This window comes from Triticum aestivum, chromosome 3A (genome assembly GCF_018294505.1).
Source record: "Triticum aestivum cultivar Chinese Spring chromosome 3A, IWGSC CS RefSeq v2.1, whole genome shotgun sequence".
NCBI lineage: Eukaryota > Viridiplantae > Streptophyta > Magnoliopsida > Poales > Poaceae > Triticum > Triticum aestivum.
The window spans coordinates 113253362-113325450 of NC_057800.1; the positions used below are offsets into that span (position 1 = coordinate 113253362).

Below are 72089 nucleotides of genomic sequence, written 5' to 3' on the forward strand. Positions count from 1 at the left end.
GGAGTACTACAGGTGTCTCCGAAGGTACATGTTGAGTTAGCATAATTCGAGATTAGGTTTTGTCACTCCGATTGTCGGAGAGGTATCTCTGGGCCCTCTCGGCAATGCTCATCACCTAAGCCTTGCAAGCATGTAACTAATGAGTTAGTTATAAGATGAAGTATTACAGAACGAGTAAAGAGACTTGTCGATAACGAGATTGAACTAGGTATTGGATACCGACGATCGAATCTCGGACAAGTAACATACCGATGACAAAGGGAACAACGTATGTTGTTATGCGGTTTGACCGATAAAGATCTTCGTAGAATATGTAGGAACCAATATGGGCATCCAGGTCCCGCTATTGGTTATTGACCAGAGATGTGTCTCAGTCATGTCTACATCGTTCTCGAACCGTAGGGTCCGCACGCTTAAGGTTTCGATGACAGTTATATTATGAGTTTATGTATTTTGATGTACCGAAGGTTGTTCGGAGTCCCGGATATGATTACGGACATGACGAGGAGTCTCGAAATGGTCGAGACATAAAGATTGATATATTGGACGGATATATTTGGACACCGGAAAGGTTCCGGAGAAGTTTGGAGCCCCGGAAGGTTACCGGAACCCCCCGGGAGGTATATGGGCCTTATTGGGCCCATGTAGGAGGAAGAGAGAAGGAGCAAGGGAAGGGGGCGCGCCCCCCCAAGCCCAATCCGAATTGGGGAGGGGGGCCGGCCCCCCCTTTCCTTTCTCCTTCCCCCTCTTCCTATTACTACTACTAGTACTACTTCCTAATACTAGTACTCTTTCCTTCCCCCTCCAAATAAGATAAGGAAAAGAGAGGGAAACCTACTTGGAGTAGGTTTCCCCCTCCTCATGGCGCGCCCCCCTAGGGCCGGCCACCTCCTCCCTCCCTCCTTTATATACGGGGGTAGGGGGCACCCTAGAACACACAAGTTGATCATTGATCGTTCCTTAGCCGTGTGCGGTGCCCCCCTCCACGATATTACACCTCGGTCATATTGTAGCGGTGCTTAGGCGAAGCCCTGCAACAGGAGAACATCAAGATCGTCACCACGCCGTCGTGCTGACGGAACTCCCCCTCGGTGCCTCTGCTGGATCGGAGATCGAGGGTGCGTCATCGAGCTGTACGCGTGTCAAGAACTCGGAGGTGCCGGAGTAACGGTACTTGGATCGGTTGAACCGGAGGACGTACGACTACTTCCTCTACATTGCGTCAACGCTTCTGCTTCGGTCTACGAGGGTACGTAGACAACACTCTCCCCTCGTTGCTATATCATCACCATGATCTTGCGTGTGCGTAGGAAAATTTTGAAATTACTACGTTCCCCAACATGTCGTTGGTCCACCCAAATGGGAGTGTGAGGCCATGGGTTCCATGGTGTGGGTACAATGTGCTACCTCTGCAGAGTGTATAATCTATGATAGCCGAGTCCACGGCCACGGACGCGTTGTAGTAGGTCCCACCATGAGTCAATGTTTAATAAACTTGCACACTAAGTCATGAACTTTGCACTGTTGATGATAGCGGAAAGGCCATCGAGATGTTCGAGACCAAATATTGGTCATGGTTGTGATCGCCGTAAGGATCACGAGTTACTCTGGTCAAGACCACGATGGTGGTTTGTTTGTGATCCGAGAACGATCACGGTTGGTAAGTCGGTCCCGAGGGAAGTTTATCACAAGAGCATGATCACAGCATGTTGGAACATTATTGCATTAATAACTGGTTAATTATCATGATATTGTTTGTCATTATGATTATGCATGTTGTGAGCTTGCAAGTACATTCAATGTACTGACCTGGCGTGTCATGCCAGATTTCAGGAAAGCCGCGTTGGAAAGGAGCGCTGCTCGAGTCTAGATCGTGTCCACATCGGTGTCCCTGTGCTATGGAGTTTCCGCTACGACGTTGTTCCGTTGCCGCGTAGTTGTTATGATCGAGGCCCCTTTATGTTCACTAAATAATGTATATATTGTTCAGCCGCACCGTGCGTGCTGCTTGGCCTCGACATCTGTTGTAATATAAACTCTGATCTGCTAGCATCAATAAAGCGGTTGTTTTTCTGTACCAAGATGTTGTGTGTTGCCAGAAGACATGGTCTCTGGGCTGGCAATGTAGGGTAAACCGGTCGCTCTGAGCCGGGGTGCCACAATTTGCTCGCTCAACTTGGCCGTTAGTTTGTGGGTGATAGACAGAGGCATAATCGAGCTTAATGCCCATTTTGCTATACCAAGTTTTTACATCGTCGGTTGTAAAGTTCGAGCCATTATCGGTGATGATGCTGTGGGGGACGCCGTAACAGTGTACGACCCCGGATATGAAGTCTATCACTGGTCCGAACTCGACCGTTTTAACTGGTTTGGCTTCTATCCATTTGGTGAATTTATCCACCATGACCAATAGGTATTTTTTCTTATGGCTTCCCCCTTTAAGGGGTCTGACCATGTCAAGCCCCCAGACCGCAAAGGGCCAAGTAATGGGGATTGTTTGGAGAGCAGTAGGTGGCATATGGCTTTGGTTTGCAAAAAGCTGGCAACCGACGCAACGTTGAACAAGGTCCTGTGCGTCTGCTCGGGCCATCGGCTAGTAAAAACCTATACGGAAGGCCTTGCTTACAAGGGCCCGAGCTGCGGCGTGGTGGCCGCCAAGTCCAGCATGAATTTCTGCCAAAATTGTCGTCCTTGCTCTTCGGAGATGCACCTTTGAAGTACTCCGGTAGCACTTTTCTTATAAAGCTCTCCCTCGTGGACCTTATAGGCTTTAGACCGCCGCACAATGCAACGTGCCTCATTTGGGTCATCAAGGAGTTCTTGCCTAGTTAGGTAAGCCAAGAAAGGTTCTATCCATGGGGCGATGACGGCCACAATCATGTGGGCCGAAGGTGTTATTTCGATGGCAGAGCCTCCGATTACGTCGGGGTTTTCGGGGTCTGGTGTTGTGGCCGGATCCGGACTGTTTTTGCCGGTCTCCCCTTCCAACACCACGGATGGCTTAATCAGCCTTTCCAAGAAGATATTAGGTGGGACAGGGTCACGCTTAGCACCGATGCGTGCGAGAACATCCGCCACTTGATTGTTTTCTCGGACCACATGGTGGAATTCGAGGCCCTCGTACCGAGCTGACATTTTGAGGACGGTGTTGCGGTAAGCCGCCATTTTTGAGTCCTTGGCGTCAAAGTCCCCATTTATTTGAGATATTGCAAGGTTCGAATCCCCCTGCACCTCTAGGCATTCAATGCCCATGGAGACTGCCATCCGGAGACCACGCAACAGGGCCTCATATTCTGCTGCATTGTTGAAGTCTGTGTATAATATTTGGAGTACATATTGGATTGTAGCTCCGGTGGGGGATGTCAGGACGACGCCTGCCCTGAGACCAGCCAGCATTGTAGAGTCGTCAAAGTGCATGATCCAATTGGAGTACGCCCCGTACTCTTTAGGGAGTTCAGCTTCCGTCCATTCGGCGACGAAATCAGCCAGTACTTGCGACTTATTGGCTCGCCGTAGTTTATATGTTATGTCAAACCGGAGGAGCTTGATAGCCCATTTGGCAATCCGTCCCGTGGCATCGCGGTTATTTATTATGTCGTTGAGTGGTACTTCGGAGGCCACCGTAATTCAACACTCTTGAAAGTAGTGTCGTAGTTTTTGGGATGCCATGAAGACTGCGTATGCTATCTTTTGATAATGTGGGTACCGTGATTTGCATGGAGTGAGGATGGTGGATACTTAGTATACCGGCTTTTGAAGTGGGAACTTATGTCCGTCTGTCTCTCGTTCGACGACGAGAACTGCGCTTACAACTTGGTGTGTTGCCGCTATATATAACAACATTGCTTCGCCGACATTTAGCGCGGCCAAGATTGAGTTCGTGGCCAGTACGACTTTTATTTCTTCCAATCTGGCCGTGGCCGCATCTGTCCACTCGAAGTGTTCGGTGCGTAGAAGAAGGCGATAAAGAGGTAGTGCCTTTTCACCTAATCGGGAGATAAAGCGGCTTAAGGCGGCCACGCATCGAGTTAATTTCTGGATTTTCTTGAGGTCTGTTGGGATAGCCAACTGTGACAAAGCTCGGATATTAGCCGGGTTTGCTTCAATTCCTCTATTGGAGACGGTGAAGCCCAAGAGCTTTCCGGTGGGCACGCCGAAAACACATTTTTCTAGATTGAGCTTGATGTCATATGTTCCGAGATTGTCGAACGTGAGCCTCAAGTCGTCTATTAAGGATTCGATGTGTCTTGTTTTAATGACCACATCATCTACGTATGCCTCCACTATTTTGCCGATTTGTGTTTCCAGGCATGTCTGAATCATGCGTTGATAGGTTGCACCGGCGTCTTTGAGCCCGAAAGGCATGGTGTTAAAACAGAAGGGGCCGTATGGAGTGATGAATGCCATTGCGGCTTGATCGGACCCTGCCATCTTAATTTGATGGTATCCGGAGTATGCGTCGAGGAAGCACAATGAGTCGTGTCCTGCGGTAGCGTCGATAATTTGATCGGTGCGGGGGAGGGGGAAGGGATCCTTGGGGCAAGCCTTGTTAAGGTCCTTGAAATCGACACGTAGGCACCAGGATTTGTCCTTCTTTGGTACCATCACCAGGTTTGCTAGCCAGTCCGGATGTTTTATTTCTCTAATGAATCCGGCCTCGAGTAACTTGGCTAGCTCCTCTCCCATGGCTTGTCGTTTAAGTTCTGAAAAGTGCCGTAGTGTCTGCTTGACCAGCTTGTATCCCTTCAATATGTTGAGGCTGTGGTCGGCCAGCCTATGTGGGATCCCTGGCATATCTGAAGGGTGCCAGGCGAAGATATCCCAATTCTCGCGTAAGAACGCTCGCAGTGCAACGTCGATTGTGGGGTTTAGCTATCCCAATTCCCCGATGGATGCTGTCTTTGTGGGGTCCGTTGGGTGGACTTGGAATTGACAATTTCGTCTGCTGGTTTAAAGGAGGTGGACTTGGATCGTTTATCGAGTATCACGTCGTCTCTATCCACTATGGAGCGTAGTGCAATTAGTTCTTAGGCCGCAAGGGCTTCGGATAGTGCCTCGAGGGCTAGGGCGGCGGTTTTATTTTCGGCGCGGAGTGTTATGTCCAGATCACTGGCAAGAGTGATGATTCCGTTGGGCCCGGGCATCTTGAGCTCATGTACCCATAATGGGGTATAGCTTGGAAGCTCGTGAATGCGTCTCGCCCCAAAAGGGCGTGGTATCCACTGCTGAAAGGGACCACTTGGAATGTTATCCCTTCGGACTTGTCATTCTTCGGTGTGCCGAATACCCCATCTAGTGTGATTCTTCCCGCAATTCGTGCCTCCCGACTGGGATTAATTCCTCGAAAGGTTGTGCTTCTTTGCTCAATGCGGCTCCTGTCTATTTCCATTTTGTTGAGAGTTTCCTCGTAGATGAGGTTTAATCCATCGACACCGTCCATGAGCACTTTGGTAAGCCGGAAGCCGTCCACGATTGGACTAAGGACCAAAGTGGCCGGTGCTCGGGCTATTCGGAACTGAGGTTCGTCGCTGGCATTGAAGGTTATAGCTATGTCATTCCAGGGGTTAATTTCTGCAACGTGGCAGACTTCGGCGAGGACGCGGAGTGCTCTCTTACGCCATTTATTCGAGGCGAAAGTCTCAAAGACTGTCAACACTGTATTGTTGCTTTCTGCGGGATGGTGCTGTGTTGTATTGTTGATGAGCATATCCTCGCCGCTCTTGGCCACCTGCCGGAGAATCCAACATGCTCTAAGGCTGTGTGTTGGCATGGTATCCGCTGTACTGTGAATTTTGCATGGCCCATTGAGCCATCCCTCCAATACAGTTCTACGCCCTGTAGTGGGCTTTTGTTTCTTTGTGATTGGATCGGGTGACTTATGAGAGTACACCCTTTTAGTTCGGATGGAGGGTTTAGTGAGAGCCGGAGGGTCCCAAAATTTTTTTTGGGTTTTCCAGGCGCTTTCCATGGCACAGTACTTTCGTACTATGGCCGCTAAGTCAGCAAAGTGTGCTATGTCATGGCGAATTATGGTGTTGATGATTCCCTTGTCCGTGCAATTTTTGCAAAAGAATGAAATCGCGTCTTCCTCACGATAGTCCTTGACCTTGCTCATTACAAGGAGGAATCTGGCCCAATAGTGATGTACTGTCTCTTGGGGCTCTTGTCTAATGTGGGAAAGATCACTTGAGTCTGGGTGGGTGGGTAGATTTAGGTCCAAACCCTGACCCGATATGAGACCCCTGGGCAGAGGAGTTTCCGAGCTTGGCAGTTCAGACTCCGGGATGTTGCCCGATAGTTCTGGCCTACCGTCTGATTCTAGGTTCGAGGCTTGGGCCATGTCCTCCCGTGGACGGGTATCCAGCTCGAAGAGCTCGGGAATCCAGACATATTTTGTCCTCAAAATAGAGGAAGAATTGCTACATTGCTCCTCCATCACCGCTATCTGATGGGTGACCGGCGGAGAGTTAATTTCCCTTTTGTCGGGTTTAAGCCCGATCCGATCATAGTCTGTTGCGACTCCCAGGGCGGTGATGCGATCCAAGAGCTCGTTCAGGGAAGAGAGCTCTATTGGATCCATCTTCTCGGTGAATCCCGAGCCGACGTGGAGGCTGTTTTTGATGACCCGAGAAGTCATCATCGGCGCGACGGCCGAACGGGCGGTCATGACGAAGCCGCCTAGTCGGAGAGTTTGGCCTACAGCCAGGGCTCCCCCCAAGGTAATGTTATCTTTGACAACAAGACGAGCCATCAAGCCTTGTCGTGGCGGCACAGTGGAACTCTCAATGAAAGCACCAATGTCGGTGTCAAAACCGGCGGATCTCGGGTAGGGGGTCCCGAACTGTGCGTCTAAGGCGGATGGTAATAGGAGGCAGGGGACACAATATTTACCCAGGTTCGGGACCTCTCGATGGAGGTAATACCCTACTTCCTGCTTGATTGATCTTGATGATATGAGTATTACAAGAGTTGATCTACCACGAGATCGTAGAGGCTAAACCCTAGAAGCTAGCCTATGATTATGATTGTTCTTGTCCTACGGACTAAACCCTCTAGTTTATATAGACACCGGAGGGGGCTAGGGTTACACAGAGTCGGTTACAAGGGAGGAGATCTACATATCCGAATTGCCAAGCTTGCCTTCCACGCAAAGGAGAGTCCCACCCGGACACGGGACGAAGTCTTCAATCTTGTATCTTCATAGTCCAACAGTCCGGCCGAAGGATATAGTCCGGCTATCCGAGGACCCCCTAATCCAGGACTCCCTCAAGGTGGTCAAAGCATATGGTTTTATACAGACTTACAGTGAAGCCTGTATTTACAAGAAAGTGAGTGGGAGCTCTGTAGCATTTATGATATTATATGTGGATGACATATTGTTGATTGGAAATGATGTAGAATTTCTGGATAGCATAAAAGGATACTTGAATAAGATTTTTTCAATGAAAGACCTTGGTGAAGCTGCTTATATATTGGGCATCAAGATCTATAGGGATAGATCGAGACGCTTAATAAGACTTTCACAAAGCACATACCTTGACAAAGTTTTGAAGAAGTTCAAAATGGATCAGTCATAGAAAGGGTTCTTGCCTGTGTAACAAGGTGTGAAGTTGAGTTAGACTCAAAACCCGACCACGACGGAATATAGAGAGAGAATGAAAGTCATTCCCTATGCCTAAGTCATAGGTTCTATAAAGTATGCCATGCTGTGTACCAGACTTATTGTGTGCCTTACCATGGGTTTGGCAAGGAGGTACAAGAGTGATCCAGGAGTGAATCACTGGACAGCGGTCAAAATTATCCTTACAGGACTAAGAAAATATTTCTCGGTATGGATATGTATTAAAAGTGGGAGCAATTAGCTAGAGTAGCTCCATGTACAGCATTGTAGACATAGAAATTTGCAAAATACACACGGATCTGAATGTGATAGACCCGTTGATTAAACCTCTCTCACAAGCAAAACATGATCACACCTTAATACTCTTTGGGTATTAATCACATGGCGATGTGAACTAGATTATTTGACTCTAGTAAACTCTTTGGGTGTTGGTCACATGGCGATGTGAACTATGGGTGTTAATCACATGGCGATGTGAACTAGATTATTGACTCTAGTGCAAGTGGGAGACCGAAGGAAATATGCCCTAGAGGCAATAATAAAGTTGTTATTTTATATTTTTCTTATCCATGATAAAGGTTTATTATTCATGCTAGAATTGTATTGATCAAAAACCTAAATGCATGTGTGGATACATAAACAAATATCGTGTCCCTAGTGAGCCTCTACTAGACTAGATCGTTGATCAAAGATGATTAAGGTTTCATAATCATAGACATGTGTTGTCATTTGATAACGGGGTCACATCATTAGGAGAATGATGTGATGGACAAGACCCATCCGTTAGCTTAGCATAATGGACGTTCAGTTTTATTGCTATTGCTTTCTTCATGTCAAATACATATTCCTTCGACTATGAGATTATGCAACTCACGAATACCGGAGGAATACCTTGTGTGCTATCAAACGTCACAACGTAACTGGGTGATCATAAAGATGCTCTACAGGTATCTCCGAAGGTGTTTGTTGAGTTGGCATAGATCGAGATTAGGATTTGTCACACCGAGTATCGGAGGGGTATCTCTGGGCCCTCTTGGTAATGCACATCATAAGCTTGCAAGCAAACGACTAAGAAGTTAGTCACGAGGTGTTTTATTACGGAACAAGTAAAGAGACTTGCCGGTATCGAGATTGAACTAGGTATGAAGATACCGACGATCGAATCTCGGGCAAGTAACATACCGATGGACAAAGAGAATTACGTATGTTGTCATAACGGTTCGACCGATAAAGATCTTCGTAGAATATGTAGGAGCCCATATGGGCATCCAGGTTCCGGTATTGGTTATTGACCGGAGAGTTGTCTCGGTCATGTCTACATAGTTCTCGAACCCGTCTGGTCCGCACACTTAACGTTCGATGATGATATAGTATTATATGAGTTATGTGATTTGGTGACTGAATGTTGTTCGGAGTCCCAGATGAGATCACAGGCATGATGAGGAGTCTCTAAATGGTCGAGAGGTAAAGATTGATATATAGGATGATGGTATTCAGACACCGGAAGTGTTTGGGGGGTACCGGGTACTTGTCGGGTCACCGGAAAGGGTTCCGGGCACCCCCAGCAAAAGATATGGGCATTATGGGCCAAGAGGGGAAATGCCCAGTCACAAGGGGCTGGTGCGTCCCCCATATGGGCCATCCTAAGAGGAGAACGAAAGCGGGGAAAGGGAAAGGAAAGAGTGGAATAGGATTCCCCCTTCCTTCCCTCTCCTCCCTCTTTCCTTCCCCCTCCGACAAATATGGCAGGGGGTGCGGCTAAGGGGAGGACCCCAAGTAGGATTCGGCCTACTTGGGGCGCCTCCTGGCTGCCTCCCCTCTCTCTTCCACCTATATATATGGGGGGCGCCCTAGCACACCCCATACAATTGCTAGCCGTGTGCGGCGCCTCCCTCCACCGTTTACACCCCCGGTCATATTTTCATAGTGCTTAGGCGAAGCCCTATGGATATCACTTCACCATCACCGTCACCATGCCGTCGTGCTGGCGGAACTCATCTACTACCTCGACGTCTTGCTGGATCAAGAAGGCAAGGGACGTCACCGAGCTGACCGTGTGCAGAACGCGGAGGTGCCATGTGTTCGGTACTTCATCGGTTGAAGCACGAAGAAGATCGACTACATCAAGCGTGTTGTGAAACGCTTCCGCTTACGGTCTATGAGGGTATGTAGACATTCTCTCCCCCTCATTGCTATGCATCTCTATGGATAGATCATTGCGTGTGCGTAGATTTTTTTTGTTTTCCATGCATCGATTCCCAACAATCATGATCCTATCAGCTTGGAACATATGGAAGCAAAGGAACTGGTGCTACTTTCTCAAGATTTGACTGGCTGAGGGCACTCAAGTCTGACCTCCTAACTCTAAGTTATAGAGTTAAGCCAGAGTTAGATGAGTTTATTACTGCCTCATTCTCTTTCCTCTAGCCCTAGTGTCATGTAAACCACCCTGTAAATATTTTCTCTTAACGAAGCAATAGTAGGAGCCTCTCCTGCTGTTTTAACTATTCAAAAAAAACATAAAGTGGTTTGACGAACGGCGGACAAAGATGTCGCTTGCCACATGGCACAAATGTTAATTGAGTGCCTTCATGGCGAAGGCGGTTGAACATGAGAGAGCCATGTGTTCGTCAGGTTGGCCGAGTGCCGGCAGTTGGCAAAGCCCAAAAATCTTTGCCGAGTGTCACATCTACTCATCTAGATGCTGGCAACATCCTAGACACTATTATCCCTCGTCGTATTGTTATTATTGCTGGAGTTGGCAACATCCGATTCGCGTCCGCGGAAGGCATTGGTCATGGTGTGCGCCTTAAACAAGAATATGATGAGGGATTCGATCTCTGTATAAAACAGTGATAGTATTGTCCCAATGTACGGGCTCCGCCACAATTTTGGGCGGGCTTGCCTTGTCGGAGTCCTGTTGGCTGATGTTCGAACGATCACAAACCTTTTCTTTGTTTAGTGCTGGTGTGGGAGATTCCGGTGTTCGGACTAGTCTAGACACATTTGATGACCGCTCATTGAATGGTCAAAAGTGTTGTTTGTGAGAGGTTTGGTGATCCGCGTTTGAGTTGCTCTAAATCAGAAACGTGTCCATCTGCCATAGTAAGTCTGGTGTTTGTAGTTGTCGCTAGGTTGTTTACAAACCTAGATGTAAATTTTACTTCTAGTGTTTTTTTACTACCTTGATCGTTGATGAATAGATATGAAGTTTTCTTGATAAAAAAAAGCACGTCAAGTGCTTTTTCATTTCCCTGTCAAAAAGAGTTATTTTTTCTCGTGGAAAACAGTAGTCAAGTCAAGCAGCTCAATCCTTCCCCAGATTCGCCGTGTCAGATCGACTATATCCGGTCAAATGCGTCCATGGGTATATCGTGCCCGAATCTTGCTACCTTGACAAAATTGGCACACTGGACACCATCGTTTCCAATCAAGCAAAATGACATATCAACGTACGTACTCCCTCCGTTCCAAAATAGATGACTCAACTTTGTACTAACTTTAGTACAAAACTGAGTCATCTATTTTGGAACGGAGGGAGTACGAGTATAAAGTTGAGTCATCTATTTTGGAACGGAGGGAGTACGTGTCAAAAACCAAGTGGCATCTATAGCCAGTCTTTCAATATGCATGATTATATGTATATGCATTGTCTTGTCTCGCTCAGACTATTGAGTTGGTGTGCAAGATCTGGACGAATGCTAGCTGCCGGACGATATGATGGACTGACCAACAAAAGATCTATCCGGCTCAGTTTCTTCATTTCGTACGTGAGATCTTCACGCCGATCCTGGGTCTTTATACGATACAGGTCCCATGCACTTTCTGCCCGGAGCATAAGCGTTGCATGTAACCGGTCAAACAGGAAGTCTTTCAGCACATGTACAATGGTAGCATATGAATACACATGTCTCATGACAAAAAGTAACTTGAGTTATATGTGTTAACTTTTTCTTTCCAATGCAAGCTATTATTAGTGGGCCTCATCAAAAAATAAAAAGTGACTCTCACTACACATGCATCCTCTTCTTCACTTTAATTTTTCCAAGTTTATGCACTGAACCACATTTTTTCTCTCTAAGCACTCGCCTCCTAGAGAGGATCCTGCTTCCCCATCCGAATCTATTTTTTCTGTTATCCGATCCTACATGGCATGTGAGGCATCACCCTGAGGCTATGCATTGGCCATGCTCTTAGAAGTCCGGATCAAATACCACCTCATGGACCACGCACATGCAAACACAGATACGATCTTGGAGGGTCCTGGGAATGTAGACCGAGGAGAGCTCATGGATTGCCACTGGATTTAACAGGACGACACAGTAGTCTTGGTCTCCCTGGCCAGAAGAAAAGAAAGAGCTCAAGCAGTAGGTCGCGAATCAAACAATGTCAGCACCTTTCAAGCGAGCGAGCTAGCTGAGCTAATCCACCAATGAGAGGTTAAGAGAAAAAGAACCTTGTTGTACACATGCATCCACTCTGAATATGAGGATACTGACGATCGAATTTCGGACAAGTAACATACCGATGATAAAGGAAATGACGTATGTTATTGTTGACACCAGATTTTGGCACGGCCAAGAACTTAATTAAGATGGCCTCAAATGGAGAAGTGCTCAAAGTGAGAAAGTTCCGTATAGTCAAAAGGATAAACTTTGATATTTGGGTCATAGCCATTCGATCTCATCTCTAAGGACGAACTTGTGTTCGTAGTACTGAGATTTTGTATCCAGAACACTTTTCGGCTGATTACACCCCCAAGACTGCCCTATATTGAAAACTGATCTACATGAATTGTCTTCGCCTCGTCGAAACGATCAATTTTAATATAAAAATCATCTCAATCCAAGGTCATATGCAAAAGTTAGAGCCCGCACAGCGCGACCCTCCAGTGAGCAAAAATATGACGCCCGGAACCAGACACATACGTGGGTATGTCTGATGTGCTGCGTGAATAATTAGCTGTTTTGAACGAGCGATTTGACCCTCGAGATGACCTCTGATGAAAAAACGTTCAACATGAAAGTTGTTCGTCTCGTCAAAACGGTCAAGATTTCTTTTGGGCTTGTTTCCATCCGAGGTCGTTTGTCACCACAAAAAGGACCCTCAAAGTACAGCCAGTTTAAACCGAACAGTTTTGGAAAGTTCGGATAAAACCAGTCCTAATTTGACTAAGATTTTGGACGTGAATTGATATAATTTTTCTTGTAAGGAAAGCCTAGATAAATCCTTTGCTTGTACGGGAAGTCTAGCCGCCTCTTATATATGTTGGGGGTGACGGCCGATTGAAACAACACCAATCGAACAAACACATCTACTACTTTTTTGTGTTCATCTACTTTTTATCTCTCCTTTGTATCTTTCTTCTCATTCTTCGCTAGTTCTTCATGCTGGAGGGCTGCAGATCCACGAGGCTCTATGGGCGAGCGAATCGACCTGGAGTAGCCCATAGCCGCCGCGAGCCCTGACGGGGTCCCTCCCGGGCAAACGGGGCTTCGGGTCTACAAAAGCATCTGCCGGCTGTCCTGCGTATCACGCTGCCGGTCAGATCTTCTTCGACGCGAGCTGCGGTACATCACCCCCAGCGTCGAGGGTACACGGTGACGTGTTTGTGTGCGAACACACTTTTTGGCGACTCTGCTGGGGAACGAAGCGTTGAACGGTCTCTGGCCCGTTCTTGCTACGAAGAGATCGTCATCTAGGGTTTGACATGTACAAAGGTAATATGAATACCCACTTCACTTATGTAGATACAAATAATGCATATGTTGTTGCTAGATTGTCTAATGAGCATAATGTATCGGCTAGCCCTAGTTTTATCAATAATGTATCTAATTATGTGCAACAGCCGATTCAGAATAATTTTCATGCTTCAACTTCATATAATTTCAGCAACATGCAACATATGTATCCCAACTCCCATGCATCGGCAACCCCACAAATCTATATGTCGATGAACAACATGAAGAGTTCGGTTAATCAAGTTGAGATACCCCATGTAGGAACTTCCAATAGGATGCAACAAAGTGTTTAAACTTTCTATTCATCGGCAAATAACTTGCAGTTTGTTAATCCAGACGTGCTGGTGGATAGGGGAATTGGCCATGCTACTACTAGTTATTCGGTCAATTACCCTCAAACATCATATGCTACACCTCATGCTACTAATTTTCTGGCACCATACGCAACTGTTGATGTCCATAATTCGGCTCCCCACCTTCATGGTCATGGCCGAATAAGTGAAACTTCTACAGGAGCACAAATGTCTTCACCCACTACCGTGGCATATCATGTCCCCCCAACACAATTATAGAATTTCGGTGACATATCATTACCGAAAGAGTCTAAAAGTGTCGGGGGGCAATTCTATTCAGATTGGGTCATTAAAAAAATCTTACGTCTTTTTGGGATGAATGCAATGTTGTTCTACATGAATTAATAAAAGAGGGAAAGCTTATTAATTCTACTGCAATCCAAGCTAGATTGTGCCAAAAAGAGAAAGCATTGGGTGTGGATAGAATTATCAAAAAAGATGGTGATTCGGATAATAAAGTTATTTCGGCTATTGAAAAGACCGAATCAAATATTACGTATGCCGAATCTATTCTAGAAAAACAGGATGACAAGGTGTTGGTGAGCTATTCGAAAGAGGAACAACCTATCGTTCAAGTAACGCAACCATCATGCTCTCCCAACATATTTGAAAAGGTATGTCTAGCAAGTGATTTACCTATCTTCCGATTTGGTCGCATCTTTATTGTTGATGCTTCTATAAGAAAAATTCTCATAAGTAATTTTGAAAGATCAATGACGAAGGGAAATTTACTTGTTAGCAATAAAACTATTATAGAACATATCGGTCAGTCTATTGTGCGATTTATAAAGACCGGCAGTGACCTATTATTGCAGCCAAAGTTTTCCCCATTGCTTTATCAAAATTTCATATCTAATTGGGTAGCTTTGCTTGTTTCTTACTTGGCTTGCACTTGGTCTCAATTGAGACATGTATAATCTAACTATTTTCGTTTCAGAAATTTAAAGCAAATGTCAAATTCTTTTGAAAAATTATGCTAATATAATATCTTATTCAAATACATCGGAGATAGCGTGTAAAACACAATGAGCCGAATGGGGAGATTCTAAATCTGAACCATTCGTTTGCTCAACTCCAAAGCCGTTTGCACACCAAGATCGGCTAGAAAATAAGAAGTATACCTTCAATTCAAGCATGTGTGATCAAATATTTGATTTGTTGCTGTAAAATAATTACATTAGAGTTCTTGATCACCATGTGAAGCCATCAATCCAAGGACGAATGTATTGCAAGTTGCATGATTCGTCCAAGCATAATTTTGAGGATTGCAACATGTTTCATCAAATAGTTAAATCGGCCATTGATAAAGGATGATTAAAATTTGTTGAAACACCAAGGGATGACCAATCTATTCTGATTGGTCCTAATGGAAAAAGGTTTTTGAATCAGCTGCTTCAAGACGATTCCTTTAAAGATGAGAAGGTAAAAACTACATGTGATGGGATCAAGCTTTCAAGTAAAAAAGTTGTTCAAGAGCACAGTGAAAATATTCTTGAAGGCATGAGTTCTATTGAAGATACAATGAAGACGCCAAGGACTGGGGGGCAACAAGAAAATCCAAAGATTGATGCAAGTCAAGACAAAGGAGATAAAGGCCGCAATAAGCACAAGTGCAAGAAATCCAAGGTCACTTTTGCACAATTATTAGATAAATATCAAAAGAAGAGTGAAGAGAAAAGTGCTTATCGGCCAACTAATGGAAAAGCATCAAGATCACCCCCTAGGCGCAAACCCGAGGATTTGTATTGGCAAAATGAGAATTCTAATGCGGTATATTCATATCCATATTTTGTGCCGCCAATGCCAATGCCATGGATACCTTCCTATGATCATGTAAATCCATATCCATCGTGGGACAAGTATGATACAAGGGCGCATTCTTCATCTTATTTTAGACCATCTCACAAACATTATGCAGCTCCAAAAAGATCAACATTTGAACAATCACATGTCAAAGACCGTTTCTATCATAAGGAATCGGTCCGGAGCTCAAGGAACAAGAAAGAGGTGGTCAAACAAATTTATTGTGTTAAAAAAGATGGCCATAAGAATGCTACTTCAGATTTGATCTCAAATGAGAAGAAGCCAATTAAAGTATTCACATTGGCTACTAATGGCGATGAGGCAAGTCAATCAAGTACCAAATCTGAAGAGAAGAAGTTGAGAGAGCACATGGTAATGTTAGAGTTATAATATAAGCCATGTACCCCTTTGTGTTTATCCCGTTGTATAAGGGGTTTCCTGCATATATTCCACACATGTACATGTATATATACTGGCCTATGGCCTCCTGGAAATACAAGTTGCATATTCCTGACATGGTATTAGAGCCTTAGGGTTTTTTTAGCACGTGCAACTCGTGCTCTCGATCCAATCTACTGTCCATGCAGCCGCCAACCTTCTTCTCTTGGCCGGTGCTGCTCTCGGGTGCCTTCACCATCGCAGCTCAACCCTGCTCTTGCTGCTGCTATCTACCCAGACGCTACTCTCCGGCGCCTTCACACCGCAGGTCAACTGTCCCATGTCATCCATAGATCCGCCTGCTGCTACTATCTACCCAGACGCTGGTCAACGCATCTGGCTTCTCGTGTTGGATCCAGCTCGCCGCTGCCTGCCTCAAGCCGCGCGAGCACTTCAGCCCGAGCGATCTCGTCAGCAGCTCCAGTCCGTCTCCCGCAAATCCGTCCGATCCGCCGCTTGACGCACCCGCTGCACGTGGACTCCGCCTCGCGTGGAGCCGTGGGTGTGTTCGATCTGCCTCCTGGTGCTGGACTGCTTTTGCTAGTCACGTGTGTGAGCTAGCTAGCTGTTTGGTCTTCCACCTACCTTGATGTTGATCAGTAAATCAAAAAAACAGGCGCGATGTCGGCATCTTCTGGCTATGTTGCTGTCCCTCGCTGTCCGGTGATCTTTGATGGTACTAACAACACCGAGTTCACTGGCTTCATGCGCATTCACATGCGTGGCATCCGTCTCTGGGGTGTTCTTTCTGGTGAGGTCTGCTGTCCGCCACGTCCAGTTCCTCCGGTGGCCCCTACTCCGCCGACTCCACCGGTTCTTCCTACGGATGCTAATCAGGCCGCCAAGGATGCGGCTAAGCTTGCTGATGAGGCTGCTGCTCGTGCTTATGATGAGAGGGTTTTGGCTTATGAGGAGGCTCTTCAGACGTATCATGGTGCTTTATCTGTTTACACCCAGTGGCTTGATGATGATGCTCGTGTTGCAGCTGTTCTCACTGCTAGTGTTCTGCCTCAGTTTGCTTCTGAGTTTCTGGGTCTTCCTACTGTCTTTGAGATGTGGACCCGTCTTCGTCAGCGCTATCAGCCCTCTGGTGATGCCTTATACCTTTCTGTGGTCCGTCAGGAGCATGCTCTTCGGTAGGGTGACTCTACTGTTGATGACTTCTATGCACAGAGTTCTACTATCTGGCGCCAGCTTGATTCTCTCCGCAGTGCTGGTTGTCGTACTTGCCCCTGTTGCCAGGCTATCCAGGCCAATTTGGAGTTTCATCGTGTCTATGAGTTCCTGTCTCGGCTTCGTAAGGAGTTTGAGCCCCGGCATGCTCAGTTGTTTGCTCGTGGCCGTATTTCTCTCATGGAGGCACTTTCTGAGATTCATGCTAAGGAGACTCGCTTACATGGTGCTGGTTTGCTGGAAATTCCCTCTGTGCTCGCTACTCGGTCTTCTTCCACGCCACCTGCTGCACCGACCCCTTCTCGCTCGAGTGCTCCGCCGCTCTTGCCCACTCCTTCTGGAGGCTCAGGTCGCCCCTGTCCACATTGCGATTACTGCAACAATGATGGTCATATTGAGTTCCGGTGCTACACGAAGAGGAAACACCTGCGCAAGGCGCGATCATCCTCTTCAGGGACTTCGTCATCTACCTCGACAGCTTCAGCCATTGCTTTGACTGAGCAGGATATTCTGAGACTTAAGCGTCTGCTCGCGGCTTCAGGTTCTTCCTCGACGGGTACTGCTGGTTCTGTGACTGATGCTTTCCGCACTGAGCAACCGCCCTGTACATCCCCATGGGTTCTGGACTCTGGAGCTTCTTTTCATATCTCTTCTCATTCTTCCACTTTGTCCTCTCTTCGGTCGCTGGATTCTCCTGTTCATGTCTTCACTGCTGATGCTACTCCACTTTCTGTTGCTAGTAGAGGCAATCTTACCACTCCTTCTTATTCTGTTCCTGATGTTGCTCATGTTCCTCGACTTACCATGAATCTATTTTCTGCTGGTCAACTTACCGATTCTGGTTGTCGCGTCATCCTTGACGTTGACTCTTGTTCTGTCCAGGACTGTCGCACGCACACTCTGGTTGGGGCTGGCCCACGTCGCCGTGATTCTCAGGGTCTTTGGGAGCTGGACTGGCTTCATGTTCCTTCCGCTGCCACCACCATCGCCAGTTCCTCCGCTTCAGTTGCCTCCGTTATTGGTTCCTTCAAGCAGTGGCATCATGGACTTGGTCATCTGTTTGGTTCTCGGTTTTCATCTTTAGTTCATCGAGGTCTTCTGGGGTCTGTCTCAGGAGATGTCTCTTTAGAGTGTCAGGGTTGTCATCTTGGCAAGCAAATTCAGTTACCATATTCACATAGTGAGTCAGTGTCTAAGCGTCCTTTCGATTTAGTCCATTCTAATGTATGGGGTCCGGCTCCTTTCGCTTCGAAAGGTGGTCATAAATACTACATTATTTTCATAGATGATTTCTCTCGTTACACATGGCTTTATTTCATGACTTCTCGTAGTGAGGTGTTGTCTATTTATAAGCGTTTTGCTGCCATGGTTTATACTCAGTTCTCTTCACCCATTCGTGTTTTCGTGCTGACTTCGCTGGCGAGTATATCTCTAAGATGTTGCGTGGTGTTCTTGCTGAGCAAGGAACTCTCTCTCAATTCTCTTGTCCTGGTGCTCATGCTCAGAATGGTGTGGTTGAGCGAAAGCATCGACATCTTCTTGAGACGACTCGTGCATTGATGATTGCTGCCTCTCTCCCGCCTCATTTTTGGATTGAGGCCATCTCCACCTCCACCTATCTTATCAATATACAGCCTTCTGCTGCTCTACAGGGTGGTGTTGCTTTCGAGCGTCTTTTTGATCGTTCTCCCGATTATTCGATGCTTCGCTTGTTTGGTTGTGTTTGTTATGTTCTTCTTGCCCCTCGCGAATGCACCAAACTGACCACTCAGTCTGTTGAGTGTGTCTTCTTAGGCTACAGTGATGAGCATAAGGGCTATCGTTGTTGGGATCCTATCGGTCGTCGGATGCGTATCTCTCGAGACGTGATTTTTGATGAGTCTCGTCCCTTCTACCCACGCCCATCTTCCTTGATTTTTTCAGTGGAGGATATCTCTTTTCTCACTTTTCCTGACTCACCTATGACCCCCGTCACGCCTGTGCCTATTTGTTCCACTCCCTCTGCTTCTCCACCTCTAGTCGATTTGCAGCCACCATCTTCTTCGGTCTCCTCGCCTAGCATGTCACCGGATTCTATACCTTCATCTCCGGTGACTTCTTCGTCGCCACCCCCCGATTCTACCTTGGCGATTCCTCCTTCTATTGTTCCATCTTTTCCTCAGCATTACACTTGGCGTTCACGACCTGTGGATGCCTTATTGGATGAGTCGTCATCTTCCTCTCAGCCTACTTATGGCTTGCATTCTCGTCCTCTTTCACCTATTGCTCACTTTGGATTTCCCACCGCTGGTGCTGCTGTTCTTGAGCCGACTTCTTATCATCGGGCTGTTGTTCATCCTGAATGGCAGTTTGCGATGGCAGAGGAGATTTCTGCTCTTGAATGCACTGGTACCTGGGATCTTGTTTCTCTTCCTCCCGGAGTCCGTCCCATCACTTGTAAGTGGGTCTACAAGGTTAAGACTCGCTCTGATGGTTCTCTTGAGCGCCACAAAGCTCGTCTTGTGGCTCATGGTTTTCAGCAGGAGCATGGTCGTGATTATGACGAGACTTTTGCTCCTGTGGCCCATATGACCACTGTTCGTACACTTCTTGTTGTTGCCTCTGCACGCCACTGGTCTATATCTCAGCTTGATGTTAAGAATGCTTTTCTTAATGGTGAGCTGCGTGAGGAGGTGTACATGCAGCCACCATCTGGGTATTCTGTTCCTGATGGCATGGTATGTCGTCTTCGTCGCTCTCTCTATGGCCTTAAGCAAGCCCCCCGCGCCTGGTTTGAGCGTTTTGCCTCTGTGGTCACTACTGCTGGTTTTTCAGCCAGTGCTCATGATCCAGCATTGTTTATTCACCTTTCTCCCCGTGGCCGGACTCTTCTTCTTCTCTATGTTGATGACATGATCATCACTGGGGATGACCCCGAGTATATTGCCTTTGTAAAGGCACGTCTTAGTGAGCAGTTTCTTATGTCTGATCTTGGGCCTCTTCGCTACTTTCTTGGGATTGAAGTCTCTTCTACCTCTGATGGCTTTTTTGTATCCCAGGAAAAGTATATCGAGGATCTTCTTGCTCGTGCTGCTCTTACTGACGAGCGCACTGTTGAGACTCCTATGGAGCTCAATGTTCACCTCCGTGCTACTGATGGTGATCCTCTCCCTGACCCGACGCGTTATCGTCATCTCGTTGGCAGTCTTGTCTATCTAGTTGTCACTCGTCCGGACATCTCTTATCCGGTTCATATTCTGAGTCAGTTTGTCTCTGCTCCCACATCGGTTCACTATAGTCATCTCCTTCGTGTTCTCCGATATCTTTGGGGCACGATCTCCCACCATCTATTCTTTCCTAGCTCCAGTTCTTTACAGCTTCAGGCCTATTCGGATGCTACATGGGCTAGTGATCCTTCCGATCGCCGGTTCACTTTCTGCTTACTGTGTTTTTCTTGGCGGTTCTCTCATTGCCTGGAAGACGAAGAAACAGATTGCAGTTTCCCGTTCGAGTGCTGAGGCTGAGTTGCGAGCCATGGCTCTTTTGACGGCAGAGGTGACTTGGTTACAGTGGTTACTTCAGGATTTTGGTGTTTCTGTCACTACACCGACTCTGCTCCTATCTGACAGTACAGGTGCTATTAGCATTGTGCGCGATCCTGTGAAGCATGAGCTCACCAAGCATATTGGTGTTGATGCTTTCTATGTGCGCGCTGGTGTGCAGGATCAGGTTATTGCTCTTCAGTATGTGCCTTCCGAGTTACAGTTGGCGGATTTCCTGACGAAGGCCCAGACTAGAGCACAACATGGCTTTTATCTCTCCAAACTCTGTGTTGTTCATCCACCATGAGTTTGAGGGGGGGGGGGTGTTAGAGTTATAATATAAGTCATGTGCCCCTTTGTATTTATCCCGTTGTATAAGGGTTTTCCTGCATATATTCCACACATGTACATGTATATATACTGGCCTATGGCCTCCTGGAAATACAAGTTGCATATTCCTAACAGGTAAAACAAGAATTGTCATTGCTTCAAACAAAATCACAGCCAGGGTGCCCACTCGGCTTATCATATTGGCAAAAGAAGAAATTACAAAAACTTAGTGCATAAGAACTTGAAGAAAGGAATATGGCATGGGTTCCCAAAGGAAGTACTCAAAATAAAAATTATGTGCAAGCTTCCATTACCAGAAGAGCGGCAAAGGTGAAGAAGGAAAAGAGTGAAAACTATGAAGGACCAAGCCAAAGGTTTCAACATTTTCGGTCCACACATTATCCATATTCTTCAACTATGCCATTAATGCCTATGCCATGGAATTCATCATCAGGTATGATTTGTTACCCTCAGTGGGCTTATTTTAATCCATGGATGCAGTATAATTTTTTACATCATGAAAGGGTATTACCAAATCATCAATACGTTCGATTAGCTTAACTTTTGCTGCTAATCAAAGTGGCCGATATATCACTATCGCCCTAAGCATAAACATGGCCGATATAGAAATTATCATCCTAAGCACATAAAATGGCTGATGGAGTGTTGACATCGTCCTTAGGAAAAGCATCGTGCAAGTTATTTTTCGGCACACAATTTTGCCGAAAAACAGAGGGGCATGTGTTGACACCAGATTTTGGCACGGCCAAGAACTTAATTAAGATGGCCTCAAATGGAGAAGTGATCAAAGTGAGAAAGTTCCGTATCGTCAAAAGGATAAACTTTGATATTTGGGTCATAGCCATCCGATCTCATCTCTAAGGCCGAAGTTGTGTTCGAAGTACTGAGATTTTGTATCCAGAACACTTTTCGGCTGATTACACCCCCAAGACTGCCCCATATTGAAAACTGATCTACATGAATTGTCTTCGTCTCGTCGAAACGATCGATTTTAATATAAAGATCATCTCAATCCGAGGTCATATGCAAAAGTTAGAGGCCACACAGCGCGACCCTCCAGTGAGCAAAAATATGACGCCCGGAACCAGACACATACGTGGGCATGTCTGATGTGCTGCGTGAATAATTAGCTGTCTTGAACGAGTGATTTGACCCTCTAGATAACCTCTGATGAAAACACGTTCAACATGAAAGTTGTTTGTCTCGTCGAAACAGTCAAGATTGCTTTGGGGCTCGTTTCCATCCGAGGTCGTTTGTCACCACAAAAAAGACCCTCAAAAAGTACAGCCAGTTTAAACCGAACAGTTTTGGAAAGTTCGGATAAAACAAGTCCGAATTTGATTAGGGTTTTGGACGTAAATTGATGTAATTTTTCTTGTAAGGAAAACCTAGATAAATTATTTGCTTGTACGGGAAGTCCAGCCGCCTCTTATATATGTTGGGGGTGACGGCCGATTGAAACAACACCAATCGAACAAACACATCTACTACTTTTTCGTGTTCATCTACTTTTTATCTCTCCTTTGTATCTTTCTTCTCATTCTTCGCTAGTTCTTCATGCTGGAGGGCTGCGGATCCACGAGGCTCTAGGGCCGAGCAAATCGATCTGGAGCAGCCCATAGCCGCCGCGAGCCCTGACGGGGTCCCTCCCGAGCAAACGGGGGTTCGGGTCTACAAAAGCATCTGCCGGATGTCCTGCTTATCGCGCTGCCGGTCAGATCTCCTTCGACGCGAGCTGCGGTGCATCATCCCCGGCGTCGAGGGTACACGGTGACGTGTTCGTGTGCGAACAGTTATTATTGCGGTTTGACCGATAAAGATCTTCGTAGAATATGTAGGAATCAATATGAGCATCCAGGTTCCGCTGTTGGTTATTGATCGGAGATGTGTCTCGGTCATGTCTACATAGTTCTCGAACCCGTAGGGTCCGCACACTTAACGTTCAATGACGATTTGTATTATGAGTTATGTGTTTTGGTGACCGAAGATTGTTCGGAGTCCCGGATGAGATCACGGACATGACGAGGAGTCTCGAAATGGTCAAGAGGTAAAGATTGATATATTGGACGATAGTATTGGGACACGAGAATGGTTTCGGGATGTTTCGGGTATTTATTGGAGTACCGAGGGGTAACCGAAAACCCCCCATGAAAGCAATGGGCCAACATGGCCATGGGGGAGAGAGAGGGGAGCCCACAAGGGGTGCCCCCCCATGGGCTGTCTGAATTGGACAAGGGGAAGGGGGCACGGCCCCCCTTTCCTTTTCCCCTCTCCCTCTCCTTCCCTCTTTCCCCCTCCATGAGAAGGAATAAAGGGGGGCGAATCCTACTAGGACTGGAGTCCTAGTAGGACTCCCCCCTCTTGGCGCGGCCCCTGGTGGCCGGCCTCCTCCTCTCCCTCCTTTATATACATGGGCAGGGCGCCCCTTGGAGACACACCAATTGTTTCAAGCCGTGTGTGGCGTCTCTCTCCACGGTTTACTCCTCCGGTCATATTCACGTAGTGATTAGGCGAAGCCCTGCACGGATCACATCACCACCACCGTCACCACGCCGTCATGCTGATGAAACTCTCCCTCGACCCTCTGCTGGATTAAGAGTTTGAGGGACGTCATCGAGCTGAACGTGTGCTGAACTCGGAGGTGTCGTACGTTCGGTACTTATCGATTGGATCATGAAGACGTTCGACTACATCAACCGCGTTAACCTAACGCTTCCGCTTTCGGTCTACGAGGGTAAGTGGACACGCTCTTCCCTCTTGTTGCTATGCATCTCCTAGATAGATCTTGCGTGATCGTAGTAAATTTTTTAAAATTACATGCTACATAACCCAACAATTTCACTAGTTGAATTTCACTCTGATCCCAGCCCCGAGCACCATTTTGCTCTACCACTATCTATGGAGGCTAGAGTTGAACTAGACTCTCTGGTCGCTACTATCAACAATCTCCAACTTAACCACATGTCCAAGGATGAATGGATTCTCTGTTGAGGTGACACGGTATATAAACCCAGGAAGTTTTACAAATTCATTTTTAGGAATTCTAAAGCACCAAAGCATATCACAGATATGGAAAACAAAATTTATTCTGCACCACAAAGTTTTTGCGTGGCTTATGTTCATGGACAGAATCAACACTAGGGATATGCTACTTAGAAGACAACTCCAGGCAATAATCATGCATGCCTAACTTGCAACTCTCAAGATCTAGAAACGTACAAGCACCTTTTCTTCCTATGTGATTTTAGTTCAACTTGCTGGTCTACGCTTGGAATATCATGGGACCAAAACCAACTGATACATGAGATGATTGATCACTCTTGTTCTGACATGGCATCAACCTCTTTTCAAAGAGATCACGATCCTATTAGCTTGGAACATATGGAAGCAAAGGAACAGGTGTTGTTTTCTCAAGACTTGACTAGCTGAGGGCACTCAAGTCTGACCTCCTAATTCTAAGTTATAGATAACACTTTCTCTGCTTCCCTTATTGTATAATTTTAGTCCTCATGGTAGCCTCATTGTCTTTCCTCTAGCTCTAGTGCCATGTAAAACCACCCTGTAAATATTTTCTCTTAGTGAAGCAATAGTAGGAGCCTCTCCTGCTGTTTTAACTATTCAAAAAAAATATAAAGTGGTTTGACGAACGGCAGAAAAAGACATCGCTTGCCACATGGCACAAATGTTCATTGAGTGCCTTTCTGGCGAAGGCGATTGAACATGAGAGAGCCATGTGTTCGTTAGGTTGGCCGAGTGCCGGCAGTTGGCAAAGCCCAAAAATCTTTGCCGAGTGTCACATCTACTCATCTAAATGCTGGCAACATCCTAGACACTATTATCCCTCGTCATATTGTTATTACTGCTGGAGTTGACAACATCCGATTCGCGTCCGCGGATGGCATTGGTCATGGTGTGCGTCTTAAACAAGAATATGATGAGGGACTATGTGTATAAAACAGTGGTAGTATTGTCCCAGTTTACGCGCTCCGCCACAATTTTGGGCGGGCCTGCCTTGTCGGAGTCCTGCTGGCTGATGTCCGAACGATCGCAAACCTTTCCTTTGTTTAGTGCTGGTTTGGGAAATTCCGATGTCCGGACTTAGTCTAGACACATTTGATGACCGCTCATTGGATGGTCAAAAGTGTTGTTTGTGAGAGGTTTGGTGATCCGTGTTTGAGTTGCCCTTGTACAGTAAATCAGAAACGTGTCCATCTGTCATAGTAAGTCCAGTGTTTGTAGTTGTCGCTAGATTGTTTACGAATCTAGATGTAAATTTTACTTCTAGTGTTTTTTACTACCTTAACAGTTGATGAATAGATAGGAAGTCTTCTCGAAAAAAAAGTCAAGTGCTTTTCATTTCCCTGTCAAAAAGAGTTCTTTTTTTCTCGCGAAAAACAGTAGTCAAGTCAAGCAGCTCAATCCTCCCCCAGATTCGCCTTGTCAGATCGACTATATCCGGTCACATGCATCCATGGTTACATCCTGCCCGAATCTTGCTACCTTGACAAATTGGGCACAGTGGGCACCTTCGTTTCCAATCAAGCAAAATGACAGATCAACGTACGTACGTGTTAAAAACCAAGTGGCATCTATAGCCAGTCTTTCAATATGCATGGTTATATGCATGTATGCATTGTCCTGTCTCGCTCAGAGATTATTGAGTTGGTGTGCAAGATCTGGACGAATGCTAGCCGGCCGCGGGACCATACGATGGACTGACCAGCAAGATCGATCCGTCTCAGTTTCTTCATTTCGTACGTGAGATCTTCACGCCGATCCTGTGTCTTTATACGATGCAGGTCCTATGCACTTTCTGCCCGGAGCATCAACTTTGCATGTAACCGGTCAAACAGGAAGTCTCTCAGAAGTCCCGATCAAATACCAACTCATGGACCATGCACATGCAAACACAGATACGATCTTGGAGGATCCTGGGACTGTAGACCGAGGCGAGTTCATGGATTGCCACTGGATTTAACAGGACGACAACAGTAGTCTTGGTCTCCCTGGCCGGAAGAAAAGAAAGAGCTTAAGCAGTAGGTCGCGAATCAAATAATGTCAGGACCTTTCAAGCGAGATCTAGCTGAGCTAATCCACCAATAAGAAGTTAGGAGAAAAAAACCTTGTTGTACACGAGGGGGTAGGAAGGCAGCATGCATCCACTCTGAATACGTCCATTTCGTCAGCCCCGCCAAATCCAATGTGAATCTAACTCTGTGGACTTGACGTGCTCTCGGTCGCTAGCGGTTCTCAGGCAGGGTGAATCTCCAGAAAGGATGCACATCACGACACTGTGATCTCTATATCCTTGTCTGACCATAACTAACAAAGTTGAACTGATGCGCTGCATTATTATATTACACTCTCACCGTTCCAAAATATGTGTGCTTGAGTTTTTTACTAGAACTGATACAAAGTTGAGACACTTATTTTAGAACAGAGAGGGTACTTATTAAATATGCGCGTGTGTAAATCAATTTGTGGTTGAATAGTTAGAAGGACACTGGTGTCCGGTGCCTATCAGGATTCAAATCCTGATACTCACATTTATTTTGAATTTATTTTAAAATTTTTGAAGATGCGCGTTCAGTCAAAGAAGACGTATAAAAATATGTGCATGTAACACGACGCGTAACACGCATGATGCATGCGACTGAAGATGGAAGCGATTGGTCGATCAGTGCGTGTCATTAGATGAGCAGCCGGTGCAGGTGTGTTGGGATTTCAGTCTTGTGTCTAAGCGAAAGGTGGGAAAAACTTGGGCATGCTATGGAGTAGAAAAATGCGTGGTCAACCAGAAAGTAAGTGAAATGGGTACTCTAACGCTCATCTAGGTAAGACCGTGTTGTGTCTATAGAAGTGCATGCTCTAACTAATGCAATTAAAAGATCGATCTATGAAAGAGGGCTGGACATTATACTTCAATAGTGCCCATTATTCATTTCTTCCATCTTATCCTTATTAGCTTGTTTTTATTTCTTGTACTTTGTCTGAATTGATTCAGTCTTTTGTCTGTGGGTTGGGTTGGGCTTTTACATTTCTTTTTACTATCATGTTTGCAGTTACGTTGAGGGTGGGCAGTTCCAGTCGAGAGCAACATTTGCAGTTGCATGTGTAATGGCGGATATGCAACTACCCATCCCTCGACAAAATGCCACTCCGCAAACCTCTGCACCCAAACAACCCTTGTTGCACTCACGTTGAGAGCCTACAATTGCAGTCGGGGCAAACACATGCAGTTGTATGTCTAGTGGCAAACACGCAATTGTGTCATCCCGCCTCTCCAACCCATATCGAAGACATGCAGTTGCAGGCATGTTAAAGACATGTAGTTGTAGTTGCAGTCATGTTAAAGACATGTACTTGCAGTTGCACTACTATTATCCTGGACAGTCTTGAGAGTGTAGACCGAGACTACATATATTTCCACCAGATGGATTTAACAGGACGACGATTGTAGTCTTAGGGAAACTCCATGGTGGATCAGCTATTCACTCGTAAATGTGGTCCGGGCACTTTTAGTTATTCAACGATGATCACGAAAAATGCCTAAACCAGTCCGGACAACCGAACTCGCACAAACCTGCACTAAATTGGGGTGGTCTAGGGCAGTCCGCACGTCTGCCACGTTGGACTCCGACGCCAGAGACCAACCAAAAAACCCTCTCTGGCCTCCTAAAATTGTCCGGCGCATTCAAAGCAAATGTGACCGATGCCTACCCACATTAAAATCGTCCGACGACCCGTACGCCTATCTGGCATTCACAACGGATAGAGCCGAGAAGCCTAATCTAGCTGCCCACATTCAACCATCGCCGCTCCAGGTACCTCGGCTATTTCAAGTTGTTCGTCCACGCCCCAAAACCCTACCCCTCCGAACGACCCCCCCCCCCCCCCTTCTCCCATCGTCTGAGCCGTCGCCCAACCACCTTGTAGTTCGCATCCTTGGCTGTCGGCTGTCGCCACGATGGCTGGCACCACTCGTTCATGATGGAGGAGCTGTCGCAGGTGTGCTACGCCAAAATCGCGGTGGAGCTCCATACCAAAGAGGCATCCGTTATCAGGTCCGCCACATCCGCGCCGGCCGCCAATGATGAGGAGGCCAGACTATTTGGTATGGGTTCCTCGACCTCACCTCCGATGAGATCGATTAGGGTAGTTGTTTCTTAGTTGCTTGAGGGATCTTTTTGCCATGTAAAAAGTGATCCTAGAATCAATGAAAAATCGATATCCGCTTATCTTTGATGACTTCGGCTGGGGGGGGGGGGGGGGGGGGGTACGAAGGCAACATGCATCCACTATGAAGCCTGAAGACGTCCCTTTCGTCAGCCTGGCCAAATTCGATGCGAATCTAGCTCTGTGGACGTCGCGTGTTCCCGGTCGCTGGCAGCTCAGGTCAGGTGAATCTCCGTAAAAGATGCCTATGGCGACACTGGGATCCCCTTCCTTCCTTTCTTGTCTAGCCACAAGTAACCACGTTGAATTGACTCGCTGCACATTGTATGTGTGCACCACGTCCACGTAACACATGCGTGCATGCGCCCTAACCCCTAAAACAAGATGGCCACGGCGACCCGTTCCGTCGATCGGTCGTCTGCGATATCCCGTGAGGATCCCGGGAGATCTGTGGCAGATCACGCAGGATCTCTCCCTCACTCGTGTTCCTCTTCTTCGATAGATTCGTCGGTCGCCATCTCCAGTGATCCGTTCATAGATGAGCAGTGCAGTGCAGGCATGCTGGGATTTCAGTCTTGTCTGAGCGAAAGGTGGGAAAATTGGAGTACTTCTGATGCGGACATCTGGCGCAGAATAATGCGTGGTCGTCTACAAAGTACCCCCTCGGTGTAAAAAAACGTCTTACATCATAAGACAGAAAGAATACTAAGTAAAATATGCTATTCAAGAATACTAAGTAAAATATGCTATTTCCTTCGATCCATATTAATTGTCACTTAAACGGGTGTATCTAGCACTAAGATATATCTAATTGCATTCTAATATGGATTGAAGGGAGTAGTACGTTGCTAACATTTATTACAGATATGAAACACTTGCCTCACGCTCTCAATACAATCAAATTGCTTCTTTTTTTTCAAACCGCACTTTGAAATTGCTTTTTTCAAAGTATTTTCCCAACCTTTTTGTACAACAGCACTGGCATGATTTTGTAAACTACAAACACCAAGTAAAAAAATAGAGCAATCGTCCATAAAAACAAAATTCTAGAGCAACCGAAACAAGCAACACCAGATTGCAGCGTGACATTGTATCTGGCTACACTGCATTGCATTAACGTTAAGGTTCTGAGAAGATTACACAGAGGATACGCAACGAACAGGGAGATGACATGCCATCTCTGAATACAAGTGGGATTCTTGGTGGCAATACAACGCGCACTTCGAGCGCACACACACACACCACAAGCTTGAGGCAGGTACGAATAAATACAGCCTGCAGTCAACCCATCGGTTTGAAACGTCCACACCTGTTATTACGAGCCACAACAGACGCCTACTTTATACAACACGGAGTCGATCAAAGTCACAGCAGCCCGTCACGTCGCTGCTACCTACGGCGCTTCTTCGTGAGGTTCCGAGCGACCGTCAACGGGACGAGCACCTTGTCGCCCTTGGCCTCGAGAGCGTAGAAACGGCACAGCGCACGGCCCGCCACGTTCCACACGAAGCCGCATCTCCCAGCCTTCTTGAACCTCGCTGCTTTCTCGTAGACGATCTGGTAGATCGTGCAGGCCTCGTCGAACACTTCGTCGAGGTTCCTCTGGGTTTGCTCGAATTCAGCGGCATCGTAGAGCATCTGCAAGGCAAAACGAGCCGTTTCAGAGTGCTTTTGTAGGAGCCTCGGTTATATGCTGCTGTCGTTCAGGGGAAGACTGGGGGAACTTACGTATTTGTACTTTTGGTAGAGTTCTTTGAACTTCAGGTCTGTTTCTTCCTTGTCCTGATTGTCAATCAGTGGCCCACTCTCGCTCAAGTACTCCTGATAGCGGCCTGCCCAGAGGTTCAGGTACTTGTATCCTGAAGATGCTGCTCTCTCCGTGAAACACGGGTCCAACAATATCTCTGATTATAACAAGACCAAAACACAAACAAGAGATTATACCTAAAATGTCATCTGACCGAACAGCTAACAACAAAATCAGGAGCTGCATGCCATCGGAACAAAAAGGATAGACGCTGGTCTTGCCATATTGCAGTCACTATATTTCTTCTTGAGAAAACATCCATTTTACTGCCCTGAACAGGATGGATGGTTCACATAACCCCCTGTGACCATTCTTTCTGCTCTCTTAACCCCCTGATCTATCCAATACCGTTCAGAAATCGTGTTAGGTGGGTTTGCTCAGGTGTTTGCTGATGTGAACAAGGTCAAAGTGGTATTTGACCAGTGGGGCCCTCTCGTCAGCGGCAGCCCCTCTCTCCTCCTGTATGCCGAGAGCGCAGCCGGAGCTCAGTTCATGCCAACAGCGCTGCAATTCTTCGACTGTGCGTCCAACACCTCCTCCTCGCCTTGAAAGCCTTGTCCTGGAGCTTCCCCTCGCTCCGCTATACGTTCCTGCGTCTATGTCTTCTTCCTCATAGGAGCTCGTGTGTGTCGAGTTCGACGGCAGCAGCGCGCGGCGGAGCTTGGCCACGCTATCTGGCCTCCTCCGTGCTGCTCCAGCTACAGCGCTGTTTTCACATCGCAGCCACCCGCTCTCCCCATCTGACAGCATCTGGGATGCCACCTCGGTAATGAAGATCTCATATCATGACCCCCCCCCCCCCCCCACACACACACACAAAAAAAAAAGCTCTAGCGATTGAAGTTACATACTGTAGTAATGTAAAAAAAACTGGCTAAATAAAAATAGAAGTGAAAACGCAACAAGAAAGAGCTAAATGAAGTAGCAACTTACCGACTGGTTCAACTTTCTCAGATTGCTTTTTTTCTGCTTCGTCATAAATTTTTCCTAGTATGGATGTTGAATGGTAGCTTTCCTTTCGATCCATGTAGTGCGGATACTTTTTTGGTGTCAGCTCAGCAGGGACATTGATCTGTTGAGGGAAGGAGGATGATTAGAAAAAGGCTTAAAACTGTTTAGTATAAATGCTTTGCATGTGGTCAACTTTTACACCTTCTATTCTTAAATGTAAGACGTTTTGGCAGTTTAAATTAAACTGCCAAAATGTCTTATCTTTAGGAACGGAGCTAGTATCAAACAAGTAACCAACACAAGGTACTGATCAACCTCTTTCTTTTTAGCGAAAACTGTAGGGGAGGGCCTGACAGTAAATATATTAATAGGAAAATATGTACATGAGAGGGAAATATATACAGGAGAGAGCAGGGGAGGAGAGAGAAAACTAAGAGAGAGCAGGGAGGGGAAATATATACAGGTTATGCAGCTGTGTTTAATTTAAGAACCAAATTAACATGTAACTATTCTGACAAAACATTCTAGCAATTTACTCTAACTATGTAAAATTTCAAAATCATTCTGTGTCAGCACTAACAAAAATGTGAAAAATCTGACAGATGGTAAAGCAAAATGAAAGAAGAAAATAAAAGGATAACTGCCACCATTCATCAGACAACCTATTCCTTTTCTTACTTCTAGTGCATATTGAATTTGAAGTCCGATTTAAGAAAATACTCCCTCCGTCCCATAATATAAGAGCCTTTTTACACTAGTGTAGTGTCAAAAACACTCTTATATTATGAGACGGAGGGAGTACTTAACCATGCTGGATACTACAATACACCTAATTAATTAGGCAAGGTGGTCTATCTTTTATAAGAGAACAGTTCATTCAGTTCGCTTCTATTAGATGTTAGTTAAACGGATGATATCTGGACATCTAGCAGTTAAATTCTAAATATGATAATAAACAATAATATGGAAAGGTGATGCACATGGAGCTATATAGTATAGTGCATAAAAGCATTTGAAACTACAGAATGCGTAAACTCAAGAATGGAATTAACCTTGGTCCCGGCCTTTGGAGCGTCCAGGGCCAAATAATAAAGATCAACCAACTTCTTTATCTTTTTTTCTAGTACATTACTTTCATCTTCATCAACACCATCTGTTAACAGTCGGTCCATATATACTAACCAACTATCAGCTGCTGTGCCAAGCGCATTACTGAAAGTAGGAAAATTCCAAACAAGAGTTAGATCATACAATATTACAAAAGGTTGTATATTGATAGTTTAGCAGATAGCCGCTGACAGCAGGAATCCAAGAACTACATGGATCCATGCTTTATTTTTCTAGTTGAAAACATTAACAGGTAAAAGCCGGAAACAAATAAAACCATGTGAAAACTCAACAAGCAGTAATAAATAGGGCATACAACACGGTCTGGTGAGCTCAAGTGAACAGTAAAACCAGGAAAAAAACAAAAAGAAAACTGAAATTGTTTTGCGGCAAACATTGACAAAAGTTTTCAGTGCTCACCAAATTTCATCATGGAATGACATTCGTGGAAGTCATGGCAAAAAAAACCAATGCTCCAAAAGTGTAATTTTCAAAAGCATTTTGGGGCACTTTTTTTTGCCACAACTCCTACGAATGTCATTTCATGATGAAATTTTGCAGGCGCAGAAAACATTATCAAAGTTTGCCACAAAAAAGTTAGAACTTTTTCAATATTTTTGGATTTTGCTATTTATCGCGAGCTCAAATGACGCGCCACATCGGAACCCGGGTTGGTGGAAAATGGCAAGGGCCGGGCCGTCACCCCCCAGGTGGCGCGCCGTATCTTGATCCGGATACGGTGGCATGTGAGCGAGGATCGGGTCGTCGCATCCTTAGAGGCGTGCTACATCGGCGCCCAGATGTAGTGGAAAATGAGCAAGGGTCTTCGCATTTGACTCGATGAGTGCGAAGGGTAAGGAAGCTAGCCGAGCCTAGGAGGATCACTTAGGTAGCTGGAACGTAGGGTCTCTGACAGGGAAGCTTCGGGAGCTAGTTGATGCAGCGGGGAGGAGAGGGGTTGATATCCTTTGCGTCCAAGAAACCAAATGGAGAGGACAGAAGGCGAAGGAGGTGGAGGATACCGGCTTCAAGTTGTGGTACACGGGGACGGCTGCAAACAGAAATGACGTAGGCATCTTGATCAACAAGAGCCTCAAGTATGGAGTGGTAGACGTCAAGAGACGTGGGGACCGAATTATCCTGGTCAAGCTGGTAGTTGAGGACTTGGTTCTCAATGTTATCAGCGCGTATGCCCCGCAAGTAGGCCACAATGAGAACACCAAGAGGGAGTTCTGGGAAGGCCTGGAAGACATGGTTAGGAGTGTACCGATTGGTGAGAAGCTCTTCATAGGAGGAGACCTCAATGGCCACGTGGGTACATCTAACACAGGTTTTGAAGGGGCGCATGGGGGCTTTGGTTATGGCATCAGGAATCAAGAAGGAGAAGATGTCTTAAGCTTTGCTCTAGCCAACAACATGATTGTAGCTAACACCCTCTTTAGAAAGAGAGAATCACATCTGGTGAGTTTTAGTAGTGCCAACACTCTAGCCAGATTGATTTCATCCTCTCGAGAAGAGAAGATAGGCGTGCGTGCCTAGACAGTAAGGTGATACCTGGAGAGAGTGTTGTACCCCGGCGTAAGCTAGTGGTTGCTGACTTCCACTTTCGGCTTTGTGTCCAGCGGGATAAGCGTGCCAAAGTCACTAGAACGAAGTGCTGGAAGCTCAAGGGGGAGGTAGCACAGGCGTTCAAGGAGAGGGTCATTAAGGAGGGCCCTTGGGAGGAAGGAGGGGATGCGGACAATCTGTGGATGAAGATGGCGACTTGCACTCGTAAGGTGGCCTCGGAGGAGTTTGGAGTGTCCAGGGGAAGGAGAAGCGAAGATAAGGATACCTGGTGGTGGAATGATGATGTCCAGAAGGCGATTAAAGAGAAGAAAGATTGCTTCAGACGCCTATACCTGGATAGGAGTGTAGACAACATAGAGAAGTACAAGATGGCGAAGAAGGCCGCAAAGCGAGCTGTTGGTGAAGCAAGGGGTTGGGCATATGAGGACCTCTACCAACGGTTAGGCACGAAGGAAGGCGAAAGGGACATCTATAAGATGGCCAAGATCCGAGAGAGGAAGACGAGGGATATTGGCCAAGTCAAATGCATCAACGACGGAGCAGGCCAACTCTTGGTGAAGGACGAGAAGATTAAGCATAGATGGCGGGAGTACTTCGACAAGCTGTTCAATGGGAAGAATGAGAGTTCTACCATTGAACTGGACGACTCCTTTGATGAGACCAGCATGCATTTTGTGCGGCGAATCCAGGAGTCTGAGGTCAAGGAGGCTTTAAAAAGGATGAAAGGAGGCAAGGTGTGGAAAGGTCTCGGGGACATAGCGATAGTATGGCTAACCAAGCTTTTCAACCTCATTTTTGGGGCAAACAAAATGCCAGAAGAATGAAGACGGAGTATATTAGTACCAATCTTCAAGAACAAGGGGGATGTTCAGAGTTGTACTAATTACCGTGGAATTAAGCTGATGAGCCATACAATGAAGCTATGGGAGAGTCATTGAGCACCGCTTAAGAAGAATGGCAAGCGTGACCAAAAATCAGTTTGGTTTCATGCCTGGGAGGTCGACCATGGAAGCCATTTTCTTGGTACGACAACTTATGGAGAGATATAGGGAGCAAAAGAAGGACTTGCATATGGTGTTCATTGACTTGGAGAAGGCCTATGATAAGATACCGCGGAATGTCATGTGGTGGGCCTTGGAGAAACACAAAGTCCCAGCAAAGTACATTACCCTCATCAAGGACATGTACGATAACGTTGTGACAAGTGTTCGAACAAGTGATGTCGACACTGATGACTTCCCGATTAAGATAGGGCTACATCAGGGGTCAGCTTTGAGCCCTTATCTTTTTGCATTGGTGATGGATGAGGTCACAAGGGATATACAAGGAGATATCCCATGGTGTATGCTCTTTGCGGATGATGTGGTGCTAGTTGACGATAGTCGGACGGGGGTAAATACGAAGTTAGAGTTATGGAGACAAACCTTGGAATTGAAAGGGTTTAGGCTTAGTAGAACTAAAATCGAGTACATGATGTGCGGTTTCAGTACTACTAGGTGTGAGGAGGAGGAGGTTAGCCTTGATGGCCAGGTGGTACCTCAGAAGGACACCTTTCGGTATTTGAGGTCAATACTGCAGGAGGATGGGGGTATTGATGAAGATGTGAACCATCGAATCAAAGCCGGATGGATGAAGTAGCGCCAAGCTTCTGGCATTCTCTGTGACAAGAGAGTGCCACAAAAGCTAAAAGGCAAGTTCTACAGGATGGCGGTTCGACCCGCAATGTTGTATGGCGCTGAGTGTTGGCCGACTAAAAGACGACATATTCAACAGTTACGTGTGGCGGAGATGTGTATGTTGAGATGGATGTGTGGCCAGACGAGGAAGGATCGAGTCCGGAATGATGATATACGAGATAGAGTTGGGGTAGCACGAATTTAAGAGAAGCTTGTCCAACATCGTCTGAGATGGTTTGGGCATATTCAGCGCAGGCCTCCAGAAGCTCCAGTGCATAGCGGACGGCTAAAGCGTGCTGAGAATGTCAAGAGAGGGCGGGGTAGACCGAATTTGACATGGGAGGAGTCCGTTAAGAGAGACCTGAAGGATTGGAGTATCACCAAAGAGCTAGCTATGGACAGGGGTTCGTGGAAGCTTGCTATCCATGTGCCAAAGCCATGAGTTAGTTGCGAGATCTTATGGGTTTCACCTCTAGCCTACCCCAACTTGTTTGGGACTAAAGGCTTTGTTGTTGTTGTTGTTGTTGTATCGCGATCTCAAATGAGCAGTAGAAGATGACTTTCGATGCAACACTGAATATCCCATTTTAATAAAATGCAAATCCTATTTATCTTCTACGATGGAGTATTGTGAAACAGTAACATGAGAGATAAGGGAATTTTCACTCAAGATTTACGCTAACCAAATGAGTAAAAGGAAACAATAAACCCAACAGATAGGGTCTGCTCCAGTTGAGACTGATAACATGTATGAAGCATTTCCCGGGTGGAATGAAGAAAGACAGCTACATGTGAATTAATTCGTTTGAATGATGGCTATATTACATTTTTCACCTATCAAAATGCACAAGCCACGCGTAACACATATGCCAATCCCCGGTCTCATGCACAAGCAGCGTAACAAGAAATTTGTCCTCTAAATAAGATTCTTGCTGCAAAACTCATCATCAGAAGAAAATCGTATCCTAGTGACACATACATTCTGAAGTGCTGTTTTAAAGACGGACACTTGTGAATTTGTAATGATTATCAGCATAAATCAGAAAAGTAATAAATCAACTTGATATGAATACCTGCGTGCAAATCTTGCTTTTAAGAATTCATGAAACAAACTCCTCTCGAGTAGGGGTTCGTCTAAATCCAGAAGACACTTTTTCTCGGCCTGTACTGGTTTATTTACTTGGCCCCATTCCCATGGTTTAGAAGGCTTGAACTGCTTTAATAACTGAAAATGGCATATTTACAATCAAAGCAGGACAATACATTGAGTGGTTAAAAGGCATAATGTGTTATTGCTACAATACCAAAACCATTTTCTAATGCTTCATCACTACTGCAATGATACACATGACTTGATGAATCTATAGTAGCCAGTGTGGTAATAAAGCATGTATTAGAAAACCTATATATAGTTCAGAAACTGCCAAAGGCTCAACTAGGATAAGCGATTAGTAGTAATGCTAGGACATGAATGACTGAAGTCAAAAATGAAGAAGCTAACATAGTTAATATTTTAAGGGTAATGAGCAATGTGGCATTTTTCCTTGCAAAAAGAAGGGCCACTTTGGTTATTGAGGTCTGAAACGGGCCATGGAAGATAATGTTTTCCAATGAAGATTCAAAATAAAATGTCAATTAGCAATGAACTGACCTGTTCATTTATTGAGACCCAATACATGTCCCCATCAAAATCACTATTGGCCATCTCATCGGCCAAAGATCGTGGGCCAGAGGTAGGGAAAAGTATAGCATATCTTGAATATCCTACTGCGTCTTGTATATCCTTGATATATCTTGATGTCAAGACATGTATATCACCAAAATGTAACCCAGGATGTTTATAGACAAGCACATTTCCACAATATGGTCCATTCTCACTGTTTAATAAAAGCATATAAAGTAAGTAAAAACCAGAAAAAGGAGAGAGGAAAAGAACTGTTTTTTATTTGAGAGAACACAAAATTCTTGAATCTTGATGCAGAAAAAAAGGAACTGCTTTCACACATCAGCAGTACTCCAATAAATAATGGCTGCACAACGATCGATGTTTTAAGGACCCTAAGGCCACCTACAGAATGGAAGTTTGTAATGTTTTCCATGATATCAAAACCTTTTAGGAATCCAAAATATCTACAGACTTTTCTAATTACAAATAGTCATACAAATTAAATCTCAATCCCCCTTTAGACTATATATAACGTCAGGTCAGTCTATATCTGACCAACCGAAAGGAATAATGACATTAAAATACTCCCTCAAAACAACAGGTTGAAGCCCCAAATACCCACATATGGTTATGATCTTATAATCAGTTCTATCAAAGAATTAAGTCATAATGAAAGCATATTATGATTATTATCAGTGGTTAACAGCTCTTCTTTTCAACCAGAAGCACAGTTAGGTCAACTAACACACACACTTCTAGAACTGTAATTAAAAATACTTTATAGTCCGCACACAAGAATACGCATATCCTTGTGACTTGTGAGTACAATATACACGCTAACAAAATAGCAGAGGTGTGAGAGCCTCACGTCGTGTGGGCACACTTCTACTAAAAAAAGGCATGTGCAGTCCCAAGAGTTTCCCTATCCGAGGTTTCTTCATAAACATTAAATATCAATAAAATAGCTGTGTCTTCAGAAACTCATGGTGTGACCAGTAAAATCATGGATCAAGGGAATATACACATAACAGAATTCGAAAGGCATGCAGATCCAAAAGAGTATGTCTGCCACTTACAGGATCACACAAACTTCATTGGCTTTGAGTTTCCCTGTAGGATCTGTTGTACCCATCAAATAAAAGCAATCACTGATTGGTAGCTTTCCTTGCTTGATTCCCTTTCTTTCTTGTTGAGCCATGATAGCCAGCCTGGATTGCAAATATGCATCTTCTAGTGGAATTCCAGACAAAATCATTCGTGCTGATATCGAATCCTCCATGTCCGCATAGACAAATGCAACTGCAAGGACCAGATCAAAAAGAGGTTTGTATCAAATGCAAGCAGGTGAATGTAAATGGCAGACTATCATAGTCTAACAGTAAGATAAGAGCAGAAAGAAGCACATATGTGGCAATTCATAAAACGTAGTGCATGGAAAATATGCCACTAACTGTTTAGTGCGTCTTCATAATCACAATGAGCGGTCTTAGCCCCTTCAATTGCATTTTCTAGAAGCTCCATAAAGAACTCTTCTTTAACTCCTCCATAGCGAAGTAGTGCAATCAAGAGCTTCGATGTTAATGTCCTTTTCGGTTTAGCGCTGAGGAAACAAAAAAAAAATATTACACCTCTTGTGAACCAAGCACAATCAACATGTCCTAATTCACATGGCTTAATCTGTTGCAGAAAGGTAGGCACTCCTGCTCACACTTTAATATGCTCTTACCTCCCCACTTAACCAATACCCACCGAAGTCTTACACCATGAGTTGCCAAATGCTACCACATCAAATTTCATGCACAAATGAACTCATCAAAAAGTTTAAACTATCGAGCAAAAGCAAGTAATCTTAGTCATAGCTAAAAGAACTAAACAGCATGTTTAACCGTCAAAGGAAAAACCGGTTGCTTTCTTTTTCCTGATATTAACATGTACTCCCTCCATTCCAGATTGTAGTGCGCATAGTTTCTAGACCAGGTACCAATGTATGTGCTGGCGCTAAATTTTGGACGAGAAAGTCCCCAGCCCACGTGCAAGAAGTAGTAGTATGCTGTACTCCGGCCTTCTCTGTTTCACATGACGCAAGCGTCCACGACCAGCAAGCAAATCCGGCCAGGGAAGCGGAGGTGCAGCCAAGAACGCGGCAGCGCCACCATGGACGTGCTGGACGTGGAGACGCCGGCCATGGCTGATGCGGAGCCATCGGCCATGGGCGTGGAAGGCGCCTCTGCCACCTGTGAGCCGCTGCCGCTACTGCATATGAAGTTGGCGCCGGCGTGCTGCCGCTCCATGTCCAAGGATCGCCCAGCCTCGTTGGCATCGACCTTGAACCCAGCGGGGAGCTGCTCACCGGTGTTGGAGGAGAAGACCGAGAAAGAGGCAGCCGGTGCTTGAGGAAGTCGATTGGCACCCATGCAAGGTGGATGGGCGAATGGCGGAGTGCTCGGAGTGGCTCACTCTCACAGGCGGGCGATGGTGCGCTCTGACCGACGTCCATGGGTCATGGGTGTCCATACATCACGCTTTTGACCACCTCGTCATCGCTATCTCCTGGATCTCGTCGGCACAGAGGAGAGGAGGTTGATCCAGAGCTCACTGGAGCACCGCTGTCCGCCCAGAGGTTGTGGGGAGGAAGAGGGCGGCGAGGGAGATGCGTCGTTCCAGCCGCGGTGGTCCTCAATCATCGTGATACTGCTGCGGGAGGAAGGGGATAAGGCAAGGCTATTTTCGTCCAAAATCGGTTGCGGCTGCTATTACGCACTACAGTATGGAATATGCCAAAAACTTATGTGCACTATACTCTGGAACAGAGGGAGTATATTTTTTATTTGTATAGGTGTGAAAAATGAAGAACAAGTGTGGTGGTTTGAAAGGTTTGTGGGACAGAGCTTCTAAGGAACCAAAACTAAGTTCGATATCAACACCCCACTCCGGGTAAACTCAATCTGCTGTTTACCGGACTTGCCAGTGGGTTTCATGAACGTTCCAAACCAAGCAAAAAAGGAAGGAGTTTAGTAGTGAAATTATAAAATAAATTCAGAATAACAAGTCAACCAAGAACATTCTATTTTTGGAATATGTGCTTTCCTTTGAAAAGGATCGAGTACAGTGCAAACTCTTAGAATGTTTTCTTTTTTGCCGAAAATGAGAAACTCCGGAGGTTCAGATTTTTTTATTCCTCTAAAAATTAAAAAGACTTTTCCCTGTTGCCACCACATACAATTTTTGGCAGTTATTTTGTAGGACTGATACAAAGGAGAAACTAAACCTAGGAGGGATTTGTTTCAACTGGAATTTGAGAAATGACTTGGGACAAGAGAAATGAAGCATAGCCACACAAAATCACAGTGAACTGCAACAAAATAAGTTCACATGAGACATGACTATTGTGCATAATCTGTAATGCCACCGATAAGGATTGAAGGTATACAGGGCCATAGCTGGGCACGAGACATTCATGGGACCGTTGGCATTAACGAAATTGGCCAATACGTGCAAGTCTGGCAGGCGATCGAACACTTCTTGCTCTCGGATGCCCCTGACCAGCTTGTTTGGAAGTGGACGGCCTCTGGCACCCGCCACATTCCAGGGATCCACAACTTACTTCTTTTGGAAGAGTTGGGCGCCGCCACGTGTGAAACTTTTCCACTGGCTGGCCAACCTTGATAGGTGCTGGACTGCTGATCGCTATGCCTGCTGTGCGACCAGGCTCCTGAGATAATGCGTCACTTACTCCTGGCGTGCCCTTTCGCCAAACAGACTTGGCATGAGGTCCTAGCTTGGCTCAGGATGACCAACACAGGCCCAAACCAGGAAGATACCCTCATGGACTGGTGGCTCCACGCCTACACAGATGCGCAAGGGTTTCGCCTCCATTGCCCTCCTGACGTCATGGATGATCTGGAAGCAGCAGCAGCACAACAAGTGCATATTCGACGGTGCCAGCCTCTCGTCCATGCCCTGGTCTCTAAGATCAAGGATGAAGTAGGGCAATGGGCACAAGCTGGTGTCCGTGGCCTGCGGGTCATCTTGCCAACCACCTGGGATGTACACTAATTTTTCCTGTTCTTACCTGAACTTGGAGGGTTGTAACAAAATTCTATCTTTTCAATGCAACGAAACGCAAAGGTCTTTTGCGTTTTCTCGAGAAAAAGGATTAAATAAATACTTCTAGGAGGCTTTAAAGTTCCAACAACATGCACAGACATAGCAATCCATAGTATTCAGACGTGTAACTAAGTATGTACTTAATACCTAAAATATATAACAGTGCAGCTCAAAGGTTCGTGGCATACCTCGTTGTCACTATTTCCAAAGAGTTGACGGACTGGACACAATATGATTTTGGATCAGCTTTCATTTTTATCAGTTCCCAAGAGTTAACGGACTGTACACCACACAATTTTGGATCAGATTTTATTTTTATCATTGATGGCCGTATAAGAATAGTTCCAGGAGGAAGCTGCAACAGAAAATAAAGTTTTTCTTTAGAAAGTGCCCAAAGTTTGGACAAGATAAGATAATAAGAGCACGTGCTATGTAAACTTCAAAAGTGTATAGCAAATGAGTATATTGGAGAAAGACAAATTAAGAATGACCAACACGTGCTATGTAACTTATGTAACTACGCCACTGAGAAAATCAACATGAACCAAAGAAATTGTGCTGATATCAGTAAACTGATATAAAAGGTGGTAATAGCTTCTCCAATCTGTCTATCCTACATGAAGAAAACAGCTAACTGCTGCATTTCTTGAAATTATACTCAGAGCTCACAAAAGTGTACAACTAAACTGTGTTAGATGTGCATAGTCCCTTTTTCTGTATATCCCCATTGTATAAGGGGCTTCCTGCACTTTACCATGCATGTACATGTATTGGCCTTTGGCCCCCTGTGAAAGTTAGTTGCTCATTCTCCAACATGGTATCAGTGGCCAAGTTAGCCTCTCTCCCGCACGATGCAACTCCGTGCGTGCTCCACCCCAGCCGCCGCCGCCACCGCTAGGCCCCGTCCCTAGTCTGCATTGTCTCCGGCCGCCCCCTGCCCGGATCTGCCCGCCGCCGGTCGTCTCTTGTTCGGCCTCACCCTGATCCGCCGCCCGGCCGCCACCCATGCTCTGCCTGGATCCGCCCCCGATGCCCTCCTCTCTACTTCGGCCGTCACCGCCCCTGTTCGGCTGCCCCCACCCCTCATCCGGCTGCCCCCTCCTCGTCTGGCCGCCGCCACCCCTGTCCGGCCGGATCCACGGCTCCCCGCTCGCGTTTTGGCCTCGAGCATGCCTCTGCCCGATCCAGATCCAGCCTCCTGTGACAGTTGACTTCAAAAAATATAAAAACAAAGAGCTCATCACGTCTTCTTCGGGCTATGTGGCTGTTCCTCGGTGCTCGGTGATCTTCGATGGCACCAACTATGTTGAGTTTGTGGGTTTCATGCGTATGCATATGTGCGGTCTTTCCCTGTGGAGCGTTCTCTCTGGCGAGGTCCCCTGTCCGCCATGCCCTATTGCCCCCGTGGCTCCTACCCCGCCGGTGCCGCTTGTTCTTGCTGCTGATGCTTCTCAGGCTGATCAGGATGCAGCCAAGGCTCTCGATGATGCTGCTGTTGATGCTTATCATCAGCAGGTATCAGCTTATTCAGATGCTCTTTTTGTCTACCAAGATGATCTGTCTGCTTATACTCAGTGGTGCAATGATGATGCTCGAGTTGCTGCTGATTGCACTGCGAGTGTCCTCCCTCAGTTTGCTTTGGAGTTTATGGGCCTCGGCACCGTTGCAGCGATGTGGTCTTATCTCTGTCAGCGCTATCAGCCCTCTTGTGATGCTCTCTACTTATCTGTGGTGCGTCAGGAGCATGCTCTTCAGCAGGGTGACTCTTTTGTTGATGAGTTCTACACACAGAGCTCTGACATCTGGCGCCAGCTTGACTCTCTCCGGACAGTTGTTTGTGGTGCTTGCCATTGCTGCCAAACTATGCGGTCCCACTTGGAGTTTCAGCGCGTTCATGAGTCCTTATCTCGCCTCCGTTCCGAGTTTGAGCCTCGACGTGCTCACTTGCTTGCTCATGGTCGTGTTCCTATCTTGGAGGTGCTTGCTGAGCTTCGTGCTGAGGAGACCCATCTTCGTTTTGCTGGGTTGCTTGTGGTTCCCTCTGTGCTGGCTGCTCAAGCTCCTCTGTCGTCTGCTCGCCTCACTGCTCCACCGCTCCTGCCCATACCTTCAGGGGGGTGCCCTCCTTATGCAGAGAAGGACCGGTCGTGCCGTGACACCAAAGTCTGATTGTCGCCAGAAGCAGCGAGACCAGAGGCGCTCTTCTTCCAATGGGACTCATGCGTCTTCCTCGACTCCGTCACTCACTGACTAGGACATTGTGCGGCTCAAGCACATACTAGCTTCCTCCGGTTCTTCATCGACGGGTTCCACTGCCGCTGTGACAGCTTCCACTGCTCCATCACCGCCGGCACCTACACAGTCAGGTACATCTTCGTGGGTTCTGGATTCTGCAGCTTCTTTTCATATGTCTTTTGATTCTTCCGCGGTATCTTCTCTTCGACCTCTTGATTCTCCTATTAATGTTCTCACTGCCAATGGCACACCCCTTCCTGTTGCTAGTCGTGGCACTCTTTCTACTCCGTCTTTTTTTGTTCCTAGTGTTTCTCATGTTCCCCGTCTTACCATGAATCTCTTTTCCGCTACCCATCTTATTGATTCTAGTTGTCGTGTCATTCTTGATGTCGACTCTTGCTCTGTTCAGGATCGTCGCACCAACGCTCTGGTTGGTGCTAGCCCTCGGCGCTGTGAGTCAGAGGGCCTTTGGGAGGTTGACTGGCTTCGTGTTCCTTCCGCTGCCACCACTTCTGCCAATTCTCATGCTCTTGCTGCCTCCTCTTCCGCGTCCTTCCAGCAGTGGCATCATCGACTTGGTCACATTTGTGGCTCCCGCTTGTCATCGTTAGTGCGTTAGGGCGTCTTAGGGTCTATCTCTAGAGATGTTTCTTTACATTGTGATGGTTGTAGACTTGGCAAACAGGCCCAGTTACCTTAGTCTACCAGTGAGTTGGTATCTCGGCGTCCTTTTGACTTAGTTCATTTTGATGTTTGGGGTCATGCTCCCTTTGATTTGAAAGGTGGTCATCGCTACTATGTTCTGTTTATTGATGATTTCTCTTGCTACACTTGGCTCTACTTTATGAAACCTCGTAGCAAGGTTCTCTCTATATACAAGCGATTTTCTGCCATGGTTCAAACCCAGTTTTCCACGCCTATTCGTACTTTTCATGTTGACTCCACTGGAGAGTATATCTCCTAGATGTTGCGTGGTTTTCTTGCGAAACCAGGTACTCTTGCCCAGTTCTCATGTCCTGGTGCCCATGCTCAGAATGGCGTTGCGGAAAGTAAGCATCATCATCTGCTTGAGACGGCTCGTGTGCTGACGATCGCCGCCTCTCTTCCACCCCACTTTTGGGCTGAGGCCGTTTTCGCATCCACCTATCTCATCAACATTCAGCCATCGGCTGCCTTGCAGGGTGGTATTCCTATGGAGCGTCTCACTGGTCATTCTCCTGACTACTCAGCTCTCCATATGTCTGGATGTGTGTGTGCTATGTTCTTCTTGCCCCACGAGAACTCACCAAATTGACTGCTCAGTCGATTGAGTGTGTTTTTCTTGGCTACAGTGATGAGCACAAGGGCTATAGATGTTGGGATCCTGTTGGTCGTCGGCTGCGCATTTCGCGTGATGTGACTTTCGATGAGTCTCGTTCTTACTACCCATGTCCTTTCTCCTCGAGCTTTTTTGTGGACGATATTTCTTTCCTTCTCCTTCCCGATACACCTTCCTATGTGCCTCATGTCTCCCCCCTTCCTCTAGCATGTCTCTCTTCCTCATACACCATCGACACCACCTTCCCCTCCATCCTCCTCCCCACCCTCATCATCCACCTCTCCACCATCCTCTCCAGTATGTCGGCCTCTCTCTCCTTTTCCTCTCCACTACCCTCGCGCCTTCGTATCGAGGATGATTCTACTGACTCACCTTCCACTTCCAGAGCGCCTCCTTTCACACCTCCACCGGTTCATAACCTTTGTGCTCGGCCTTGCCCCCTACCTGATCGCTATTCTCCTGACCGGTACGGTCTCTCTGCTGTTGCTGAGCCCCCTTCCTATCGGGTTGCCATGACTCGGCCTGAATGCCAGCTTGCGATGGCCGAGGAGATTGCTGCCCTTGAGCGCACTGGCACGTGGGATCTGGTTTCCCTTCCGATGTTCGTCCCATCACGTGCAAGTGGGTCTATACGATTAAGACTCGCTCCGATGGTTCTCTTGAGTGTCACAAAGCTCGTCTTGTGGCACGTGGCTTTCAGCAGGAGCAGAGACGCGATTATGATGAGACATTCGCTCATGTGGCCCACATGACCACTGTCCGCACTCTCCTTGTTGTGGCTTCTGTTCGTCATTGGTCTGTGTCTCAGCTTGACGTTCAGAACGCCTTTCTCAATGGTGAGTTGTGTGAGGAGGTTTATATGCAGCCACCACCAGGGTACTCTGTTCCTGATGGTATGGTCTGTCGACTTCGGCGCTCTCTCTGTGGTCTTAAACAGGCCCCTCGCACCTGGTTCGAGCGGTTCGCCTCTGTCGTGACTGCCGCTGGCTTCTCGCCCAGTGATCATGATCCCGCCTTGTTTGTTCACACATTTCCTCGTGGTCGGACTCTTCTCCTTCTATATGTAGATGACATGATCATCACCGGCGACGACTCTGACTACATTGCCTTTGTTAAGGCCTGCCTTCGCGACCAGTCCTAATGTCTGATCTTGGTCCACTTCACTATTTACTTGGGATTGAGGTTTCTTCGACCTTTGATGGCTTCTTCATCTCCCAGGAAAAATATATACAGGGTCTTCTTGCTCGAGCCGCTCTTGGCGATGAGCGCACTGTTGTGACTCCTATGGAGCTCAATATTCAGCTTCGTGCTTCTGATGGTGATCCTCTTCCTGATCCCACTCGCTATCGCCACCTTGTTAGGAGCCTTGTCTATCTAGTTGTCACTCATCCTGACATATCCTATCCTGTCCACATTCCCAGTCAGTTCGTTTCAGCCCCCACCTCTGTCCACTAGTCACCTCCTCCATGTTCTACGATATCTTCGTGGCACGATCTCTCACCGCCTTTTCTTTCCCCGCTCCAGCTCCAGGCCTACTCTAATGCTACGTGGGCTGGTGATCCTTCTGATCGACGCTCGTTGTCTGCTTATTGTGTCTTTCTTGGCAGCTCTCTCACTGCCTGGAAGACAAAGAAACAGACTGCAGTTTCTCGCTCGAGCACAGAGGCTGAGTTGCGAGCGATGGCTATGTTGATGGCTGAGGTACCTAGTTGCGATGGTTACTTGAGGACTTTGGTGTGTCTGCTACTACACCGACTCCCTTATTGTCAGACAGTACAGGTGCTATCAGTATTGCGCGTGACCCGGTGAAGCATGAGCTCACCAAGCACATCGGTGTGGATGCCTCCTTTGTGCGTGCTGCTGTGCAGGATCATATTCTCGCTCTTCACTATGTGCCCTCTGAGTTATAGTTGGCGGACTTCTTCACAAAGGCACAGACTCGAGGGCAGCATGGGTTCTTTCTCTCCAAACTCAATGTTGTTGATCCACCATGAGTTTGAGGGGGGGGGGGGGGGTAGATGTGTATAGTCCCCTTTTCTGTATATCCCCATTGTATAAGGGGCTTCCTGCACTTTACCATACATGTACATGTATTGGCCTTTGGCCCCCTGTGAAAGTTAGTTGCTCATTCTCCAACAAACTGAATTTCAGACCCATAACAAAACTAAGACCATATAACGATCAAAAGAAGATGCACACTTGCCCCCGCCCAAATTTGCTAAAAAGAAGGCAACCAATAATAAGACTAGTAGTTTGAATTTGAAGTGGTACAATGTCTGAAACTCTTAGTCCATACCCTTCTGTCAATTAATGCAGTTCCCTTAACAGATGATCCTTTATAGAACATCCGGAACTGAATAAGAAGAGGCTAGAGAAGAACAGACAAGAAACAACAAATATATTAGTTAAATCATAACACATTCATAATGCAGTATATCAGAACATGGTTAACACAATACAGGTTTACTGGCAATAGGCCGTTGTTTCTTCGCATGGGGAGATGTCATAAGTGTATCATCACAAGCCTGAACATCCTGAACAAGGCATAATGAAGCAATAAGAGGTTTGCTAGAAGTGTTAGAATAAAATACTGCCAATAGCAATCCTTGCTGAAGTCTGAAGAGCGTGAATTCCACGAGGGGGGACATTTATAGAGGAAATGCAGCAGTAATTGTTTTGTACATGAATGACAGATATAGAAATTACTAGTAGCAGTTGATCTAATGGAATTCTTTGAAAAATAAGGAATGATCAGTGAAATTACTAGTAGCAGTTGATCTAATGGAATTCTTGGAAAAAAAATTAAGTGAATATGGTAACAGTAACCATATGCATAAACCTTTACAATATTCGTGTTTTCAAATGCAATCTAATTTCAAAGGAACCCAAAAGGAATAGTGCAGTGATATGAACAATCTGAAAGCAGAAAAGTTGCATGCTGAAATGTCCCTTCTATTTAACCCCCTGAATCTTGGGGAGATTAATGGTTTAATACCCCAGACTGCAATCTAACCAATGCCCTGAAGATAAAAAAATGTCTATTTATTATTTAACCACCTGAGCCAGTTTAAATGTAGTTCTGCCATCATGGTGTATTATTTAGCAACAGTAAGGAATCTTGTTTATCCAAGTTTTTTGGTATGCATACACCACACAGTGATCTAGTAAACCATAATTCAAGTTTGCTTCATCATTCACAAAACAATAAACATCAGAGGAGCCAAAAATATTCTACATAAGTAAAATATATTATAACTAAGGTTCATAAATTCTACTCCCTCCAATCCATATTAGTAGTCGCTCAAATGGATGTATCTAGCACTGAAATATGTCTAGATACATCCATTTGAGCGACAAGTAATATAAAGGTGTAAGGCATAAAGGGAAAGTGCACAAACTTGTGACTTCAAAAGTTTTCCCTTGTACATAATTGTTGGGCATTTCTCAGCCAAATCTTCAGATATTAGGCCAGTTCCATCAGTATGGATCAGGAGTTCCCCATCTCGTTGAACAATTCCCCCATTTTCATCCTGAAATATCACATTGAGATAAGTTTACATTTCAGAAGCAAGATCAAATACAGTGGAACGAGAGACTTACGCTGCAAGGTTTATCATCAAGCTGTATAACATGAACCGCTGATAAATTAACCTCCATTGTGATAGTTTTCGATAGTATCAAAGCAAACCTGCAACATCCAATGGAAGAACGCAAGTTTTAAACAGAGAGACTACAGCAACAGCCATGGGGACAGCAAATTATCATAAAAAATCAGGGTTTTGTCTGTTTAGAGGGTTTTAAATAGTTCAACAGCAGCAGCATGGGGACAAGGGAACAGAAAACCTAGGTACTGGGATTTCCCATATACAAGCTTATCTTCCAATTAAATGGAACTTTAGCCTTCTGAAATATGCCTCTTTTTGCTTGTTTCTAAGAATACTCCCACATGGTAGCAACAATGTATCATTCATTTAACAACAAAACAACATCAATAGACTGCTACTACTCAATAACGTTAGAAGAACAAACCTGGCCATGTATTTTGCCAAGGTGGGAGCGGTATGTATGTGCATGAATAGTTTGCGAGCCTGATTGATTGTCTTGCCAGAGAGTATGTAAGGTTCATCCATATTCCATCCAGACTCTGTGCGAACAAAGTAGCATTTCACGCCTGAAGCGCAGTTCTTGTTTTCCCAATTTATTTTCTCTTCTTTCTTTTTCTCATCTTTTCCTCCATCCTTGTAAACTAAATAAACAGACATCAGTCAAGAAAGATCATGCAACCAACCTCAAGTTAGCTGCTAGAAACCTAAGGGAAGCACTTTACAATACCAAAAGATTTTGCTAACAAAAAAAATAGCACTGGTGTCTCATTTGGCAGGTGAAAACAAGTCTTACTTTTCAACCATATATTGCGCTGTGTTTTCCAGTATGCACGTGCTCACAACATCAGTGAGCCAATTTTCCAAACATGGAAGATACCATATTCCCAGTGCAAGTAACAGAGGCAACGAGCAAAAGTAGAAATCATAAGAATATACTCCCTCCGTTCCAAAATAGATGACTCAACTTTATACTAATTTTAGTATAAAGTTGGGTCATCTATTTTGGAACGGAGGGAGTACTTGACTGTCCCGCACATTAAACACGTAGATGAGTGTATTTGCAAGTCTAAGTTGTCTTTTCATGAGAAAGGTACGTACTTACCCTTCCATTTCCATGCCACTGCCCGATAAATTAGTGTTATATGTGTCACCAATAAATTAGGGTAACAATTGTCACCAATATACCCCTTGCCCCAAATATGGTGTACTTTGATTCATTAAGATAAGGCTTCGAACAACAATTACTCCATAAACATAGAATTTATGGTATAAAATTGATCTCATTAGAATTCGCATGCAGAAGTACTTATGATTGTGACTTTGCATCACACATATCACGTACGAATGGAGTAATTATTGGTCAAGACCTTGTCTTAACAAATCATGATAGGCCTTATATTTTGGGACTGGGGGATTAACTATTTTGGATCAAGGTATCAGTTGCAAATTTCCAATTGTATACTAGTTATTGCCCTCAATTCTTAACATGTGTTAAGAGAGAGGTCCTAAAACCTAACCCTATGTCACCAATATACTACCTCCATGACACACATCTCACAAGAGAAATACCAAGGACTCTTCACTACTATTGTTTGCCAATCTAATAGCATGTGTTCCCACCTAGCACATCATTGTCAGACACTACTTTCAACTCACGGAAATGACATCCCCTTTCCACTGGACCTCTGATTTAACCTCCCATGCTTCTCTTGTCCATTCACAGCATAACATAGGGCAGTTATAACAAGATCAGCATGTCATTCTCCAGCTCTATGCCATACATATTAAGTTCCATGCACCAACCAGTAGAATCATAAGTTTGAATGGATGGAGAAGGTTAGGTAATTTACATATACTTCGACACCCCCTCTTAGGTGTGGCGTGATAAGGCCTAAAAAAGGACAGAAAGAGGGCAAGCAATATTTTTTTATTTAGATGTGAAAGTCGAGACTTGAACCCAAGACTTTTGGCTCTAATAGCATATTAAGTTTCAAGCACCAGCCAGTTGAACCAAAAGTCCAAACTGATGGAGAAGGTTGGGTAATTCACATATACTTCAACCATACAATCCTAGATCTGATGCTTCGCCAACCTCCTCTAACCATCATGAGGCCACAACTGTACCAACCTTTCCTCAAAAGGTAAAAAAGAAAAGCAAGGCCACCATTGTCCATGATTTACTGTTGCTGCCATCATCGCAATATTTGAACCAACATTGACAATACTTATGGTAGGCATGGTCTCCACTTTGCTGCATAGAGCCATGCCAATCTCAACATTAGACTCCTATGCTCTAGACACCTTCTTCTATGTTTGGCTTCTTTGGCCGCTGCTTCTTGTGACACCATTGTTTAGGGGCAAAGGTAAGGGACTGTCCCCCATGATCCAAGAAGTGAACATATGGACAATCTAGCAGTTTAAATTCCAAGACAAGTTGTTTGTATTGCTACAGTTTGGCACCTCTTACTATGCCTGGCCAAACATCGGGCCGGGCCGGGCCTAGCCAAGCCCGAGGCAAAAAACCCAGGCCCAGGCCCGGCCCGGCCATCGAGCCTGGTTTTTAGGCCCGAGCTTGGCCCGAACACGTAAAAGCCCGGCAGGCCTCGGGCCTCAGGCCGGGCCCTTCAGGAAATCACAAAAATGACAAGCCCAGGCCCGGCCCGGCCATCAGGCTCAAAATCTAGGCCCGAGCCCGGCCCGGGAGCAGCGTCGGGCCGGGCCGGCCGGGCCAGGCTTCCCATGGCCAGGTATACCTCTTACCAACATTCCACGAGGCTAAGTTTACCCCCCCCCCCTCCCCCAACACCCACCCAAGTGACCAGGAACACCACTGTGAACAGAATCACCCAAGTGACTGCAGGTGGGGCATTGGCGCATCATGGTAACAAATATCCATTATTAATGATTATAGCTGAATTTATTGTGACTACACTCTCTTGGTGGTGGATTACAGTACTACCACAATACCCGTGCATAGCTACAAAACTATAGGATATGAGGAGTTAGGTCACTGGCTTAGGAAATCATCCAAATACGTTCGTGTCATGCGCCCTTTGCATGCGGTTCACTATTAAAAAGAACAAACATACAAACAACAAAAGATCATGAGGCATTGGAGAGTCTTAAGTGACCATAGTCCTTTACAGACACAACATTCCGAATGTTTAAACATACAAGAATTGACCAGGGCCGTACCCCGGAAATTGAGGCCCCGGAGCGAAATCACAATTTAGGCCCCATGTATAAGAAAGTCAAGTAGGTAATTAAAACATTATTTTTGTTAGTCACTGCGGTAGTACAGATTTCTGAAGGAACTATACATACTTAAAAAGGAAAATCTTAGAATTTTGAGCTACAAGTCCATCTTTTACTCTTTTAGCCAAGGCGTGCCATCCTATGAGCATTTTTTGATACAAAATCTTGGATTAGTATTCTCAACCTAATGTTGTCAACATTATCATGAACATCAGCCTCTATATTCTGATTTTTCGGAGGCGCTCTGATTGCTCACCTCCAGGGACTGCCGCGACCAAGCAGCAAGATTCCAACCTCTTGATTTCCTAAGGGGACGATGGATGGATTGATGGATCAATGGAACAAGCAGTAGAAAACACCCCAATTTATAGGTTGCTGCAGACACGAGCCTGCAGTTCATTGTCTACTTGCCATAATCTCAGGATTTAGTATTTGCACAAAAATTGGGGGCCCTAGATTTTGAGGGGCCCTGTGCAGCGGCTCCACTTGCACCTGTGCATGTACGGGCATGGAATTGACATTGGTAAGTTGACTGCACAAGGTCGTGGATCGGGTAGGACAGGAGGACAAGGTCTATGGTCGTTTTGGAATTATAATATGTTCACTCTCTTGTTCTATGATCTAAAACTGAAATAACTTGGTTGAGAAGAAAAAAAATGACAAACAAGAGCATTATATTGAGTTGGAGTCGCATTTCTGCATTTGTTATTTGTGCCTTCTATAAGTGTTGGTCTCGCATGAAAGTAGTAGTGTATTTGTTTATTTGCGTTAGGTCCCACATATGAGTACATTTGTTTATTTATATTCTTGGAAGGTTGCTGTTCCCAATGTGGGTAGAGGAGCATTTGTTTATTGGTGAAGGTTGTTGGTCGCACATGTGAACTCACCAACTCCAACCTTTATAAGTAGGAAAGATTAGGCAGTGGTAATACTGGAAAACCATATTACTTAATACTCTCGTAGTGTAAAAAAACGCCTTATATTTTGATACAGAGGGAGTAGTAATTAAGGGTGGGTTGGGTGCTTGTGGTTCTATAAATCAAGTTTGGCATTAATTGGACAAATCAAAATGGAATACAATGATATGCATATTATTCAATTCTAATCAGCCAAACACAAACACATCTTTTCCTGGATCTACTCATCTAAATGTCATATAACTAAATGAAATCCTGCTCTATCTCATTCTCATACACCTCCAAATAATCCGTATGTACCAGCCTATGTAGGGATCAGCTTATTAACACCTAGTGGCACACCACAGAAGGCAGAAATTGTATGTACAGTATGCACACTCCTCGGTATGGCAATCTTGTTAACAAAGAAAAACTGAGAATATTATAAGAGGAGAACTTACCAAAAAACCGGTAGCGGCGTAAACCCAGAATAATACCATCTTCAGCAACCTTATGGTAAGGTAGAAAATCAGTCACAGATTCTGAAGATTGCCCCATAAACTTTACCAAGAGGACGTTATCATCACCAACAATTTTTTGCAAATGAGTCCGCGTATTTTGTATATACGGTCCCTATCTCCAGTCAAATGAAGTTAAAATATAAGATTGGTCTGAGCTTTAAATAGAAATTCCTTGTTGTACGCAACATTTGTCGATTTTGGTCCCTAAACGAATTACTTTTGTTGACATTTTCCTAAATATTTGTAGTTCTACTACCATACTATGCATGACTTACCAACTTATGCAATCACAATCACATGATTATCATAAACTGCATATTTACACTTTGTTAGAGCTTGCACAGTATGCGTGTCTGGAATACACCTATATGTGAATCTAGAGGAACAAACACACCCAAAATGAATCAACAGAAACAATAAAAGAAACATGGCTGGTAGGTGTGCATACATCGAATAGCAGGTCATCAACATAATATCACAGTGAAACAATAAATATAAAAGTGTTACAAACCTTGAAAAGTTTCACTACAGAATCCCCTGTTATCTCTACAATACAATGGTAGACTCTTGGTGCACCTGGGTCGGAATCAAGGTTCTACAAGCATCAAGTTGAGAAAAGGGGAACAATTCTATCAGCCTCAAGGTATCATTTATTATAGAGGGAAAATCAAATATATATGCCAGCACATTATTCTCATTGAGAGAGATTATTCCTGCTGCTTAATGTCTCTATAATAATTCTTATAAGGAGTGTGAGAACTGCGAGTGGAGACATGGAATTGATAGCACACAAGGTTCAAAATAACAAAATTATGGACAAATTAATTCATCTAGTTGTATCGCTAAAGGATTTCAGAACTATGATGGATCAGTACGACTGTACAAAATTAGCAGCCAAAAAAAATAAAGGGGAAATGACATGTGATGTCCCATCTAGCCAGCAAACCAGCTGCAGCAATTTCAAGCTCTTTTTTTGCATGTAATTAATTCTACTTGTTTTCCTAGTTTGAAATCAATTAATTAAAGCGTTAGTTAGGCACAAGTTGTGATATACATGTTCGGCACAATAGGCATGACATTACGATATACGTTCATGTGCAAACTAAAAGCCAAAACACTTGAAACTTTCTGCACATCTGCAAATTATATATAGCTCTGGTTCCATTGGATGAATATATCATGTGCTACTATGATAGAAGGGCATCATACTTGACCATTGTTAAGAGACCTATCATGAAATAAGATAAAACAAGAGATTGATAAAAAAAACCTTCACTCTATCTGAAAATTTTATATACTTGCAACCAAATGCTCTCCAGATTTCTGGCTCAAACTGAACCATGGAAAGGTACTTCAAGGATCTAATATAGTCCACAGATAGTTCATCTTCTATCCTCTTCCTGTAAATCAAATAGAAGATATAACAGGAACTTCATCACATGTACAAGACAGTTTTGCCTTAAAGGTTAAATTTACTGGGAACAAGAGGCACATGTACTTTAGGAAATAGTGATGTCTGGATAAGCCATCCATGGAAGTGAACAAATTAAACGTTTTGATTCTATTTACTAACAAGTATAACAAAACCATGTACTCCAAAAACTGTAACTCAAAGAGGAACTCACTGACGAAGGTATGCACAAATCATAAATCTCTTCATGAACTCCAAATCCTCCAGTGCTTGCATTTGAGGACTTGCTTTCTCCCTCAATGCATTTTCTGTGGCATGATAGGTTGCACAACTTGGCGCCATTGCCCATGCTGGGCTATGTGGGCTTCCTGACGGAAGAACCATTCGCTGAACAGGTCTTGAAAGATCCCGCACAGGGCTTGGTGTGGAAACACTCCTTGGAGGTGTATGAATGGCATTTGGTATGGGGCTTTCAATCCTCATATCATTATGCAGCCCAATGGACACACAATGGCCAGGGCTACCTCCTTGCATCATAACATCAGGAGTAGGAACATAGTCCAGGTTCAGGAGCGGGATCCAAGCGCGCGGGTTCTCGCCTGCCATCCATGGCAGGGTTGGAACCGGCATCATAGCAGGTGTCATTGAGGATGGGTTCTCGGCTGCCATCCTGGGCTGGGTTGTTGCCGGCATCATAGCAGGAGTCATTGCTCGGATACGATCATTAATCTGAATGTCATCCTGGATTTGCAAGGAGGCCCGGCCAGATGGAGTATTAGCTGCCATCGCGGTCACGTTTTGTTCTATACAAACAATTTCTCTGACAGGACCCATGTTATCTTGCAAATTGATAGGCCGCGGTTGACTGGGACTCCCAGCACGGTTTGAGAGACGAAAAGCTATCTCTTCAGTGTAAGGGCTTTGAACCTCAACTTGATCATCGCTATGGTACTGTGGCCCAGATACAGAGTCATCTGTTTAACCAAAGATTTCATGGTTAGTTCAAGGAACATTACAGTATATACAACATAAAAGCAAAGAATCATCAATCTAGCAAGGAGAACGAGAAGCAGACACAATTGAATGAATGCAGAAAAATATTCCACATGAACAATATGCATAGCAAATCAGGCATGGTTGCGAAGGCAGGAAGTGTGGAAACAAGAAAACACTGATACTTATCCGTATTGGATACCGTATCAGATACCGATTCTTTCCAGATACGTCCCTGATACCTTTCAGGCTCTAGTGGTGCTGGTGGTGGGCTCCTTTCCCCGGTGCTCCTGCTCCCCTTTCCCCGCTCCCCTTTCTCTCTAAGTGAACTCTAAGCGAACTTTTATGTTTGGTAAATTGCTGCTACCCTGTGGCTGCTGGTTCTTGCTTTTGTTGAAATCATGGATAAGAAGATAGAAATGGACTGCACTTACGAAATACTCCCTCCGTCCCAAAATAAGTGTCGCTGATTTAGTACAAAGTTTGTACAAAAGGTCCACCAACTTACAAAAAGAAAGGGCAGTGACTCTACTGTGCTGCGGTGTTGAGGTGTAGTTTCCTCAAGAATACAATCAGCGACAGAATCCGGTAACCCCAGAAAACAGCATTGAGGAAGAAGCAATTTTGTTGCTGCTCGTACTTATAAGAAAGCTAGCCCTCCGAGAAATAAAGTGGGATCCTGACTTTGTGAATCATTTGATTTGATGTATGCACTGTCAGTATCTGGGTAGTTGAAGTCTTGGCCAACCATCTAGAAACATTGTTGCCTGGAACCTATAGCAGATCAGAAATGTGGTATATTCTCGCACTTTGCTCCAGTGCAACTGGCATGGACAATAGTGCCTTGAATATTATAAGGAATAGCTTTCATGTATTAGAAAGGAAGGGAAAACATCATGTTCCATCTCTTCTTTTAGGGGCCAAAGAAACTATGCTGTAAGAATGCATGCTTCTGAAGGAATAAAATTGGCAAATAAAGCCATGAAGTCTTTCAGAAGTCATGAGAAACATTTTATCAGCGTGTAAACCATTTTATTGGTGGACCTTTTGCTAGGCCCTCCACTTCTCACACAGAGAAGTTGAGATTACAGGAGGAAGCACTGAGGCTTTTGCAGGAGGCTGCTGCGATGGCCAAGTGTGGACCTGACAAACTGTATAGCCTTGCTTCGGAAAATGCAATGCAGCTGTTGAAAATGCAACAGAATGTCTTGAAAAATGGTGACTGGAAGTTCAGTTAGCGCCTGGAAGTTGTTAATTCTGGTGTTATCTGCACAACAAAATTTACAAGAAGCTGAAGCAGTAGCAGATATCAAAGCAGAAGTAGAGAGGTTTCTGGTGCTTCTTGCTCTGCTCTGTCTGGTAATTTCTCCTCTGTGGAATGCCCTTTAGCTCTGTGCTGCTATATTGCTCTTTGCGCTCTGCTATGCTAGTTCACCGTTGTATACAACCAAGGAGAATTGGTTTGCACCAGAGACTAGTAGGAAATCCTTGCAAAACAGAGCTTTCTTAATTGATTAATTGGCCATGTCATGTCGCTGCACCTGACTGGGATCAGCATACTTGGCCATGTCATGTCGCTGATTTAGTACAAAGTTTGTACACTTATTTTGGACGGAGGGGGTTAAAAAATAGTCAAACATATTCCCATATTGATACCATATTCTACGTATATTGCCCCGATACTGAATTACTGATACACGTATCCGTATCAGTGCAATTTATTGTGGAAACATCATTATACTGAACACGTGCCAAGAATGCTCTGCTCTGTCTTTCAAACGATAGCATGCCTAATAAGAAAAATCCAAAAGCACTGCTTGGCGAATGGCAAAGAAGAATATGATGACGAAATCTGAAGCAGAGCTCCACGAAATCAACAAAAGAGAAGAACATGGCCATTTGTGATCCCTACTGCCGAGCATGAAAGCAGATCCACCCGAGCAACAGAAAGAAAGCACCACTTAACTCCACTTATTTTACATTGAAAAGTGGGAGGGTTTCCAAAAATAGAGCAGGAACCGAGGATCCAGCCGTTGAATTTGAATAAAAAGGGTCACTTTCGCCACAAAATGCAGTATTGCGGCAGCCGCATTCCCGCACGATGCACACCCATCCCCTAACTGCACTCCACATCCAACCAAGCAGACCATAACAAATAAAAGAGGGGGAAGGTGGCTCACCTCCCTGCGAAGGGCCGGAGCTGCAGCAGGCGGCGCTCTTGGCGGGAGGGATGCCCCGCGCGTTGCGCTGCATCGCCTCGAAGTCCTTGTCGGCCCTGTCCGCCAGGTACCTGATGAAGCCGGAGAGCGTCTTGACGGGCGTCCGGGACTCGGCGATCGCGCGCAGCACCCGCGCCGCCGCCGCCTCGCCGAGCCCCGCGAGCCGCTGCCGCGCGTCCGGGTCGGCGCACTGCCCCAGGCGCGCCTCGAGCCGCGCGAGCTCCGCGCCCGCGGCCGCCGGGAGCGGCGGGGCCGCGCACGTCCGCTGGGCCGTCGGGCTCTGGTAGCTCAGCATCTCGGCTAGGGTTCAGGATGCAGGGTCTCCGGCCGCGGCCCGCGACGGCGGCGGCGGCGCCGTTCCTTCGCGGCTAAGCAAATGCTGGCCCGCGACGGCGGTGGAGAGGCCGAGAGGGACGAAGAGGGGAATCAAACTGTGCCAAGGGAGGGGAAAGCTGCCGCCTGCGCTGATCACGGGCGCTGGAGCGACGCTGCGGGGGAGGGGGAGGCGGCGGGTGTGGGGCCCGCGTGACGTTGGTGTGGTGTGGTGTGGACTTGAATGGCGACCTGTGTTGTGGGACAAGGGAACCGCGCCGGCCCTGGGGTTGCTCGGAAGGACTGGCACGTGGCGGGATAGGGAGAATCTTCGGAGAGGATGGACGGTGGGGCCGGGTGTCAGGGAGCCGCGGGGCATGCGGGATTCGTCGTGTTGTACACGTTACCTTCTAATCCCATAGTCTTGCTGACGAAAAGATTCCGAGGGAAACCCGGAAGGAATCGATCCTGTCCTCCCTACTGACAAGTGGCAAGTCCATTCACGTCGTCGTCAGGCTCGCTTATTTAAAATTCAAATGTTCACAAATGTTTCCCTCCCGGCCTAGAGGCGCCCAACCAATTACTACTGCTCCAGTCGTAGCTTATTTTCCCAAAGCCATCTTCCGCTCGTGAGCTCAAATTATATATATATATATATATATATATATATATATATATATATATATATATATATATATAGGACTGCTAAAGTGAGCCTGAGCGTACTATTATTAGCGTACGCGCCGACCCAACGTACGAACCGCCTAATTAGGCTGACTCAACCCCCTATCCGAGGCGTCTGTATCAGTAACTCCAACGTAATTAGGAAATAAAATATAGTAATAAAAGAAACATACTTTACGGGGCATATCTTGTAAGGTCTGATAGTAAACCGTATGAAGGAAGTAGTAATGTAATTACTACCTAGGAGCTAATGGATTTGTATGGCCAGGTAGTAACGTACAGAAGATAGTAGTAATGTAATTACCACCTAGATAGGAATAGGTTCGTTTGGAATCGTAATACAATTACCATTCAACACATTTTTGGCATGCGTTTTACTAGTAGTAGGAGCGTACAGGGTAATCAAGTTAGTTATATTACTATATTTGTCAAGGAGAGCTTTACTAACATGGTTGTTGAGCGGCCGGTGCTAGCAGATTTAGTAACTGTTTTAATTTGTTACGATCTTTTCTAGGAACTTTACTAGTAGTCAGTTTGGCGGTCTACTAATGCACGACCAGTAATCCTTTCAGTTCTATTACTGTTTTCGCTAGCATGCTTTACTAGTAGACGGAGGCTGGTGCGTCGTAGCCAGTAACCAACTAAAGTGTATTACGATTATTGCAGGCAATTTTACAACAATTAGCGGGACGAAGCGGGGCTCGAGCAAACGCGGAAGGGGTGGCGCGTAGGATTAGCGTTTCTGCGCTCACGCTCAGTATAGCGTGACCGTATATATATATATATATATATATATATATATATATATATATATATATATATATATATATATATATATATATATATATTATATATATATATATATATATATATATATATATATATATATATATACCTACTAATAAACCAGGGATCGCTTCTGGTCGTACGTCGTCGTCATTTTTGCGAAAAAAAACCCTATAGTTGTAGGTATTCAACCCGCAATCCAAATAATAAGTCAACCGGTATGGGCGAGTTAAAAGAAAAAAACGCCTCCCGAGCAGATGCGGGAAGAATAGGGGTGGGGGCGCTCCGTGATGTGGATGCCGGGCGGGGAGAAGAGGGGCGGGGGCATGGACGGGGAGGAAGAGGGGCGGCGAGGGTGGAGGCGGAGGAGGAGACGCGGGCGCTGTGGGGTGAGATGGAGGAGGAGCGCCTCGCCGCGGCCAGCGCCGCCAGCAAGGCCATGGCCATGATGTGGCGCCTGTAGAAGGAGAAGGCCGAGGTCCAGATGGAGCTCCGTCGCTTTGCCGCCGAGATCGACGACCTTCGTGCCCTCATCGCCGTCGAGGAGCGGGATGCCGAGGCGGAAGAGGAAATCTTCAGGAGCTACGGGATCGACGTCCGACCGCCGCCATGACCGGCCTCTTGCGCAGCTCCCGTCCGCCGTCTCCTGTGCCTCCTCCCGTGTCTCCCCCACCTCGCCTGTGCAGCACCGTGGCTGCACGTCGCCGGCGCCATCTGCTGCAGCCCCACAGTCAACCACATGCACGCCATGGGCAACAGCCATGGAGGCCGCTTGCTCGCCCCTCACCAGCCAATACCTCCGCCAACATCTCATCCATCAATCAGCAACTAAGCAGGAGGACTGCATGTGATTTTGGACCTTGGGAGCGACTGGGTGATTATATGCCAGGTAATCTATTTTGCTGAATTTGTTCAGAAGGCAAATCCTTGAGGTTGACAACACATGTCCAGTTCGATCTGTTTTCATTACACACACATGTTGTTTTTCCATTAGCAATGCAAATTAGCTACCATCTTAATGTTATGTCTTTGTTTTCTTTTACAATCTGCAAGGAACTCAAAGATAGTTGTACGTTTGCTCACGTGCATTTTAGTCCATAAATTGTTTGGGCAATACAGAACCGAAGAATATGTACATGTTTGGTTACAAACTTCAGTTTCTTTTGATGCTTATGAAATAGTTAAATGCTGAATAATGTAGTTAAGAGAATAGACAGCTCTCTTCCCACAAAAGAGAAGGAAGTAGCTAGAGCTCTCCTATGAACGTGTATTGAGATCTTACGGCAATGCTAGGATTTTGAGGTTTTTCCTTTAAATTAAGTGTGCAGTTCTTGCTTCTGATCATTACAATTACTTAGTGTTAATTTTGTTATCTTGCGTGTACAACATGCTATTCTCTATTCAGCTGACTGCATGACCAATATTAATCATTCTGTATATGAGTAATTTAATTTTCTTATTTCATGCAGTTTGGAGCAATTCGTGGTTACTAACAGTTTCGAATTAGATTTATTTCAATTGCAATGAGGTACAACACTGACCCTCTTCCTTGCTGTCTTATCTCCACTGTTTTGGTTTAACTAGCATATGTGGAGGACGATGGGAAGACGAGCTAGACGCCAGAAGCAATATTGCAACACCATGCTTGAGGAACTCGATTCTACCAGTATATAAGCATTATACTTTCTAACACTGAGAGCTTAATTATCTTTGATGCAACCAGTCCGTCCAAGTATGCAAATATCTGATGCATGTGCAATCAGTACTTTTGCATGTCTAATACATGTAGAAAGATCCGAATTTGGTCATTAATTTCCCTTTTAGTACTTACTAACGTTTTTATTGTTTTGGATGATCCAGAATTGATTTGGGATGTAGAGATTGAAGAACAGAAAAATCTTAAGCCATCAGGTCAGGATGTCAGGTTCAGAATTGCCTGGGCATCTCCGAGTGTCATGATGATGTTGATTATCGGGATATGGAGGTACGTGTGCTCCATACCGTGGCTGAGCCTGTCGGATCCGCAGAGTGGCTGCACGACACCTTAGGGACCCGATGTGAAGTCGCATATGCTATTCTACAGTGCTTGCCCTCTAAAATCTGAATTGTCGGTTGTACATTTAGTGTTGAACTGCAGTAATCTACTGCACTTGCATCTGAATTGTACATTTAATAAGTTAATACTTGAGAGTTAAGATAGATCACTAATCTGGCTGGGTCTCTATCGTTGTGGCAATTTGGCAAGCGTTTCTAGAGGTGATAAATCTGCAAGCAGAAAGTCAATGTCCTTCTGCTATGCCGCACAATTACAGTGCTTTCACATTATGGATAACTTTGTTTCCTAAAAGTAAAATCTTTGTCAGTGCCAAATCAGGGTGCAGGACAAGTCAGCCATCCGTGCGAAGTCGGTGTCAGCAAGGGTGTGGGGCGTCCAGAGGAGCATCCGGGTTGAAGGTTCTGGCCCTCACCATCGAGACTACCATGGTCGTCGCCAAGTACATCTACAATGTACGCAATGAACCTCCCTAATGCAATGTTGCTTCTGTTTATTTCATCTTTTGATTGTGGCAGACTATATTCCAATAAGGCACATTAGGTAGTAGCTTTGTGATAGGGGCCAAACCTGCATATTTTGATCAATTGTTTTTATTAGATTAGCATGGGAGCTTACTGTTCAGTGAGGATTTACCCCCTTAAAGTCATATTGTTAATATCCAAAAATTTCAATGCGTGGGGGGGCGATGTCCCACTACTTTGCACTTTTAATTCCAGCACTTAAATAAGATTTGGAGGGCAGACGTTGCACAAATGGATCATGTGGCATGTAATACTGTTGTATTATCAAATCTAGCATGTCTCTATAAAAAATAAATCTAGCATCAGTTCTGAACTTCTGATGATGTAAGGTAAACACGTAGGCATATCTTCGCCATAGTTGCATCCTTTATAGCAGAGATTTTGTTATGAAAATTCTATTTTGTTAATGGAAGCCTTTGTGCTTCTGTTCACTTAGGACGTGAATTTTTTAGACCATCTTAGGACGTGAAGTGGGATGCAACATCTATAGATCTACTGAAACTGAAAGGTGGTTGTTAGTTAGGTTCTGATTGTGCCAATCAATAATACACAATTGTTACTAGGGTTCGGCTCCAGACGCCATCCATCAACTCCTGTTCTAAAGTGTGCTGGTGAAATGCAATCCGTTCTCTCTATCTTTCCCGCTGAGATGCAGAGGAGCTCGGTGTTTTAGGGTTTGGCTGTTGCTGCAGGAGAAGGTGGAGTTGAGACAGGAAGGAGGAATGAATTTCTAATGGATCTACTGTCTCCCTTGAGTTGGGGCGAACGTAGTGAAGCACCACGCTGTGTTTATTGATCTGGAATCCAAGAGGATCACCCGCCCTTGGTTGTTCCCTTCGTTTGTCAACTAGGTGAGACCTTCAATTTTGTTGTGCTATCGTCTCCAATCTGTAACCTCTTTTGATGTTTTTTTCCAAATTGAGAGATGATAGATAAATAACACTGTATTCATAATTTCATTAGTTTGCCATATTTATCAGAAAACAATTTTTAACCCTCTATTCATTAGTTTGACATGTTAATATTTTCACCAAAATGCACATGAAATGGCCCAAATTGGAATGTGCTTATGATATTTGTTGTTCAATAAAGGAACATATGTCCTGCTGCTCTGATCCATAATAAGGATAGTTTTATTTTGGGTTCGCATGGATTCAATCAGAATTATCTCCTTTTATAAAAGTTTCTTCAATGGTTAAGATGGCTGAAATCACTAGCGATACTTCCCGTTCTTATTTATTTTCTCCCGTTGCAATGCACGGGCATGTTTGCTGCCCAGAATTCTCATCTCTTCAGCTTTCGCTATAAGTTCCTATGATGCTCCTTTTTAGGTGACTTTTCATGTGATTTCTGCTTCCAAAAATTAGAAAATACCTTCAGATCAAACCAGCAGATTTGTAGATTTCTGGGAATTGCTGCTACTCCATCTCCATCTAGCCAATGGTCTTTGGTTACTGATTCTGAGGTACGACGTTGTTTTTTCTTATATCCCATTTAGCTTGGCACCTCCATTTATTGGTTCGGGCCGAGCAAAGACCCTGTTGAGCAGTATCACTGACTGGAAGCATAAATTTTTAGATCAGTGATAAGATAAATCCTGTGTACCGGTGCTTAGTAGCTAGCGAAATGCGGCTGGTATTTTTGGTCTGTATGTAGGTAGCTTCCTGATGTGTGTGGCTGTGTGTTCATTCACACAGACCTGAACTTATTTATGTTTTTCGTTGGCTTCATTTTAGTAAAGATGGGGTGGGGAAAAACTACACCCTATATATGTAAGTTGGCTGAAAATAATAATATGTTTCAGTAGCTATATTTCTTCGGTTCCTAACATGATTGTAGGCTAGATGTTCCTCTTGGTTTGTCTTGCTATAGAACCTGCCCCTATTCATCTGTTACACATTTTGTGTAGCTATTAAGGAAGAAAGTAATGGACATTCACAGGTCAGAGTCTCCCCATCAGCATTTGATGGCAGGAGCCGCTGCTTTACAGAAGATGGATGTGAAACCAAAATCATATTTTACTAACTTTTATTTACTGCATATTATCATTTAGCAGTATGTTGGTTGTGCCTCCCCGTGATCAATGTAGATCTTCTGCAGATGTAGTGCATGCAGTTCTCTCAGGCGTTAAACTTCTCAATGGTTGACCATGGAAAATCTGTGTAGCTCTTGTTTTCTCCATATGTTTCTGGTTTCGAGCTCTTACTCCTTTTGAAATTACCATCTTTAAACATTGTAGATTCCAATCTCTTGTGTATTTACATCAAAGACTGTTTTCGAATGCTTATTATGTACTAAACTCCCTGCCCCCTCCTTCTGTCACATGTGTTGTTCCCTTGTCATCAGTGAGCTCGAGAAAACACAACTACAAGGTACAGAATAGTTGCCACTTAGTTAGCATTTTAGTTAACATTGTAGACATGTTAGTAACACTATAATGTTGGACAATAAATGAATTCGACTACATCCAAAGGAACTTATCTTGCTTCCAAGAATAGTAAAATCATCTTTAATATTTTCCCAAATTTCGCTTATATTCATATTTCTTAACATGTTTGGAATGCCGTTTCCTCCGAAATGTAGCATTTACCTTCCATTTGGAGCATAGGATGCATTTTTATCAGTTCCTGACTGAAATAACCACTTTTCTGATAAAAACGCTATCCATCAGTTAGACTTGATTAATTGTCTTCTAGACACACCTTCAAATATATATAAGTTCTCTGATAAGGTAGTTGTGGGAAGACTTATTTTTGGTTTACATTGTAAAAAAATTCAATGACCACATATTTGACTTTCTTTTTTGCTTCTTTTCAGCTTTCAGGTCCTAAATGAGAAGGTAAGGATGTACTTGAGCAGTATGAGAAGACCCAGTTCCATCATCTCAGAAGCCAGAAGTTCCCCATTTAATATCTTTCATTCTGAAATTTGTTTAAGAAGATGGTCATTCTTCTATTAGCAGCACGATTATGTGTCAATTGTAGATTCTTAATTGCTTAGAATTATTTTATATGTTTGATTCCTTCGATTCATATTTATTCAACAACAAAATATTTTCAAGATTGGTCCGTTTGAGGATCAAATTTCAGACGTGTTAATTGATGTGGTATCAAGCTAAGTCTGTTGATACCTTGCTCTCCTTTTTGCTTTGCACAATTATTCTCGTCACTGGAGATGTATATTAATCCTCTAGCTTTGCTCATTTTATCTTTTAATTTCATCTTAGTTGATAGAATATTGTGCCATGTGTTCACAAATTACATGGTCTTGTGGACTATTTCTTCCGTTGCAACGCACGGGCCTTTTGCTAGTATATATATATATATATATATATATATATATATATATATATATATATATATATATATATATATATATATAGTAAGCTTTGAGAAATGTTTTGAGTACTTGCAAAGTTTCATCATGGAATGACATTCATGGAAGCCGTGGCAAAAAAAAACATCACTCCTAAATGCTTGCAAAAATACCGCTTTTGGAGCATTGATTTTTTTTTTTGCCACGACTTCCGCAAATGTCATTCCATAATGAATTTTTTTGAGCACTCAATACATTTTTCAAGTTATCCAAAAAAAATTATATTTTTTTAAAAATTATTTTCATTTTTTCCAGATTTTATCACTCACACAAAGTCATTTGAGCCCGAGCTCAGAAACATTGTGTCCCTTATTTTTAGGTTACTGGGTTCTGAACGGGAAGTGCATTTGGTGGCCGAGCTCCATGGAATGCTTTAATTTTTTTTCATCAAAAATACATTTTTATCCAAAAATATACTACCTCCTTTTTGATTTATATGGCTCAATTCAAAAATCTCACCAACCAAGGTAGATGGTGAGTGGTGAAACAATTTTTGTAATTTGCAAACCACTCAATTAATGCGTTTGTTTTCTTCAAAAAATTGTGTTTACCAATGCATTAATTGCAATGCATAAAGTACATGCATTGGTCAATTTTCTCTTAATACTTACATACAATGATTTATTGCACCTTGAAATCTAAAAATGTGATGGGGAACAACCAAACTAAAATTAAAGATAAGCCCTATAAAGCGAAAAGGAGCGAGTATATAGGCATAAGCATATATGGGTACTATATACGTGCACTGTACCCATCCATGTATCAGTTCACTCTTCAGCTAACATCTCACGCATTGCTATTAGTTTTGATTTGTGTTGCTTTTGATCCATGCGTGAGATGTTGATCGATCAGTTGATGAGTGAACGGATATAGGGATGTCTCTTGCAAAGGTCATTCACCACCTACTCTGGCGTTGACAAGTCACGCACTGCATGTGTGTCATTTGTCGCAGTCTGGAAGTTTTTTTTTTCAAAATATTTATATCTCTTGAACTGTGTGTCTAAATCACAAACTCATAGTTTGATTCCTCGTGTCAAGATTTTCGAAACTAGATCTAATGTTAATAGGTTTCAACAAACTTTTTTTAACGAAAAAAGAGAAAATTCTAAATCAAAAATAAAAAATGAAAACTAAAAAAGACCAAAAAACCGGAGAAAAAAATGTAAAACTTTACATGAGTCACAATTGCGCCTTTTACTTTTGGGAAGCGCAGTTCTGCTTCTCGCGAAAACACATGTTGTGTTTTTCCCTTTTCAGGAAGCATAGTTCTGCTTATACTTTATTTGGGAAAGCACAATTGTGTTTTTTCGTTTTCGGAAAATACATTGCGCTTCTCATGCAAGCATAGGTTGTGCTTTTTTTATGAGTGTGCTTTCCGAAAAGGGAAATATGGGTTGTGATTTTCCTTCCGTTAGAGATCACAGAAGCATATGTTGTTCTTCTGGTGAAAAAGCATGACTTCCCGAAACAAAAAATCAAAAAAGGCTTAGTAAAAACAAAAGAAATACAAAAGAAAACTGAAAATACGTGTAATATAAACTGAAAATCCTGGGATGCGACGTGCGAGACACGTGACAACGGCTGGACACACCATTTGACGCACTTCGAGTGCCCAAAAGTGACATCTAGAAGGAGTACCGTTAGATAGTTGATACGGTACCTCAAAAAAATACTCACTCCATTTCACAATGTAGTGCTTCCTCTATCCCTGTGTTTCAACTTTGACCGTAAATTTAACTATCAAGACCGATTGCGGCGGGAGCAAAAGTTATATCAGTGAATTCGTATTCGAAAGAAGTTTCAAATTATGTAACTTTTTCTCCCGCCGCAGTCGGTCTCGTTTGTTAAATTTATGGTCAAAGTTCGACCTCGAAAAGCGCGAGCGCATTATATTTTGAAATGGAGGGAGTAGTTTTTTTTAGAAAAAAAAGGATAGTTGATACGGTGATACTGGGCCTTGACGATTGCCGCTAGCCTATGCGCCGAAGTCCGGGAGACAGCCGATGTGTGATTCCCCCCTCAAAAAAAAAGCCGATGTGTGATTCATGCTGAGCGAACTGCCCCATGCCCGCATCGGAGCGTGTAAAACTGGTGCAATCGCCGCATGGGCGCTAGGTCGTCCCTCGTCCGTCGGCCATCGCAGATCGCCGCCCGATCTATCGCCTGTACGCGTCCTACGCGCTCCGCACTTGGCGGCGCGCTCGTCGCATCCACCATCTAGCCGGTAAGTCGCCAACAGCTGCGTGCCGCGTGCGCTGTGCGCCCCATGGTCTTATCCTGTTTCTGTTTCGTGAGTGTTCTCTGCTTCCATACCTTAATTGGATATATGGGATGAATGGTCGATCCTTCATGATTAGGCTAGTTGCTCATGAATATACATGTTTAGTCCGACGGAAATCTCAAGCTTAAGCCTCGCTCCCTTGCTGACGAACACAAATATCGGCCTTAGCTATCGGTTGATCAACTTCCATAACTGTTATGCATGTATATGCTTCAATCAAATTATGCCGTACTGCCATGATGTCCATACTTGCAATCCAGAATGTCATGTGTGAAACACACCTATGTGTTATGCTCATGTTATCTGAAGCATTTTCACCAAAACACACACTTAAACATAAGGTCTCATTTTGTCAGCATGATCTTCGACATCAGCGTTGACCATTGCTGTATATAACGATTACAATATACTATCAGGCTTCATTTTGTCAAATGACTTTAAATTCAATCGGACGGTACAATTTGTGGGAGCAAGGACATAGTGAAACTGAAGCAATAGTAGGTCAAAGTTCGCAATATTTGAATATGAAACTATGGACCTATTTTGTAGAGGGAGCGCTAGCTAGAAATATGCTAATGCTATCTTCTTTATAGCAAACCGTCGGTTCTTTTTGCTGAATGATACAAGTGCCACACTAAGTGTAGCTTTGAGGTTTCTTTGAAAAAGTTCAGTGTTCCAGCCTCATATTTGCTAGCGTAAATTCTCTAAATAAAAAACATAAAACTAAACAAGATATGATAGCAACATGGATTGTAATTCCAGGTTACACTTATTTTCAGGCAAATAAGCACTGAAACTGGAACCCCACGCATGCTCTTCACCAATGGAAATAATGCACAAGGCAACTGAATCTCCTTATGATGAAGATGATGGCAAAGGTAAGGATGTATCAAGCACGGAAGAAAATGATCCGTGGAATCCTCCATATCCTCCTCGTGCTTCTGGTCCTGCTAAAGACATGTCTGAGCAATGCTGAGGAAGCAGTGGAGGATAAGAGCCAGAACTATGAGGAAGATTTCCCACCAATCCGACAGCATAACAATGCAAAAAATTGGGGGCCTGTCCAAGCTACCAGAATGAGTGCTAGGGTTGCTGGGGACACCAGAACCATTCTTCAGAAGGCTCAACAGTTCAAATGCACCCAAGATGCAAGAACCAACAGAGAAGGTATGAAGAACAAACCCTTCTCCCTTTTCAATAATCCCAATTTCCTTTCTGTTGCTAATAAAGTAGGCATAGATGTTATTTTAGAGGAAGGAGTAGATGTTGATCCTACCAGCAATGTAGCTGATCATTGTAGAGAGGGGGGTGTGATCCCTGACAGAACTGAAGGTTCTGCTTCAGATTTCATCACCCCAAAGAAAATGCCTGTGGATGATAGTGTTGAATCTAGCAATAGTGAACTGTGGTATTTGGTCTGTAAGAATAGAAGGGGCAAGCACCCCAGAACTAGACTTATAACATGAATGCTCTGTTCTGGAATGTGAGAGGGGTTGCTGCCCCTGGTAGGAAAACTTTGATCCTGGAAACTATGGCTAAAACCCATGCTTCCATTGTGGGCTTCCAGGAAACTAAAAAAGAGGAGTTTTCTGACTCCTTTCTAAAATCCCTAGTAGGTAATAGAAATTTTTCCTGGCATCACTTACCAGCCCAAGGCTCTGCTGGAGGCATCCTGATGGGAGTAGACCTGGACATTTTAGATGTTGTCTCCTGATCCAATTTAGAGTCTTCTGTTAGTTGTGTTATGAAGTTGAAAAATACTGATAACCCCTTTAGAGTCATTACTGTCTATGGTTCTCCTTATGGAGAGGGAAAAGAAAGTTTTATCTCTGAACTACATTCCTTGTTCCTAGAAGACCCCCTCCCCACCCTTATAGGGGGAGATTTTAACTTGGTGAGATATGCCAAGGATAAAAGTAATGGTAATATTAACCATAGATGGAGTGATAATTTTAATGCCTGGATTGAAATCTAGAGTCTGCTTGAGATCAAGCTGTCCAGCAGAAGATTCACCTGGGCTAATAATCAGGTGGACCTGATCATGTCCACAATAGATAGGCTTTTCTGTAATACTGAGCTGGACATGATCTTCCCCATGGCATCCTGTAGGGCTTTGCCTAGGTGTGGGAGTGACCATGTTTCTTTAATTTGGGAGTCTGGTCTAAACCAAACCCCTAAAGGCAGTAGTTATAAAATAGAGAAATGGTGGCTCCTGAGAGAAGACTTCTCCAATCTAGTTACCAGAATTTGGAATGAGACCACAAATGCCTCCTCCCATATTGAGAGCTGGCAGAATAAAATTAGGAAACTCGGGAAAATCACTAAGGGGTGGAGTTCCAATGAGGAAGCACAACTTAGAAGGTACAAAAAAATCCTCCTAGAGGAATTTGATAAGCTTGATATTAAGTCTGAAACCACAAACCTCTCTGAAGCTGAATTTTCTAGAATTAGATTCATCCACTCTGAGCTCCAGAAAATCTGGCTCCAGGAAGAGGTTAAAGCAAAGCAGAGATCTAGGGATAGAGAGATTAAAGAAGGTGACAGGAACACTGCATATTTTAATGCAGTGGCCAACCAGAGAAGGAGGAAAACAGTCATCCACTCTCTGGATGGCCCTGAAGGCCCTGTCACTGATAATGCTGAGATGCTTAGAATTGCTAATGACTATTATAAAGAATTGTTCAAAAAATAAGATAGAAATGGCTTCAAGATGAACCAAAACTTTTTCTCTGAGGGAGAAAAAGTAACTCCCGAGGAGAATAACACATTAGAAGCTCCTTTCTCAGAAGAAGAGGTCAAACAGGCTGTTTTTGACTCATATTCTGATGGAGCCCCAGGGCCTGATGGGATTCCCTTCTTTTTCTACCAACACTTTTGGGAGCTGGTGAAGAAAGATCTGATGGATATGTTTTCAGACTTCCACAAAGGAAAGTTTGACATACACAGACTTAACTTTGCTATGTTGACCCTAATCCCCAAAGAAACAGATGCTTCCTGCATGAGGAAATTTAGGCCCATCGGCCTTTTGAACTGTAGCTTCAAGAATTTTACTAAAGTATTCACCAATAGACTCTCGAAAATCCTGCAAAGGCTGGTAGCTAGTAACCAATCTGCCTTCCTAAAAGGTAGGTATATCTTAGAAAGTGTGGTCACAGCACATGAGGTGCTGCACTCAATTCACTCTAGTAAGAGACAAGGTTTGGTGCTAAAACTAGACTATGAAAAAGCCTTTGACAAAGTTAACCTAGAATTCCTAGAGGAACTTCTTAAGTTTAGAGGGTTTGGGGGGAGATGGACCCAATGGATTAAGCAGGTTACCTATGGGGGATCCATTGGTGTCAAGGTGAATAACAGTGAGAGTGACTTCTTCCTCATAGGGAAAGGGCTCAGGCAGGGAGACCCCATTTTCCCACTGTTATTTAACCTAGTAGTGGATGCTCTCACCAGAATGCTGATGAAAGCAGCTAATCAGGATATGATCGTAGGGCTTTGCCCTGAAGCCTGCCCTGGGGGGGATCATTTGCCTGCAATATACAGATGATACCATCCTCTTCCTAGATAAAAACCTACAACATGCCTCAAACCTTAAGATGGTTTTGAACTGCTTTGAACAGTTTTCTGGGATGAGAATCAACTACAGAAAAAGTGAGTTGAGCCCTATTAACATGGAAATAGAGGAAACAACTTGCTTCATTCAAGCTCTAGGATGTGCTGAAGGGACTTTCCCTTTTAAGTACCTGGGGATACCCCTTCACTATGACAAGCTTAGAAAGGAGGATATACAAACCCTTATAGATAAGATCATGAAAAGGATTGCTGGATGGAGAGGGAAGCTGCTCTCCTACAAAGGCAGGCTTGTGCTAATTCAAGCATGTCTTGCTAGCATCCCAATTTATCTTCTATCTTTTTTCAAATTCCCTAAGTGGGCCATAGGCATGATCATTCCCAGATGGCTAACTGCCTGTGGAATGATTTTGAAGGGCATAGAAAACTTCACCTTGCTAGTTGGAAGATGATATGTATAAAGAAAGAATTTGGAGGTCTTGGAATTCCAAACCTTCAAGAGGTGAACACCTGCCTTTTAGGATCTTGGGTCAAAAGATTCTATGAGGAAGGAGAGAAACCTTGGAGATCCATTATAAAACAAAAATATTTGTCCAGGAAGCCTAATCTATTTGTTGTCAACCCCACTCCTAACTCTTCTAGGTTTTGGAAAGGATTCCAATCCATCATCCAAAACCTGAAGTTTGGATTTAGATGGAAAGTAGGCAATGGTGAGAGGATTAGATTCTGGGATGATACTTGGTTTGGGACTCCCCCCTAGCCACCCAATTTTGGCCTATTTACTTAGTCTGTAATGAGCAAACTAAAACTATCAAAGAGGTCTGGGATGGGGAAACTCTCAAGCTGACTTTCAGAAGAAATTTCGATGACAAACTCATGACGCAATGGCACCACCTGGTTGAATGTGCCAGGAGAATTGCTCTCTGTGAGGACATAGATTCGCTGATATGGCAGCTTGAAAACAAAGGGGTTTACTCCTCAAGCTCCCTGTATCATG

At 44.7% G+C, this 72089-nt stretch overlaps 1 protein-coding gene across 2 annotated transcripts; it reads right to left on the reverse strand.

Moving 5' to 3' along the window:
• Positions 1 to 29260: 29260 nt before the first annotated feature.
• Positions 29261 to 58041, reverse strand: LOC123060582 (probable RNA-dependent RNA polymerase 3). Of its 2 annotated transcripts, none has more exons than XM_044483354.1 (19): positions 57475 to 58041; positions 54516 to 55275; positions 54161 to 54290; positions 53402 to 53485; positions 52831 to 52879; positions 48643 to 48859; positions 48214 to 48301; positions 48012 to 48143; positions 47073 to 47147; positions 46910 to 46981; positions 41249 to 41415; positions 38405 to 38553; positions 38030 to 38252; positions 36939 to 37164; positions 36361 to 36512; positions 31988 to 32147; positions 30918 to 31056; positions 29906 to 30081; positions 29261 to 29815 (listed from the first exon to the last, which is right to left on the reverse strand). In XM_044483354.1, the coding sequence occupies exons 1-19, from the start codon at positions 57806 to 57808 to the stop codon at positions 29567 to 29569; spliced, it is 3582 nt and encodes a 1193-aa protein (XP_044339289.1). In that variant the 5' UTR covers positions 57809 to 58041; the 3' UTR covers positions 29261 to 29566. The 2 variants fall into 2 exon arrangements, with proteins under 2 accessions (XP_044339289.1, XP_044339288.1); XM_044483353.1 differs by having other exon boundaries at positions 52831 to 53002.
• Between the last annotated feature and the right edge of the window lie 14048 nt (positions 58042 to 72089).

What these genes read in the sequence shown, in the direction of transcription:
- LOC123060582 (XM_044483353.1), bottom strand. Translation starts at nt 57,808, where the DNA reads ATGCTGAGCTACCAGAGCCCGACGGCCCAGCGGACGTGCGCGGCCCCG. An exon ending in ACGCCGCTACCGGTTTTTTG is followed by an intron (nt 48,860 to 52,830) that starts GTAAGTTCTCCT and finishes CTGTTTATTTAG; the next exon opens with TTTACAAGGATGGAGGAAAA. An exon ending in GGCCTATTGCCAGTAAACCT is followed by an intron (nt 46,982 to 47,072) that starts GTATTGTGTTAA and finishes GTTCTTCTCTAG; the next exon opens with CCTCTTCTTATTCAGTTCCG.